Source organism: Quercus lobata, chromosome 8 (genome assembly GCF_001633185.2).
Source record: "Quercus lobata isolate SW786 chromosome 8, ValleyOak3.0 Primary Assembly, whole genome shotgun sequence".
Lineage (NCBI taxonomy): Eukaryota > Viridiplantae > Streptophyta > Magnoliopsida > Fagales > Fagaceae > Quercus > Quercus lobata.
In genome coordinates this window covers 5,961,704-6,033,792 of record NC_044911.1, presented here as the reverse complement: position 1 = coordinate 6,033,792, position 72,089 = coordinate 5,961,704, and the positions used below count along the sequence as shown (strand labels likewise).

Here is a 72,089-nt window from a genome sequence, read left to right as displayed (position 1 = left end):
ACTTCCGTCAAAAGTGCAAGCATTCCTTTCCCACCAAATACTCCACAGGAGACAAAGAGGGATCATCATGTCTAAATTTTTTAGCAATCAAACCATGTAAAGCACTAAACATATGAGGATTACCCATGTCAACAGTTTAGTCAATTAATGCCAACTTGTAGATCAGAAGTCTTATTAAATGCTTCTTCCACTTCTAACTTATAGGAAGCTCAAAGAAAATATGTTTGATGATCACCAAACAGACATGTAAGAAGAAAATTTTACAGCATCGTTAGTTTGCAAAATCTACAATTATTTTCATTCCCACATGATTTCAACACATTGCAGATAAGGATATATATATATATATATATATATATATAAAGCACAATGAAGGAAAATAAATGGAAAAAATACATGTATGCCCAACAAAAGTATGTGTACATTTGCTTCCTCTCCAAAGTTTTAAAGTTGTACCACTTGAACCTAAAATCGTGGTAGCATAAAAATGAACCCCATAAGTTCATAGTGAAAGACATAGTTGGATCTATGCATTCCAATCTGATGTAACCAGTTCCAACTACCAACAAAATCTAAAACAATATCTAGCAGAACAGTCATCTACTGAATCATATTATACCTGTAACAAGCTCGCCTGAAGGCAGCTTTATGAGTGCTTGGATTGCTGCCTTATGAGCCTCCCAGGATTCTGAAGGTTGGCCACTTCTCCAACGTCTTAATGTGTTGTGGTGAAGGAGACATTAGATACTAACCGAAAATTATTGAGAAAAATGCATATACCTTTGTAAGCATAGATAATAATTCAAACCCAAAAAACGGCAATACACAAACAATAAAAGTAACATTCAAACAGTATGCAAATTTTTCATTAACGCCTCCATCATTTCATTAAAGCAAATGATGGACAAGATTTGATTCATTGGCCAATGACACACACAACATATATATATATATATATATATATACTGAAAATCATAAAATAAGAAGGCTAATTGATGAAAAAATCAATAATCAATTAAATGTTTCTCATTGGGTTCCCAATTTGCTACCAAAATGAAAAGGTAATATATACAATGATAAATAACAATTACAAACCCTAAGAAGCGAAAGGAACAAAACATGCACACATAACTAAGATTTTTGCCGTTTTCAGCTTTGGGTAAGTTATATTGTGAGCTGCTTTAGAACTCAGAAAAAAAAATATAAATTCTATTCTCCAAAGTTCCTACTAACGAACTTGTAATCAAATGTACACAGATGTAATCATTCTAGAGAGGAGGGGATTTAAAGGAGATTCAAAATAAGAAAATGGGAAGGAGGATGTACCAATCTAGGAATTGTAGGGAAGGCGAATCAGAAAATTAGGAGAGAGACACATACCTAGCCAAGCATTGTAGAGACTCGGATAAATGATTTGCTACAAAGGAGTTGGTTCTGCCATTGATCCGCATAAACTTGGTCATCAAACTCTTTTACAGAAAGTATCAAATTACTTCTTCTTGCTTATCAACAATACCACACATTTGTTTCTCACAAAAATAACAAAAATAAAAAAACAAATTACTCTCTTACAACCCACTTTACTGTAGCTAACAACATACAAAAACACAAGAAAGTTTGGCTTCAAATGAATACCAATCCAGATATTTGTCAAATTGCAATCAAAACTCCAAGTGCAGAAAAACTTCCTAATACATCAATAAATACAATACGCCTTATGGGTTTTCTCCAAAATATCAATTTCTTGACAACAAACACATTGACAGCCAGTATTCTCCCCAAGCAATGATCCAGAAATAGATGCACAGCCACCAAGATTCTCCCCAATTAGTAGAACATTTTGCATGCTTATTCCAGTCACCTATACACATGAAGAATAAGCACACAAGGACAATCCAGCTCAATGGCCTTTTCGTGTCCACCATTGCAGTTAGGTCTTAAAAAAAAAATACGACTTTAGAAGAAAAGTGAAACGTAACTATGCAGTCACCTATAGGCAGGAAGTATAAGCATACACTAAGGCATTTAATGATCTTTTCGTTTCCGCCCATATGCCCTGACAGGTCTAATCTTACCTGTTTCATCAGACACAACAGCATAATTAAATTAACATAATCAATCAAATGCACAGTACATGTAGCTCAAGAAGATGGGAAGTGTAGACGAAGTACATACCATCACCGGTCCCGCAATCGGGAGCATGCGCACGCGGGCGTCGCGATCTCCGCAAAGCCTCCACGGGCTCAATGTCCTCAGCCGGTATCTGCTCAATCTGTACAGCCTCTCCATGGGGGGTTTGAGATGGAGCTGACATGGTGGGGTCCACATGCACTAGAGGTGGGGTGGGCATGCCTGGTGTGGGGACAAATATGCATCCACCATCATGGGCAGATCCACTGAAAACTGGGGGCGACATACGAGGAGGGCCCTCAAAGTCCGTGCTAGCACCATGGGATGTAGTGTGGGCTGGAACAGTGCCCTGATGATCGACGCTATGGGATGGCCCAGCACCATCGCCAGGCGTGCATCGCGGTGTCCTGCCGTCGTCATCAGACAGTACCCAATCAGTGCCAAGCCATGCCTCTTCTACACCCTCCTCATTCCCTTCCTCGTAGATGGGAGCCGACTCGGTCGTACGGCTACGACCAGCTTGACCACCTCCACGATGTCCACCCCCACGAGACCCACCACGTTGCCCGCCACGAACTGGGGCCTGTGTATCAATGTCAACTGCTTTTGCAAGCGCATTCGCCAATTTAAGTCGGCCTAGCTCCTCCACAAGCTCTAGTGTAAATGTAAGGTCAGTATGCATGTCAGAACCTTCATCGCACCTCGATATAGACTTAATCATCGTCCGAACCTACAAAACAAGGGCGTCATAAAAGCAACAACGCAAGTATGATGCAAAACTTGGATAAATCTATTCCAAAATCAAAAGAAAAAGTAGCAAACATAGCTAATGAAATCCTTATATTACTTATAATTATGAAGCATCTTTAAAAAGACAGTGTATAAAAATAGGGGTTGGCCCCCCCCCTGTGCAAAATTTTATAGTTCCAACCCAACACTCAGGAATTTTCAGTTTCCTGTTATGTTTATCGCTATGCAATCTAAACATTGAGATAATACTCCTAAAAAACACGTATAGTTGGTTGTACATAAGTTCAATCTTAGCATAAGTGAAAATATCATAATTTCACTTCTGTATCTAGGCTTCACCAGATTTACAACTCCATTAATATCACATTGCAATCAGGACACATATTTTGAAGTTATTATTTCCTAACGTACACGCCCAAATCAAATGAATTGAAAATATCAAACGCAAGCTTCAAGTTTCAATTAAGGGAAGTACCAAAAACTTAGAACATATATCATACTTGAATCCAGTATAAATGCACATCTCCTTGCTGCATACTTGCAAGATTTTAAATGACCTTTAAGCTGTTGGGAATTGCATTCTACCAACAGTTTAGTAAGGGACTTCCCAATCCTAGAGGTAATATCTATCAAGGAATATGTAATACATTAATCAGTCCTGAAGGAAAGGCTATCTAAACTATCATGAAATGTGAATTTATCACTACTACACAGAGTTGCACCGTCCATTTTAAAGTACAAGCCAACCAAAAAAAAAAAAATAAATAAATAAACAAAAAATAAAATAAAATACAATAAAACCCAACCCAACCCACCCTTTTTAAAAGTTGAATGTAATTATATGAACAAAGGTGTGGTCATCATTAGTCATTGCCCATTAACCATTCCTCATGCAAACAAATTGGATCAAGACAAATTCAGTTTATTATGAACAACTTAAATCATGCAGTATTTTGACTTTAAAACATAATGACATGTCATGCAGTATTTTTTGACTTTAAAACAAAATGACAGAGAAAGCTGCTGAGGATATTTAATCCAACAATGGTTTCATCCATAAAATAGGAATTGTTGCCTCACCATGAGTTCCCAATACGCAGACTCTGGTGTTATGTACCGCCTTGTGTGGCGATTGTACCACATCATGTACTCAACGAGATACGTATCATCATCGTCTAGGAGATCGGACCCGCAAACTACATTCACTCGGTTGGCCCATTGCCGAATAAAGGGATCATGTTCTACCTCCCAGTTCTTCTCCCATTTACCCTGAAGGGATATCTTGTGAAGGGTAGTCGACGTATCCACGACACTTGGAACTGGTTGTTTCATCCCAAACTGACGGAGGACTCGCTCAGGATGATGCCACTCCACTATCCAAAAGAATATCAACGGCACCTCGGCCCTCCAAATATGCTGCCCAGCAGTGCAATACGCAGGTAGGGAGCCTAGCGTATGCGTGTACGGCTCCCATACAATCTGCATAAGTAGATTATGTTTGTGATAGTGAGACATCATACTAATTTAACATTATGTTTGTGATATGTAATATGCAAAGCATGGAATCTTCTGTCTGCTTCTAGTCGTACACAAAATCTTCAGGGATTATTGGGCAGAAAGTAAAAGAACAACAAAATTGACCTGCAAAAAATATTAAAAGATCTAGGTTGTTCATGTCCACCATTTTCAGCCCCATGTTCATATGCTGGACAGGGTTCAAAGCTAACTAACACCATCAAATACTAGGGTTTTCAATCTGAACCAAACTTAGAGGAGGGTACTAGAGCATCCTTATGGCTGTAAGATGAATCCAAGTTGATGATTTCGCAAAATCTTTTTATCATAATAGAAATATTGTGCTACATTAATTGCATTAGTCATTAACAATGTTTCAATGAATGAGAACAAAATGACTATTATAAGGTCTACTAAAGACATTGCATTTCAAGTAGCACTTTATATTGCAAGAAATGGAAGCTATGTAAATTATTACATGGTATAATCCTCATCAAATACTGTTATTATATTTCTATGTAAATATATATTTCTTATAAATTTTAGTGTTGGAAATTACGTAAGCCTTTTAGTTATCTCAAACTAATCATGTCAATGTCTAAAATTACATTCCTCTTGAAGAATATGGTGAGCAGCATATTTTGCACGCTTCTAAAATTATATGAATAAAGTACTCGTTAATAATCCATAGCTTTTAATAATTTTAGGACTATTAAGGCAGCTAAAGTGGGGACAACTTAAGGAGTTGCATGCTGCAATTAAATTGTGCTCTCCAACTTTGGTGCAAGGAGCACGAACTAACTTTTCATTTACGTCAACAACAAGAGGTAATGTGTCAAGCGTCTTTATGTTTTCTCATATATCACTGATTAACAATTATTTGTTTCTTTAAACTTAGGCCATTGTTTTCCAAGAAGACAATCGAGGCTGTGCATATTCAAAATATACCACTTGAATACGTAAATCGAAGTCAAACAGTATTCTACTAGACTGTAAAAATATAACCTTCAATTCAGCAAAGGTAATTTATAACTTACAATGTAACAATGTTTTTTGCATCACAATAACAATGTTTGTAATCTTGGATACCCCTATGTTAGAAGAAGAAATACTAAATTGTCTACTTATTAGGCAGAGCAATAACTATGGTTTTAAGCTCATAACATTTTATTAATTAATTACAAGTGATTTCACAAGCTTAATTACAAACCGTACAAGCTTAAATTTTATTTGTTTAATCAAATTTGTAGCATATATTGAGACTATATGCAAAAACAACCGACTAAAGTAGAGCGTGATAGTAATCTGGTGCAATTGTACATATGAAACTTCTAGCCAAGAGAGTTCGATCGTACCTATGAAACTTATATCTATGCCCAAATGGAGCTCACACACTAAAACCACCTGCAGCACTAGTGGCACCAATGAATTGTAAAGAGCTTAGATTCACATTGACTACCTACGAAAACACCATCAACTAGAACATCCCAAACGGATGTTTAGATAACATAAAAGTTTATATTAACCTTAGATGGTCACTTAATACTAAATATTGCTATGTTCTGTCACAGGGGTAGTGAAATGCATAAACTCCAAACATTAGTAAGTTTTTGAAGGCAAAGCAACAATTGAGACTATCTTCGGTGCTCACTCTGGCATCCTAAACAACCCCAAATCTCACAAAGGGTTTAACCTATACCCTGGACTCTCGAGTTCCTAGTGGGGGGGCACTAATGACTTTGTATTTTGGAAATTTCACAGTGTGGACCCAAGCAATGACAACCATCCAGCATTGGACAAGGACAAGCTATGGCAATGGCTTAGCCTATGGTCACTCTATGACATTCAAGGCAGAGTAACTCCATCCTTTAGTTTGCTTAATTTCAAATTTCAATGAAAGCCAGAGAAGTGATCATGTGTTTTACGGGCCAATGATCAATAATGTCATCATTCCCTCTGTTTCTGTACTTAGGCCAAAAATGCAAATTGGGGTTATATTTTTGCTCTCATGTCATGATTACACAATAATTAGATAAAATTTTCGTAGTTTAACATTTGCAGCTTTCCCAACGTTCTAAATTTAAAGAATTTTATCATTTTATGAGATTTAACAGCCAACTATATTACAACAGTGAAGAGAAGCTCTAACTCAGCAAATTTAATTCAACGAAAATCTGGAATATAATTGTGGTAATATCTAAGTCAACCACCAAAACTATAGCGAATCCAGAAGGTGTGAAATATTAATAAGCTTCAACAGTTCTAAAAAAAATTTCTATTTTAAAGCTTTAATATTGAAGTATAACAACTATCAAAGATTCAAACTCTCTCTAAAAGAATTATAACCAATTACATAATCCAATATGTGCGTCTTCTCTTCATTGCATCAGCTTAATGACATTTGTAACAATTGGTGGAGTTTTTGTTTTTTGGTTGCAACACAAGTTTGAACTCACTGTCTTGCACTAAACCAAGACTTCATGCTCAATCTTTTGCGCATGTTGCACATGCTTCAAACATCTTGGAAAAGGGACAATTTATTCTGTGTTTTTTTTTTTTTTTTTCGGTGTAAATCACAAACGTTTCCGTACATAATGAAGAATATAGCCAAATTCTACTTTATATATATATGACTAAATTTATATATAACCCATTGATTTAACCCAACTTAACCTGAGTCATGTGAGTTGGGTTGCATTGGAAAAAACCCTTCAATCCAACCCAATTTGGAAAAAACCCTTTGATTTAACATTCAAGAATTTTTTACTTTTGTTTTACTTTATGTAAGGACGAGCAAGTATTCATGCAGGTGCTACAAATGGAAGTTCTAATGTGAAGTACTTCACGATGGACATTCCAATTGAGTTAAATGATGGGATGGAAATCCAAGTATCAAACAAAATGATTGGATGGTATTATGAAATCAACTCATTCCTACAACAATCCAAGAATTCAAAATAAAATAAAAATTGAGGGAAACGAAAATAAAAGCATGTGCGGTGCATTTGAGGGAAACGTGCTCGGCCCGTAGTCATAAGAATTGAGGGAAACGTGGTCATAAGAATTCAAACTAAATTAACCGAATACCTGCTCGGCCCGTACTGTAGCCAGTGACGCCCGGTACGCAGCAAGGACGTGTGTGGCATGCTCTGCGGTGCATTTTGGCCCGCTCCACCTACCAAACATGAGGTGTCGACAAATGCTCATTACTGAACCTTACATTTAACAAACTTTGCTTTTATATTTCACATCCATATACTAAGCATTGATAAGTTTCTTTCGTTTGTTAGTTTGGCATATTTTTAATTATATGAAAGAGACAAATAACGAGAACTCAATGAACGTACCTAATGGCAAGGGGCCCTGAGTGCACTGGCGGTAGAGGCGGCCTCACAACAGGGCATAATTGTGGGAACCTTGAATAGGCCCATAGCTGCACCAACAAGAGTGCTCCTCCAATCTGCATCGCATCCTTCTTCGATGCACCACAAAGTTGCCTATACAGCCAGGCCAATGCTGCACTACCCCAGCTATACCGTCTCGCATTGCTGACTGGGTTGAGCAACTGCAGAGGCAGCAGTGAGACCCGGTCCGCAGACCTGTCCATGAACAAGAGGGCCCCCATCCGTACAAGTAGGTGGTAGCGGGCATGTTGCTGCACGACTTCGTCAGCAGCGTCCGCAACTAAGGGATCGGCAAACTGTGCATCAAGCCAGGTGTATCTTATCCTCGCCCCAGCAAGGGTAGACTTGTTTGAGTTTGGTATCGGGGGTGGAGGTTTATGGCCCAACAACTGTTCGCACAGCTCACTCCATTTGTAGTCTGTCTTCCCAGTGACAGGCAACCCATCCACCGGAAGCCCCAGCATCACCTCCATATCTTGCAAGGTGATACCCATTTCTCCATGGGGTAAGTGGAACGTGTGCGTCTCCGGACGCCACCGCTCAACCAACGCCGTGATCAAGGCGTGGTCGACCTCCATATCAGGAACCTTGAATAAACCAGTCAACCCTGCTGCATCTATGTGTTGCATGATACGTGGATCTAACCCACCCTGTGGCAATACACATTTACGGCGTCGAACCTTTATCATGCCAGGCGCCTCCTGCACACGGACGAGTATTGTGTTAGGAGATTAAACATGAGGTAATTATAAAACAAACATGTATTAATAATACTACTACATACCTCGTCAGCGGCGCACCTCCAAAGCGGACTTGACCGATGATTCGGCTGCTAGGACAACTGGGTATCCACATCGGGTCCAGGCCGCACTCTATCTAGTGCCTGCATATCTGACATGGCAGCAAATACATTGTTAGCAATTTTCTAACAAGTAAACCACATTTAATATAAAATAAAAGCATAGATTCAGTAAGACATTATATTTTGAGCACAAGATTTTCAACATCACTTCTTAAATAAATAAGAACTTGCTTCAGGAAAAATTATTTCAGAACTATTTAAATCACTTCTTAAAGCTTAGGATAATTATTAATTAACTATTTATGAAAATATAAGTTATAACACCACTCGATTTGCAAAAACCCCTCATCAAAACCCCAAGCACATTTAAACTCATTAATGAGAAAATCATCATTGCAGCATATGAAAGACAACAAAATTCTCATCTTCAGTAGTAAATTTACTACTTCCTTAAGTTTCAACAAAATAATCAAAATCCCACACAAAACGCAACCTAACATTAACCAACATCAGAAAATATTTCAGAGGGAGAGGACCGTACCTGTAATCAGCGGCGGCGGGAACCAACGACGACTGATGGAGACTCGAGGAAGAGTGGGGAAGCCTGATCGCAGAGCGAGAGAGACAGAGTGTGGAGAGAGAGTGATGGCAGAGAGCGAGGGAAAGAGAGTGTACAGGGAGAGCGAGTGACTGAATAGCGTTGTGAGACGTTAGGGTCCTATTGATTCAAACCGCTGAAAATAACTTGATTTCCAGTTTCCCGAGTTATGACCGTCTACACAAACATTTTTTTATTGGGGAAAATTCGAAGGGTCAGACTAACTCGACCATACAAATGTCGAGTTATTCATTAAAACTCGATTTCTTTATTGTCGAGTTACAAAAGAGGGGCAATTCCCTATTTAGTTTCAGAAAGAGGGCAAACGAATGTTTAATTTCCCAAAAAAGGGTATTTGCCCATTTTCTCCAAGTAAACAAAGTAGTCATCTCGGATTCTCAGTTATCATATTGAAAATTATAAATGGGTCACTTTGTACTAAAATTAAGAAACTTAAATTGAACACCTAGTGCAAAATCAAAAATTAACTAAAAATTAATTTGGGTTCTGATTATTTTTAGGTTTTAATAGGATAGATATGATTGGTTTATTTTTTTTGAAGGTATCAATTTGTTGGGTTTTATTCAGCAAAAAAAAAAAAAAAAAATTGTTGGGTTTCTTTTGTCTCACCACATTTCAATCCATGTTTGTATGGTTTTCAGCCTCCAATTCAAGATGAGATAGTCAAATCTACGCCACTTTGTCAAATGGCCTCTCTATATGTAGCTACTATCGATGCACCTTGAGCTAGCCCTAACTTATCGGCTACACACCTAAAACTTTGATTGAAACAAGGATCAAGCCCAAATTATAAGTTGAGTAGTGAGTTGGTAGGAAAAAATAAAATATTCCGCAAGGCGGAGTGTTTTGTATTTCACTATTTTATGGGAAGGACATTTTGAGTTTAGCAATACATAATTCCATGTTCAATAGTGTGAAATTTTTTTATACAACAATAGGAAAAATTTATATCCAACACCAGAAATTTTCATATTGAAAAATAGGAAATTTTTTAGATACAACACTATAATGGAGAGCAAAATCTTATGACAAACAAAATTAGTGATTAAAGTCTTATTTTGCATGGGATAGAGAGTGTGTACCAAGCTCAGGAGTTCATTACTCTTCTAACTTAGTTTTGAAAATTAAATCAATTTAAGTAATCACATTTTAGTTGTAAGAGGAAGTGCTAGCTAGGCTTACTATTGATTTTTCTTTTTCTTTTTTTTCCTTTTTTGAGAACCGCTTGCTATTGATTGATTAGCCATATATAGGTGCGGTTTGGATTGGACTGAAAATGGCATTTGCGTTTTGTCTGCGTTTTCCTTTTTTTTTTTTTTTTTTAATTCTTCTTCAGCCGCAGTTGTTGACCAAGTCAGCAGTGAACAGTGCATCCGTGCACTGTTCACGGACCCACAAATTCCACTTTTCAGTAATTTTTTCATTAAAAATGGGTCCCATGACACTATTCACACATTTAAAAATTATTTTGCTACAGTGTTTTCAGTTTCAGTTTTCAGTTTAAGCAAAAATGAGCTCAATCCAAACAGACCCATAAGATATGTTAAAGATTCAAGGTTGCTTTGATTGTCTTGATCATGAAGGAAAAATTATCTTATAAGATAGTCTCGATCATGAAACCTCTCTTGCGTGACATTTGTGACTTTCACATTTGTAAAAGGATAATTTACATTAGTTTATGCAAAAATTACAGTCTATTTTGAAATAAGAGTATTTTTTTTTCTGTTTTAATAATTTTTTTCAAAACACACACTCATATCTGATTATTTATTATATATTCTATATTATTAAAATATCTTTTTTTTCTTAATTTTTTAATCATTTCTCTCTTGTTATACACAATAGTCGATATATACTCTCTTCCTTTACTCTTAAGAAACGTAAAAAATACTAGGAAAAATTGTTTTGAATATAACCTAAAGTGCCTCCTAAATTTAGACAAACATCGTTGCCGAATCCTATTTTGTACCACTAGTTCATGATCTTATGCGAGTAATTTTTGGACTTATGCAAATAGTCTAAAATTGGAAGCATTTAGTGGCTACTGTTTTGGGCCTTTTGACTAAAACGCGAGGAAAATCAGATCATGCACCAGCTGAAGTAGCCCATATTTCTTGATTTGTGTGCTCCCTTGCTGACACGTGGCTAAGAATCAGGTTGCTGGTTGCCACATCAGCAGAAGGCCACATGCATCTTCCTCCAGCCAAACCTTTCCCCCTTTGGTTAAGAATTTGAATTTGAATATTGGAAGAAGGGCCGAAAATAGTAAGTTTTTTGGGCTTTAGGAATTTTTTTTTCAATAAGTGCGGTGGCCCAATATGGTGACCTTATCTCATCGTTTTGACTTGGGCTTTTCGGCCCAATTTAAATTGGTCCCAAAACAAAGCCCAGAACACAATTTTATCGTGCATGGCTTAAACAAAAGGAACTGAGCCATGGAATTTAGGAGCATAGTAATAATTTTATCAAGTGTCAGTGTCTGCGACTGCGAGAGTATATGACTTGTGTATATTTGCCAAGAACTTAACTTTTTGCTTTTTGTCTTATATTTTTAACTAAACTACTTTGAATAAAATAATAATAATAAAATAAAATAACTTTTAACTTTTTTGTCACATTCAGTATAAAGGTTACCAAAAATTATACCTTATGATAAACCCTATACAAACAAACTACCAAAAATTAGTTTATTTGTGTTTCTAACAGAAACATTTAGAGTTCAAATCTCTATTTTCCTGTTGTAAGTATCAAATTAAAAAATAAAAAACTACCAAAAATTACTAGGTACACAAATAGTTGTCCTCAAAAATAATCTCTCGTTGCAATGTCCCTAGCAACATCTAATTTTATTAATTCACTTTTTAGAATTGAGATAGATTGGTGAGTTTCAGTTAGCTCAATATGTAAAATCTCTAATCGTCAAATAAGAGATCTAATTCACCAAAAAATAATTGATGTCTTAATCTGATAATAAAGAAAAATTATCCTAAAATGAACGTCATAGACTGATTTTCTATAATATCTATCTAGAAATGAATTGAGGGAGATTCTAGGTTGTGAACCTCACCAACCAGTATACTAACTGAGATAAGAGAAGGGGGCCATACTACCTCAGCCTAAACCATATTAAAATTCCCAAAAGATTCACCTACCCCGTCAACCCATGAATCTCTAATTTGATTGTAGATATAGGCACAAACTTGTCGTCATTCATTGAGACCATACAAAGTGATCCTAAGAGATTCTTAAGAGAAAGTGAGCATCGTTGCATTGTATTGTATATTACTGTTAAGAGATCAATTGCTAGAAATGAAGGTAACATCTCATAACTCTCCTGGGTTCAAATTAAGCACTGCTTTCTGGAATCTAACAAATGCATAGATGTCTTAGCAAGATAGGGTCCCATATCCAAGTTAATGGTTTTTGTTTATTTAGTAGTTCGCCAATAGACATTCTAGATTTTCTTAATCTTGATGCTAATGGGTTGTACCTAAATAGACTCTGTATTGAGCCTCTTTTGGCAGTTTAGTTTCTCTACTATATTCCTCCTTTTACCCAAAAGTGGGGGTTGGGGGTAATATGTCTATTTGTTTCTCTCTATTTTTGTTTTTGTTTTTAGACCCTCTCTTTTTAATTAATTAACCTCGTGCAAAATAAAATTTGATTAAATTAGATGTGAATAAATTATAATTAAAATAGATAAGTTGTTTTTTTATAAATGTTTTTATTTTTATTTAATATTATTTTTTATAATCCTTTTGTTTATATTGCTTGTTAATTTTATATATATATATATATATATATATATATATATATATATATATATATATTTTGTTGAACTTTTTAATGGATGTTTATTATATATATATATATATATATATATTTTGTTGAACTTTTTAATGGATGTTTATATATATATATATATATATATTGGTGAACTTTTTAATGGATGTCACAACTTACGGTTAGTTTACACTTTTTTTAATGAAGTGAAGGATATTCAAATTAAGCATTAGATATTGTCAATAAGTTACGGACCCAATTGTCAAAGTTTGGTGGGAATGAATACGACACTGATATCAGAAAAATTGTAGATTAGAGGAGAAGGATGACTTCCATTTATTGATAACGACCTAGCTACTTTTTCCATAGATAAAAACTAGGATTTCAACAGCCGCCATAATAGACAATACATGTGCAGCTAATCCACTGTCAAGAAAAAATGAAAAAGAAGAAAATGATCGAGCATGGTCTTTTTTCACTTATCCACTAATAATAAAGCAAAGGCTGCAAAGCCAATTAATGATTAAATCGTGGACAACATTATCTTTTCACTTAAAAAAAAAAAAAAAAAAGAAAAAAAAAAGAAAGAGTTAATTAAGTTATGCTAGTTCCTAGCAAGACGCTTATAATAAGACTCATAGGTTAACCCTTATAAATACCCACCAATAAAAAATTGCTAGCAGCGGAACTCGAATCTAAATAGGTTAGACGAAGTATTCAAACACCTTATCAATTGAACCATTTGTTGGCATCTTTTTACTTTTATTTTATGAAAATATGTCAATTTATGTAAAATTATGGATAAAAGAGAAAAGTTTGCCGTTGATTAAGCAACTGAACACTAATCAATTTATAATAAGAGAGAGAGAGATGGATAAGAGAGAAAAGTTTGCCATTGATTAACTGAACACTAATCAATTTATAATAAGAGAGAGAGAGAGAGAGAGAGAGAGAGAGAAATCAAACGAGCATGAACAGCCAACACTTCCTTCTCATATCCTGCACAGGCCAAGGCCATATTAACCCTACTCTCCAACTCGCCATACGCCTAATACACGGCGGTGCACGAGTGACCTTTGCCACCACCGTCCACGGCCTCAAACAAATAAAAAAATTCCCTTCACTTGAGGGCCTATCCTATGCCTCTTTCTCCGATGGCTTTGATGATGGAAACAAACCAATTGACGACCCACAACACATTATGTCCGAGTTCAAGCGTGTCGGCTCACAAACACTCGCCAACTTGATTGTCAAACTCTCAAATGACGAGCATCACAAGGTCACCTTCTTAGTCTACACCATCCTTCTCCCATGGGCTGCTGATGTGGCACGTGATATGGGTATACCTTCTGCTTTTCTCAGCATTCAGTCCACTGCAGCACTTGCTATCTACCAGAAATACTTCAATGCCCATGATGGTATGTATCATATTTATGAAAATAGCCCCCCAAATTCTATACAGTTCAAAGGGTTGCCACCATTTGCTTCCTCGGACCTACCTTCGTTTCTCTTACCAACTAGTCCACACAATTCAGTCATACCTACCTTTCAGGAACATATCCAAACCCTTGAAAAAGATCCCAACCCATGTGTGTTACTGAACACCTTTGATGCTCTAGAAGAAGCAGCAATCGAAGCCGTTGTTAATTTGAATTTAATACCAATCGGACCATTGGTTCCATCCACTTTTTTCGACACAAAAGACCAGTCTGGTAATTCCCCGTTTGGATGTGATTTGTTTGAGAGCTCTAAGGACTATCTTCATTGGCTAAACTCAAAGCCAAATAACTCGGTGGTTTATGTGTCGTTTGGAAGCCTAGTTACGTTGCAAGGAAAGCAAATGGAAGAGATTTTTCATGGACTAGTTGAAACCGACCGTCCATTCTTGTGGGTAATTCGAGCTTCAGAGAACGGAGGATCAGAAATAGAGGACACGATAAAGAATAAATTGAAGGAAGAAACACAAGGGTTAATAGTGCCATGGTGTTCACAGGTTGAGGTGCTGTGTCACCATTCAGTGGGCTGTTTCTTGACACATTGCGGGTGGAACTCGACCTTGGAGAGTATCGTAGCCGGAGTGCCGGTGGTGGCTTGTCCACATTTTTCAGATCAAATTATGAATGCCAAGATGGTGGAGGAGGTGTGGGGGACTGGAATTAAAGCGAAGGTGAATGAAGAAGAAGTTGTGGAGAGGGCAGAAATTAAGAGGTGCTTGGAGATGGTGATGGGAGCTGCAGAGAAAGGGGAAGAGATAAGGAGGAATGCTAAGAAATGGAAAAGCTTGGCTGTGCAAGCTGTGAAGGAGGGTGGTTCTTCACACACCCATTTCAAGCTTTTCATGGAAAGGTTTCACATAGATTAATGGACAGCAACGCTATGAAAATGAAATTGGAGGGTGAGGCTGTGGAAGATGTGAAGGAAGCTTGCAATCTCATGCTGTCACGCACTTCATTGGGAATGGAGCAATAAAACGGATGACCAGATGTTGGCGTCCCAAGTACACAGTTCACTGCCTGCAAAGAAAACAATAAATCATTCCTTGTGAGCCTTCTAAAAGCCTTTTCAATTTCAAGTTTTTTTTTTTTTTTTTGAGTTTGTATACTCATATCATATGGATTATTGTGAAGTTATTAGCTTGCATGTACTACTGTGCTCTATAAATATCTTATTAAGAAAAGATTGATCAAAATTTTATTGCCTAGATTAAAAAATAAAAAATAAAATAAACGAATGTATCAAGACCGCTTCGAATATCTTAGTATTTGCTTTAGAATTGTGCAATCCCTTCATCTCATATATAGCAAGTTATTATAGGAAGAAATTCTTTGGACATAACCCAAAAGTATTGGCTAGAGAGAATTTGAACCCATAATTTAATAGATATCATAAGGATTTAGGAATTATTAAACCAACTTCTTAATGTTTGTTGCTCAAATTCTTAATTTGCCTTGCTATGGATTTTCTTAATGTGAAATGATTGTTAAGGAAGAAATTTAATATTATCTAATCAATAAAAAATGTATTCTTAGTCCTCCAAAAAGTTGGTATTGAAGTTTTGTGTATAGACAATGCTATAAAGGATTTGATGAGTTCTTATCCATTTGGGAAAATGAGAAGACTCTCAAAAGAAGATAGAGGGATTTCTTTGAAACATAGTTTGAGTCTTTGTCCATTGTTTGAGTGAGAGAACACTATTGGAATTTTTTTTTTTTTTTTTTTTTAGATTCACTATTGGATGTATTAGGGTTGTGGAATAGTGAGTATCTCATTTGTGAGTTTTTTTTAGTTGTTATTGAAGGTTTGCTTTCGGTGTAATGGGATTTGGGTTAGTTTGCACTTAATATTAACACACGTGTGAGAGGAGAAAATACGACTGTAGGGACCAAGTATGAGACTTCTGGGCCTTGAATCACTTGGGCTCACAATTTATTTGTAGTGGGTTTGAGGATTTCCTACTCTGGGTCGTTCTCGGCAGAGAGACTCAAAGCAGCACTTAGTTAATACTTTCTCACTTGACTGTCTTCTCTCAGTTTTTCTGAACCCCTTCTTCTCCCAAATTTCTTCTATTTATAGCCAAGGTTAGTGGGGAGATCATGATTACAGACACCGTTAGTGCTACTGAAGGTCCAATATTATCTGATTAAAGTGGATGTTTAGGTGAGAGGGCGGTGCAGCATTTATGGGCTTGGAACTTGGTTCCAGCTTGATCGATTATGTTCGGCAACTCAGTTTCCCGTGCATATCATGATTTTCCCAGACACAGCTCATATGCTTGCCCGGGAAAGTTTAACCGATCACCCCTTGGAATTCAATACCCAAAACTTGTTTTTTACATTATGACAGTTTCAAGAAGGGCATGGGGTAACTGGACCTTTCCGCTGGGCCTGTGCCCAAGGCCGGTATGGGCCTAGGCCCAGGGCCTAGGCCCAGGGCCTGTATGGGCCTGGGCCCAAGGCCAGTATGGGCTTTGGGATATCGGTGCCGTACAACGACATTTCAAAAATACTCGATAATTTTCCCATTTTATAAACTCATCTATTTTTATAAACATATACATTCATTCTATTTTGATTTTTATAAGCTATATGTTGTATAAGAGTACTATAAGAATAAAATTCATCAATTAAATTTTATATATAATTTCTTATTTCTATTAAAAAAACAAATTAGGGGAAAGTGGAATTTTCAAAATCCTCTGTCTGCCACTGTTAATTTGTAGCCATCATATATGAACAAGTTTACGGAAATTTTGACAATTAAGTACACACAGAGAAATTTTTGTATTATAGCGGGCACTAAGTGAATGAAAAGTTGAAAACTCAGAGGGAACTGTAACTCTGTATGTCGGTAGACTGGTCAAAATTTAATGGGACTCGATTCTTTTCTTCAAAATTGTGAATGGAACTCTACGATCCATCACTATTAATTGGACTAGGAGTCAAGCACTGATTGTAAGTCAAGTAGATGGGAAACCTCCATTTTTTTCAATCTTGATATCAATTTTCTTACGTGACAAAATTTAAGTCCAACGTATTTAAGACTAAAGTTTCATTGATTTTGGAAGTTAGAATAAGTCCCTCTCTGTCTCAAGTTGGCTGTGTAGTGCGCTATTGTCTGTGTACACACATTGTGTTTGACAACTTTTGTTAAGTTTATTTACTTAAATGTGAGAGAGAAAAGTTGCGGCAAATATGCTAGGTTTTTTCTTTAACCAACTTTTTTGCTAACATTGCTGTTTGTCTCATCTAAACAAATAAGTTAGCCAAACTCACAAATGTAAACCAAATAAGTTAGCCAAACTCACAAATGTAAACCAAAATTTCGAGGTAAATTAAAACAAAATTAATGATCTCCGGAATTCAAATAGGCCACTAGTGGTGGTTTAACCTAATTTCTACCTTCCCAAAAAGAATCAAGTTATTTTTAATTTTTTAGTAAAGAAAGAGTTTATGTGTATGAAATGGAAACCATGCAGTTAAGAGATATCAGAGATTTGAGTTTTTTCCTCGGTAGGGTTGCTAAGGCCCAAACTTAACATTTGAGCACAAATCAATTATAACCTAGACACTCAGATACATATTTGATTAAATCATGAGGTTGAGAGAGCTAGGATTTTCCAAAACTTACAATTTAAAAAAAAAAAATATATATATATATATATATATATATATTAGAATAACTCTCTAGTGGATAAGGTTTGGAGAAAAACACTTCAAATTCCTTTTATATCTTTTTATTGGATGTGAATTTTGAAAACCCAACCGTTGGATTTTATAATATTTATGTTCTTAACATGCATGTCAAATTTTATTCAAATCAAATGTTATTTACTATTCAATTAATAAACTTATTTTTTATATATAATTTTAGATCACAAAAACTTGAAATTTAAACATTTGATTGATAACATAACTATTGATCTTTGATCTTTTTGAAATTTTGCAAACATGAAGGATATAATATAAATATGCAATTTAACGTTTAGATTTTCAAAATTTATATACAAAAAAAGATATTTGCGGAGTTTGAAGTGTTTCTCTCCAAACTACTTTGGAGAGAAACATTTTCCCTCTCTTGGGGCTTCACATGGCAATGCACACACATTGATGCCTTGAAGAAGAAAAAAGAATATTTAAGTTTTGATCTCAATGAAGACAGCCAATTTGTGAACATTGTTATTTGATGCCCTTGGAGGATTAAAATAAATTATTTTTAAAATTGTGGAGTTTTGAAAAATTTAGTAGTTGCGGCTTTTATTTGATAATTTTTTGGGAAAATAGAAATAAAATATTTTTTCATTTATATTTAACTTTGTGGTTAAGGTAAATTAGTTTATGTTCAAAGAAGGACAAGTTTTGGGTCAATTAAACTAGTTGCGGTATTTACTATTCTCTATTTAGTAAGGGTAATTTAAGGTTTAATTGATTATGTAATGGACACGAATTTATTATTTGAATTTAACAATAACACAAGCAAGCAGTGACTTTTTTCTTTATCTTTTTTTTTTCATGGCATGGGATATTAAAATTACATCATGTGACAGACCAATGAATAATAGAAATTTTTCTAAGAAAAATGAATAATAGAAATGACACGATGATAACAATAATGAGATTAACAAGCGCAAGTAATGAAGTAAGATCAATTAATTTACTTAACATTAACTTGTTTTATCATCTAATTTAGATTGGAAAAATTAATTTTCTTTGGACCTTATTCTAAAGGAAAGTTTGGATTGGAGCTGTGTCTCAAAATAAATTGGGTCTCTTCTTGGAAAGTTATATGTGTGTCTTGGAAACTTCAATCCAACAATCAAGGCATCCAATCAATAAATAAGTTCAAAAACAGATTCCAGTTACCTTCTACCTAGCCCCCTTTTCATATGACTTTTGTGGCGCTTCACCCGGCAAATTTTAGGAACAGTGGAACTTTCGACTCTCAAGTCAAGAAGCTCACTGATATTCGATTCACCATCTATTCACCTTTGTTTCAATCGAGAAAAGTCAGAGGTCAGACTTTGCATCTAAATTTTCAAAATTTGAAGTTTTTTAAAGGATAAATGTTATATTATATATGTATGTGTGGAGTGTGTAGTCATAAACCTCATGCCAATGTCAAAATAATGTAGCATTACAACCAGTAATGGTTTAGCACGTCCCCATGCTAACATGTATCACCTAAAAGTTGATAATCATCTAGGGAAGGTCGGTATTGGGGATTTTTTTTTTTTTTTTTAAATATATATATGAGTGACTGAGTCAATACAATTTTAAAATAATGGAGGATTATGTTTTTGAAGTGGGTTTTTAGTTAATTATATGGATACAATACAACCAAAAGGAAGTAGCTATTATTAGAAACTAGAATCCCATAAAAAAAAAATGGAAACAGTTTGTGTTTTTCATGTGTATTGTACCTGATAGGATGTTGATATGTATTTAATACTTAATATCTTGTTTGGTTTAGTGCAACCAGTCTTGGCCCCCAAAAATAAAAAGATTTTACATTTTGCTTCCTGCTTCTAATAGAAGTTATGATGAGGAGAAAATAGAGTTCCTTATTGATGAGCCACCGGCCTTGGTACAACACAACCCTCCACCCTACTCTTCTTCTTCTACCCATTCTACTTTTGGGTGGGGGAGAGTCGTATATATAAGATGATTCAACTTACATTATACTGACTTTAATCCTAGTCACCCAACCATAATTTTGTGATTAGGTTAGATTACTAGACAAATAATGCAATCTGTAATGTGATAGATTCGGCTTCAGAGGTTCTTATGGGCAGGGTTTGGGTGTTTTTTTTTTTGTTTATGAAAGAGCTGGATCCTATGGGATTTTGTATTAAGAAAGAGTATTGCTGCATACACAACTTCACAATAATTTAGTTAAATTGTTTTTAATTTTAATTTTTGTTTACACCCATAACTTGCATAACATTTTTACCTACTAATAACAATTTGCTATTTGGTAGATGTGAAATGAATTATACCTCTAGACAAATTGTTCATGGAGTAATCTAGGTATTTAAATATAGGAAGGATGGATTTTTGATGATAATAGGTTTACGGTGTCATGCTGGTGGTGAAGAGAGATAAGCTAAGTGTATGCGTGAATTTTTTAGATTTAGCAAATGAGATTTTCATTCAGATGTAAATGAGTTTAAAAAGATTAGGATTCCTCACTTGGACTCTGATGTTACTCCAAATGTTTCTCCATCTCTCTCAAAATTAAACCTAAGATCAAAAACATTTAAAAAATGAAATGAATTATTTTAAAAAAAAAATTAAAAAGAAAAGAAAAGAAACAAACAAACAAACAAACAAACAAAGATTTTGTTATTATTCTTTCTGTTTTTTTGATAGCTAATTAGCCTCTTCTTTGTTCTCCATCTAATTTTTTTTCTTTGAGATGTTTAACTCTGCTCTTCCCAGATTTTTCCTTCTTCACCAATACAACAAGCCTCTCTAAAATATTTCATTCTCATTTCTCACCCTAGAAAACCTCCTCAAGACGTACCACCTTAAGATGTTTCATACTTCTTCATGGGAAAGATCCCTCTCATTAAAATCATCCAATTTAATCCAGAGCTAAGATATGTGATATTTTAAAAAATCCAATGGTCTTAAAAAGCCCATTTAAAGTTTAAATGGGCTTTTTAAACTACACAAATTCAGTTTTTTCATTTCTTGTTTTCCCCACTTTTTATTTTTATTTTTTATCATTAATCTTAAAAGTTGGCTGGAAAATCCATGAAAACTGAATCTGAATTCAAATTGAGGAACAAAATGCATAAAAAATGAATTTGAAAATGAGATAAGAATAAGATATGTGATATTTTTAAAATCCAATGGTCTTAAAAAAACCCATTTAAACTACACAAATTCAATTTTCTTCATTTCTTGTTTTCCCCACCTTAAAAAAATTTAAAAAAATTAAAAAAATAAAATTAAACGTAGAAGTTGAGAAATTCTATGCTATGTCCACAACTTATCAGTTATTACTTATAATTTATTGTGAAAATATTATAGACATATCACATCTCTTAAAAGTTAGCTGAAAAATCCATGAAAACTGAATTTGAATTCAAATTGAAGAACAAAATACCATAAAAATGAATTTGAAATTAAGTTTAAGAACAAAATACTTTTAAATATTTGCTTTTGTCATTGTACTATAGGGATTTGAGTGAGCCCACAAAAAATGCAAAAAAAAGGAAAAATCATGGAAGCAAAAAATAAAAGCATGTGGCTAGAACTAAATTCCCAATGGAATGCTAGATATAAGAACTAGATATACAAACTAGTCCTATATTAAATCACACATATAACCACAAAATTCACCATACCGACACCCACACAAGCATGCTCACAATCAACACAAGTGAAAAATATATATCGAGTAGGTCATAATACTACGAATATAAGGAAGTCAAGTGCTTAACAATTAGAACAAAACACAAAATTTCAATGTCCATCAAATAATTAATTAAAAGAAATATCTCCCTCACTCATGTTCAAACTAGACCCCTTTAACAAGTCTCGAGTAGAATCACCAATTTGTGAACACCTTCACGTGAATCGTGATGCATCTAGAGGTTAGGTAATGTTAATAAGTACATTAACATCTAGAGGTTGGAGAGTCCATTAATGTTCATCTAAGGTTCACATGTGCCAAGCTCTCAAAAAGCCTCTTCTAGTGATTAAGTTTGAAGAAACCCAAGATCCAGTTGTGTAAAAGTTACTGCCACATCTAGAATACATTGTTGCTAGAAGTCAAAGCTTCAAGAGGATATTTGGACTCATAAGTGAGTTGTTCATGTTCAACAGAGTTCTACTATTGAAGAGTTCTTAAATTTGAAGCTATGTTGGATAATGCTAATAAGTACAATTTAGAATATGGTTATTCTAATACTGTAAAACTTAAATTCTTTAGTGAATCTAGTTTCCTTCGGGTTGGTGGTGAAGCCTTGGCAGTGGTTTTAAACTTAAGCTCATGAGTGATTGTGGTCTCCAAAGTTTAATATTATCATTTTCAGTTCCTAAAAAACTTAAAATGATCGCTTTAGTCCCTATAGGGTCAGTTTCTAGTTTGGCCATGAAAGTTCGAAAATGTGTTAAAATACAAGAGCTGTTTAGACCCCCCAAATTAAAAATTATGGCTCGGTAGATTTTACTCTAACTTATACTAAGTGTGGAATAGAGTAAATGTGAGCGGATAAACAAATAAACTACTCTAAGCCATATTTAATATAACACAGTAGTAATATGAAAACTAAAAGAGTAGGGAAGAAGAATGCAAACACAAGATAACACGTTGATGTGTTATCGAAGAGGAAACCGAAATACTCGGCGTAAAACTTCTCCGCTGCCCTCCAAGCGGAAATCAATCCACTAGACAATCAGTTGAGATATATGGGTTAGCAAGAAACCCTCCAAGCCTAATCTACTTGATACACCTAAGCCTTCCAAGCTCCTACTCCAACAAGGCTTCTCAGAACCGTGTCTTGTCTAGCTCTCCGGATCTCGCAATATGCCCGATTGCATCCGCCAAAGCCTGGCTTCTTCCAATGCTTCCCAGAAACACCAAAACCTCACTGAACACTCTAAAAGGGTATGGTAAGTGTTTGGACTATCAACCTCTTAATGGTATGGAAATGGAGAGGTAAGAGTTGAGGAAAATCCATAAGTAATTGTGTAAAGAATTGTGGGTATAACAATCTCTAACTCTCAAAGTTTGTGGCTAGGGTTTTCTCTCAAAAGAACTCCTCAACATATGTAGGTAATGTGGGTATATATAGTATGAGTACAGATAGTGTGTATCAAAAATGACAATCTGGTAAAACAAAATGTTTCGCGAGTATCTTGCAAGAAGGCTTTACCCGCGAGACACTCGCGAAACACAGCTGTCTCCATCCTATCCTGACTCTTCGCATTCAAGTTATGTGCAGGGCACATGCATCACTTCACGGGATGCTTACTTGTAAGCTACCCGCAAAAACACTTCAATCTTCAATTTGCCTTGAGTCTTCACACACTCTCTCTCTCACACACAACTCTTACAAATAAAATCCCACAAATAATACAGGGTACATAAGATTGAATATAATTACAATCAAATTTGGCACGGAATTAAAATCAACAAAAACATAGTTGTAAATTACAACTTTACAAGCCAAGTAATCTAAAGAACTAAATGTGTGATCACTTTAAATTTTAGGGGCTAAAATCGCTCATGAGTTAATTAACCCATTGGCTTTTCCTTACATTATCATATTCCGTACTATTTGTTTTCGTTGTTATTTTAATGATTCACAATATTGATGTTGTTTGCTTTAACCAAGGTCTTAAGCATAACTGGACTAATTAATAACTTGGCTTAAAATTGGTTAAATTTTTGTGTGTATGTTTGTATGTGTGTATATATATGTGTGTGTGTATATATATATAAGAAAAAAAAATATCATAAATATGTGTTTAGACCATAAATAAAACAACGTAAGGAGGAAACATTAAATTATATTTTAGATCACTTGTTAAAATTAAAAACTTCAATAAAATAAAAACAAACGATGATAAACGACTCATGAATTAAAATTCTAGGTTTGAATAAAGACAGGATTAAAATTAATGTTAATAAAAATATGATTAAAATCCCAACTAAAAGTAAAGCTTAAAAAACAAAATTAATACAACAAATGAGAAAGAGCTTGGAGAGGATAAGCAGAATGAAATAGGGTGTCTACATATATGTCCCTTTTTGGTGGAATTCATGCATAAGTAAGCGAGTGCATGTGCATATCAGTGATGAAATGAGTGAACACTGAACTGTGGAAATTTAATTAGTCTAAAACGAGGAATTTAATGTACTTCATGTAGTATAAATTAATTTCGATGCAATGAAACTCAGACGACTAATCTCCACTGCAGAACTTAGGAATAAACAGTTTACTCCTAAGTTACGATCAATGGTTGGTAGAATGAGCAACCCATGATCATATATGCTAAACTAAATTATCTATATATATATATATAGGACATGCATGAAAGTCTTGCGCTGAGTTTCTTTCTGCTTTCCTATTTTGTTTGCTTGAAATTCTACCACACATTAATTCTGACACCAATAGTCAAGCATAGACTTAAACCTTAAACCTTGTGAATGTGATGCTGCATGTAACGGGCCTTAGATTTCTCTAGATAGATATAAATTTTGTAACTTGACAGGGAGTGCAGTAATTAAAAGAAAAATAAATAAATTGGTTTTTGAAAATTCAATAGTTGAAATGGGACAATTAATTTGAATCTTAAACGTTTCTTTTTCTAGATGAATGTTTTTTTTCAAAACATGAAAATGCCAATTGAATTATAATTAAAATTCTTGGCTAAAGGCAAATTAATTCTGAGTGTGGTAGAAATATTTCTATTAAATGATTGATATCCAGGTCAGATGAAGTACTGTTGTTTTGCTTGATAGTTTTTTATGGTTTTACACTTTTACTTACATTAAAAAAAAAATCTTTTAAAAAAATGATTTAAAGAAAGGTAATGTTAACAAGTACCGTGAAGAAATAATTTATATCAAATCTATTTTCTTTATGTCAAATTTTTTACCTGTTTTATAAAGTGTGGAGTCAATTGAGCTAATTTTTTGAATTCCACTTGTCACTTCAATAATATTTTCAATCTCCTCATCAATTCATATCAATTTTTTATTAGTTAAACCTTACAATTAATAACTCATCCTTAACAAGCACTACCTTACATTATCCATTAACATTTCCCTATAAAAAATACTACAAACTTTAATTTAGAAGCCTTTATAAACTATCCTATGAGTCACAAAATATATCAAACATTTATTTATTATTTTGTAATTTTGTTGTAGCTGTAAACCTAAAATTAATTATTGGTATAAGTTTTAGTAAATTTTTTCAGAGAAATTTAATAATTGGATTCGATTGAATTTGATCCTGCAGTAATTTCCGACTACAAATCACATATATTAAGTCTTGTAGTCATAGATAGGACTCCATTAATTTTGTGGGTCCTTAGGTTGACATGTCTTTTGTTTTTTGTTTTTCTATAGCCACGTTTTTAAAATGCGGCTATAGCTCAAAAAAATGTGGCTATAGGACGATTTGGTCTATAGCTGCGTTTTTTTAGGCTGCGTTTTCAAAAGTGGCCTAAACCCCGTGACTATAGGCCAGGACCAATGGCCGCGATTAAAACATGGCTATAGTTGACAACTATAGCCGCATTTTTTAAATGCGGCTATCCCTAAGGCCAAATGGCTTAAGAAGGACCTCCACACCTGAGCTTTACCTCTACTTTCTACATAAGAGACTATTATGTGGGAAATCCATTAATCACCACAAACCAGGCAAAGCTAGAGTTAGAGAGATTAAAATTTTAAAAAAAAAAAAAAAAAATTTCACTAAAATTTTCCAAAAACAGACCAAAAAAAAAAAGTCTCCATATGCTGAAATTCTCCTTAAAACAGATGGAGGCTGGGGAAAAGTTTTTCCCATAAGAATGAGATTGTAATTGCTTGCAGATATGAGAAAAAGGGTAATTAGAAATGAGATTGTGTCATAGTGAGAATGAATCATTTTCTTGGACAAACAATGGACTATACCATTGTTCAAAAGGAAATTAGAAATGTTCACATGCTCAAGTAGAAAAATGCTCTCAAGGAGACCCATATCCCATGACATAAACAAATTGGACTTACCTTTGCAACCTCTAATCTACCAAGCTGTATGGCTAGCTCAAATTTGTAATTAGGGTCTTTAGCAAGTGATGCAAGTTGTGTTATCCCCTTAGCATCACCTAAAGAAGAATAGAGCAATAACAAACCACTCAAGTCCATTGCACGCTTTAAACATTCCTCGACCATATCTAACTGCAATACTCAAATAAGAGAAGAATGTCAATACGTTTAATATTTTAATAAATTAACCTTTTAATAATATAAGTTTCTAGAAAAGTGTGGCTCAGGAAAACAACATACCCAAAAGAAGAAAGAATCCAAAATCCAAATCAAAAAAACTAAGTGCAAAGCATCCTAAGAAGCACAATATGTTTTTAGGTAGGCGTACAATACGATAACAATGGTGGGGGAGTGCATTCCTTAATGCTGATTGATAAGCCACAAACTGAATGACCCCTTGTGATAGAAATTAATTAATTAATTAGCCAAGTTATTAATTAATCAATTTATCATGCAAATGCGTAATAGCACAAACAAATCACCAATAAACTAAATATGCAGCGGAAAATAAATAACACGGTGATTTGTTTACGAATGGGGAAAACCTAACGGCAAAAATCCCACCGGGTGATTTTCAGGTCACCACTCCCAAAACTCCACTATTATCACAACAAGCGGTTACAAGTAAAGGAATCCAAGTACCTTACCAACCTACAGTTGAACCCTTACTCCAATAGCCAATTGAACTTGTTCTGTAGTGACAGTTCCTCTTTCAGATGCACGACTCCCAGTACGTGACTAACCAATTGCGCGGATCCCAGTATGCAACTTCAATCACCAACTAAGAAGGTTGTTGGTTGCAAAGTTCTTCAGTTCATCCACACAATGAAGATCACGAAGATGCTTGGTCACAAACAATTTGCTTGAACAGAGTTTGCTCAAAGCTTGTGCAACTTGTGAACACTTTGACGGCCCTTAAACTGATCCTTTTATATGTCTAGGTTTAGGAGAAAAGAAGGCCCAAAGACATATTCACAGATCCCAAGAAAATCAAATTGAAGTTCTGAAAATCTTAAATCTCGATAGATAGCAAGTGTCGAGCAGCTGTCGAGCACACCGAATGAATAACAACTTCCTTAAGCTCGATAGATGCAGCTGTCGACCAGCTGTCGAGCTTTAATGATTTTGCACTCTGAACTTGTTTGCTTGAACAGACTTGGAAGTTTCAATACTTGATCTTGAAACAAAATTTCTTGAAGTATTTAAAACATCCTAAATCTACCAAAATACAAGTAAAGTGCGTTTTGTCAAAGGATAAGTTAATTACATAAAATCATGACATATGTTCTTAATATGTGAAACACATATGTCTTAACAATCTCCCTCTTTGGCAATCCATGATAAAACCACAACAAACAAATGAACATATGAGAGAAGTCATAAATCACTCAACTCATATTCACTTGTTGAATACAATAAAATCTATCTTAACACAAACTCTTGAAAAACTTTGCAAGAAGAGAGTTTATGGCAAGTAGACTTTGACAACCTGTATTTCTAAAACACTTTAAACAAAACTCATCAAGGCATCTTTGTGTGAAACAAAAATAATAGATTGCATACAAGTATAAGAAACATGTGTATAAAGAGAGAAAAGAAACAACACATGAAGGGGTAGGTGAAAGAAAAAACATACATCAATATAAATAAAGGGATAAGTACAATGTATGTCTAGAAATGGTCACAAGACCTCATGTACAAGAGTAATGTATCTAAAAAGAAATAAAAGAAAAGATACATACTATTCTCACTACATCCCTCAAAAATATGGATCAACACTCCCATAGACGCCTGTCGTCGTGCAATACGACCGACACGAACGTTTACCTGATACAACTCTATAAAGAGTGTATCGAGGCGAGCATCCATGCGCTGCAGCCACGCTATGATATCTCCTAGAGACACATCGCTCGAAGAGGAAGGAGGAGCCGATGTGGATGGAGCTAAACGGGATGGAGCAAAACGGGAGGAAGGAGCTGCTGAATCCGACTGCCGCGACCGAAGCTGGGCCTCGCTACGTTTAACGATAGCGTAATCTATGGCACACATGATAGTAAAATTTGTCAACTTATTTTACTATTCAACTTATTTTTGCTACTATTTATGAGTCTTACTGGTTTACTGCACTTTTCAATACTATTCATGGGTTCTACTATACTATCTTAACTAACTTTTACCTTTATCTACAGTACTTTCAGCAAATAGCATCTCCATCATCATCGTTATCACCATCATCATTATCCTCATCCTCAGAAGCAGAAGCCACAGGAGAAGGCGGTGAAGGAGTAGCCTCAGGAGCAAAGCCACCCATAGACGCCTGTCGTCGTGCAATACAACCAACACGAACGTTTACCTGATACAACTTTGTAGAGAGTGTATCGAGGCGAGCATCCATGCGCTGCAGCTACGCCATGATATCTCCTAGAGACACATCGCTCGAAGAGGAAGGAGGAGCCGATGTGGATGGAGCTAAACGGGATGGAGCGAAACGGGAGGAAGGAGCTGCTGAATCCGACTGCCGCGACCGAAGCTGGGCCTCACTATGTTTAACGATAGCGTAATCTATGGCACACATGACGGTAAAATTTGTCAACTTATTTTACTATTCAACTTATTTTTGCTACTATTTATGGGTCTTACTGGTTTACTGCACTTTTCAATACTATTCATGGGTCCTACTATACTATCTTAACTAACTTTTACCTTTATCTACAGTACTTTCAGCAAATAGTTTTTAATTTCAACAAAATAAGCAAATTCCAAATAGACCCGAAATTGTTGTAAGCACTGAAAGTCTAGAATGATTTTGCAGCTGGCAAGTCTAGAGGTGAAGTCATCAGAATCCAAACTAGCAATTTTTTTTTTCTTTAAAAAAAAAAAGTGATCTTTTTTTAAATTACAGAAAATAGTGATTATTGTTAGTTTTTAAAAAAATGTTGAAATAGTGGACGGTATACGTCAACTTTCATAAATATGCATACTTAATAATCACTATTTTTATCTCTATTTTGGATACTAATGACTAACAATAATCACTATTTTCTATAATTTTAAATCCACAAAAAAAAAAAAAAAGCATGTGTATCAAATTCCAATGTCTCCTATACATATTGTGTTGAATTCTTCACACAAAGCAAAGATCCTGAGTTAGGAGATATATTGTTCCGTACATTTGAAGAAATTATAAGGTCCTCATGGTGGACAAGTGATGTGGTCCACCATTCCTGTAAAAGACTCCCACCTGTTTAAAATTGCTAAGTTAGTATTCAGTTTTTATTTAAAACTCCAAAATTTTAAATAGGTGGGAGTCTTTTATTGGAATGGTGGACCACATCACTTGTCCATCATGAGGACCTCATAATTTCTCGTACATTTGTGATTTGTGTATGAAAATACTGATCGGATTAATTTAGACCCTTTTGTGATTTAACAATGTGGTATAATAATTTAATAGTTCATCACACAATATGATAAATTCCATAGTTTCCTGTTATATCAAATGAGTGTTTAATTTTCCACACAAAAGTATTGAATAGTAAAGCTTCTGGGCCATGGTCTCAACCACAACTTTCAAGCATGTTGGACTTGGATATGACACTTTCCACAATCTATCATTATGCAAAAAAAATTGGAGTGTACACGAGGTTAGTCTACATGGAAGAGATTTGGGTCAATGAGGGTCCTAAGGGACCTGTTTCAATTTAATGATCCCTGAAATTTCATCCTAGTAATACATTAATACCCAGCCGCTTGGTTAGGTCAGTGAGGGACCTATTCAAATTTAATGATCCTTGAATTTTGTATACTAGTAGTAATAATCAATGAAATTTCCGTCTAAAATAAGTCGGACTTTTGGTAGGGAAGGAAATTGATGTCTAGCAAATAAAGCTATGGTTGACCAAAATTGACTATATTCTTATCTTGATTTGTTCCATGTACAAGACTTACAATCAATGCTTGGCTTTAGAAAGAGTCGAACCTCTTATCTAAAGTCCATGCTTTGCAAGCTTGAGAAAAAAGAAATCATTTAAAGTTTAAACCAACACAAAATAAGAAATTATAAAGGAATTGATAAAAAAAAAACTGTCAAAAATAATGAAAATTTAATTTATGCTTCAATTCTTATAAGGATGAACACAATAGTAATAGCATTTTTTTTTTCCTTTTTTTACCTTTATCTACAATACTTTTAACAAAAAGTTTTTAATTCAACAAAATAAACGAATTCCAAACAGACCCGAAATTGTTGTAAGCACTGAAAGTCTGGAATGATTTTGCAGCTGGCAATTCTAGAGGTGAAGTCATTAGTATCCAAACTAGCAATTTTTTTTTCTTTAACAAAAAAAAAAAATGATTTTTTTAAATTACAGAAAATAGTGATTATTGTTAATTTTTAAAAAAATGTTGAAATAGTGGACGTTTTACGTCAACTTTCATAAATATGCATACTTAATAATCACTATTTTTATCTCTATTTTGGATACTAATGACTGGCAATAATCACTATTTTCTATAATTTTAAATCCACAAAAAAAAAAAAAAAAAAAGCCAGTTTATCAAATTCCAATGTCTCCTATATATATTGTATTGAATGAGTGTTGAATTCTTCACACAAAGCAAAGATCCTGAGTTAGGGGATATATTGTTCCGTACATTTGTGATTTGTGTATGAAAATACGAATCGGATTAATTTAGACCCTTTTGTGATTTAACAACGTGGAATAAACAATTCAATAGTTCATCACACAATATGATAAATTCCATTGTTTTTTGTTACATCAAACGAGTGTTTAATTTTCCACACAAAAGTATTGAATAGTAAAGTTTCTGGGCCATAGTCTCAACCACAACTTTCAAGCATGTTGGATTTGGATATGACACTTTCCACAATCTATCATTATGAAATGCAAAAAACATTGGAGTGTACACAATATTAGTCTACATGGAAGAAATTTGGGTCAATGAGGGTCCTAAGGGACCTATTCCAATTTAATGATCCCTGAAATTTCATCCTAGTAATACATTAATACCCAACCGCTTGGTTAGGTCAGTGAGGGACCTATTCAAATTTAATGATCCTTTAATTTTGTATACTAGTAGTAATAATTAATGAAATTTCCGTCTAAAATAAGTCGGACTTTTGGTAGGGAAGTAAATTGATGTCTAGCAAATAAAGCTATGGCTGACCAAAATTAACTATATTCTTATCTTGATTTGTTCCATGTACAAGACTTACAGTCAATGCTTGGCTTTAGAAAGAGTGGAACCTCTTATCTAAAGCCCATGCACTGCAAACTTGAGAAAAAAAAATCCATTTAAAGTTTAAACCAACACAAAATAAGAAATTATAAAGGAATTGATAAAAAAAAAAATGTCTAAAATAATGAAAATTTAATTTATGCTTCAATTCTTATTAAGGATGAACACAATAGCAATAGCATTTTTTTTTTTCTTCTTTTTTTAAAGAAAAAAAAAAAATCTGCTTATTTTGTATGTATGATAAAGTCGCCGGTTCCATTTTTACTTATCTAATTAAGCACTACCTGTACATTATAAATGCTATCAGCATTGACAGAGTTGATGCTTTATTCTGCAACCCTCTTTTTATTATGGAAAATGTAGGACCTTGCCAGTTGCCACTGCCAATGAGGCTACCAGGCACCAGCCATTGTTTCCCAACAAATTTGGGAGTGACAGCACGACCACAGAGGCCTTTAAGCCAACCCCACTTCACATTCATCATTAACCTTTGCGCAACACCAATAGCCACTATGCAAAATCTACAAAGACCGTTTGTTTATGAAGCTCATCATGATCTCTATGTTGGAACTATAAACAGAACACGTCTAGAACTCATTCAACCATTTCACTTCACTTTTTTAGTCTCTTTCCTTGTTTCTTTCGACTCTACTTCAAACAATACAACTCAAATCTCAAAATTGTAGAAGTTCAAACAATATCTAAAAATAATAAAAAAAATAAAAATAAAAATAAAAAAGCTTCTGTTGTCACTTATAACAATTGTCCCAAAAATAGTAGGGAAACGTGTTTGAAATCCATTTTTGAACTGTTAGTACATTGTTGTTGATCAACAGATTGTCAGATTTCATGAAATTAGGCAAAGATTCGGATTCAGATGACCTAACCCTTTTTCTTTTTTTTCTTTTTTTTTTCTTTTTTTATTGTTAGTCATTTGGATTCATATCAACATGTTTTACTTTCGATCGACCGTATTCTGACTTTTCTCAACCAAAACACTTTGATTAGGACTCTTTTTGCAGCTTCAACTCTAGCCATCATTGCCCAAGAATTACAGTACAAATAAAACCCAAAATATATGGAAATTTATCGTGGAGCCAATACTAAAAATTAAAAACCTAACATTTTAAATGAGTAGCCACAACTCACAAGGAAGTAAAATTGGAATCTCAAATTTAAAGTTTTTCTATGGTGCCATATGGAAATGGAACTAAACTATCTTGAGAAAGCAATTTCTTGATAAGAAAATCACTATGTTAGATTTTGACACTTTGTTTTTCTTCTAATAATTCAATAGTTACAATTGAGATGGAAGGATTTAAACTATATTTATCTCTAACTCTCCATTTGAAACACCATAAGGTGCTAATTGAGTGACAAACTTCTGATTTTCTTGATGATAAAATTAACCTTGTGTTTTGTGATTTAAAAGTTCATGCCGTCCAATATATATATATATATAGCCAAATCTCAAAGAAAATCCAAGATAACCACTTCACTCATAACTCAACTAATTAAGTAAAACTGTCTTATTATCACTATCATTAAATGTTTTCGTGCATAAGCACAAATTACAAGCTAGTACATTATAAATTTTGAGCACTATATCATCATGCCATCCAATACAATAAATTTGTTTTATGATTTGAAGGTGTAATTGACAAACTCAACCCATTAATCATTTTATGATAATTCACCTTTTGAGCCTTAGAATAGTTCAATCTGGCCTAGTTTTTGTAATTCCAATGAGGAGTATTTGCCTATGATAACATAAAACTTTTGTCGCCTTTTTCTTTTCAACATTTAAATGTAAGATCCAGGTAAAATCTACACGATATCCTATTATTATTATTACTATTTTTATATAATTTAAGCATACAAGCAGTGATATTATCAATTTATCACCTTAAAACTTTGTTGCTAAACAATCACTACCATAATACTTAGAGACTTAAGTCACAGCGGGACATATTCTATTTTAAAGATTGTTGAATTTCGATACAAGCAATGAACGAGTATTGACCAATCAAATTACCTTGTAGAATGCGTTGCACTTTTCATAAATATAGAAAATTGATATGTATCCAAATAGAGGGTTCATTTACAAAACTAATGGTCCGCTTGGATTGAGGGAGAGAGAATGGAAGTAGAGTAAAGTAGAGTAGATTTAGCTCAAAATTAGTTTATTTTTAGCCAATTCTACTCTACTCCCCTCCACTCCCTCTCCTTCTCCCCTTCTATCCAAACAGGCCCTTAGTCAATCAATCAATTTCTAATGTGTGATTGAAATTGAAAGCATCAACCAAACTCCTAGAGCACAATACAATAAGATGGATGGGTCCGCTTCCTTTAAAATTCATCACCGAAATAATGTGTGGTGGAAATTTTATTTTTTATGGGATGTGGTAGAATATTAAGGATAAAAAAATAAAAAAATAAATAAAACAGAAAGCAGAAAGCAGAAAGCAAAAATAAAATAGGCACAGGACTCCGCCTCCTATAAATAAGTAAACCATGTCATTGACTAGTAGCATTTACATTATCACATAGGTTTTTGCATAACCATGGACGGTTCCTTTAAATTAAGAGCCGTTACATTAACCCTTTTCCTTGTGTTTCTCACTTTGGCAGCTATTGATCCTAAGTTCTGCTATGGAAACTCTGAGATTCATTGCATCCAAAGTGAGCAACAGGCCCTTCTCAGATTCAAGCAAGATCTTACTGATCCTTTAAACCGGCTTGCCTCTTGGGCTGGTGATGGGGATTGTTGTCAGTGGAAGGGAGTTGTCTGCAACAATGTTACTGGTCACGTCCAAGAACTCCATCTCAGAAGCTTTCCTCCTCCTGAGCTTGAATACTTTTCAATTGAAGCCCATTATGAAGCTGCTATTCAATCTTATGCACAGACAATGTTTGGTGGTAAGATAAATCCTTCCCTACTTGATTTGAAGCATTTGTTTTACCTGGACTTGAGCTACAATAATTTTGGTCTATTTCCAATTCCTGAATTCCTCGGTTCCATGAAGAGTTTAAAATATCTTAATCTCTTCAGTGCGGGATCTGGGGAATTGATACCTCCTCAAATTGGAAATCTCTCAGATTTGCACTATCTTAATCTTGGAGGCTTTGGCTATAATTTTTTATCTGTCAATAACCTTCATTGGCTTTCTAGTCTTCCTTTGCTACAAGTGCTAGATTTGAGTGGTGTAGACCTTAGCCAAGCCTCTGATTTGCTTCAGGTGACAAACAAAATCACTTCCTTGTCAGAGTTGTGGTTACACTACAAAACGCGGAGGCCTTAGGCCGCGTTTTTTAAGCCGTGGCTATAAAAAACGCTGCCCAAGATAGACTGAAGCCGCGTTTCATAAAAACGGGGCCATAGACGGGATCTTAGGCCGCGTTTTTTAAGCGGGGCCATAGACAGGTTCTTAGGCCGCGTCTTTTTGTGATAAAAACGCGGCCTAAGGACCTCCGTATTTTATTTTTTGGCAAACTTTTTTTTTTTTTTTCTTTTCCTTAACTGTGGCCGCATTTTAAAAACGGGGCCATAGATAGGTTCTTAGGCCGCGTTTTTTTGAGCTAAAAACGCGGCCTAAGGACCTCCGTATTTTATTTTTTGGCAAACTTTTTTTTTTTCTTTTCCTTAACTGTGGCCGCATTTTAAAAACGGGGCCATAGACGGGTTCTTAGGCCACGTTTTTCTGAGCTAAAAACGCGGCCTAAGGGCCACAATTTTTTTTTTTTAATTTTATTAAAGGAGGACTTATAGCCACGTTTTAAACGTGGCTATAGGTTAAATCTATAGTCGCGTCTTAGACGTGGCTATAGGTCCTCCTTTAAAAAAAAAAAAAAAAAAAAAAAAATTGTGTTTACAAGTGCTGAACCCATTCGGTGGTTTTGGGTTTTTTTTTTTACGTAAGTCTATAGCCACGTTTTAAACGCGGCTATTGGCTTAACCTATAGCCGCGTTTAAAACGTGGCTATAGGTCCTCCTTAAAAAAAAAAATTGTTTTCAAGGGCTGAACCCATTCGGTGGAGTGTTTTTATTTATTTATTTATTTATTTTTAAAGGAGGACCTATAGCCACGTTTTAAACGCGGCTATAGGTTAAGTCTATAGCTGCGTTTTAAACGTGGCTATAGACTTACGTAAAAAAATAAAAAAATAAAAAAAATAAAAAAAAAACCCACCGAATGGGTTTAGCACTTGTAAAAAATTTTTGTTTTTAAGGAGGACGTATAGCCACGTTTAAAACGCGGCTATAGGTTAAGTCTATAGCCGCGTTTTAAACGTGGCTATAGACTTACATAAAAAAGTAAAAAAAAAAACACCCACCGAATGGAGAATATGGAATATGCCATAGAATATTCTATGGCATATTCCAAAATATTCCATAAAAAAAAAAAAAAAAAAAAAAAAAAATCTGAGATTTCAAAATTTGAAATCTCAAACTTAAGCACTCGTGTGGTCCTAGCAAAAGGAAAAAAGAAGCTCCCTCACAGTCTCTCTCAAAACTCTCTCAATCTCTCTCTTTCTTGCTGATGCTGTATGAATGGGTTTGTGAAAATATGGAGTTTTGTTCATTGTTGTTTGAGTTTTGTTCATTGTTTTTCCCTTTAACTTTCTGTCTCTCTTTACAGTAGATCTGAAGATTGAGTCTCTCTTTGCTTTAGATTTGAAGATTTTGAATCAATGAAGCTAAAGTGCCTCAAAAAATTATCTCTCATTGCTTTATTTTTCTTTGACCCATGGCCGAAAATTATTTTCTTTTGTTTGATTGTGTTTTTATTAATTTTTTGTTTGAGCATATGGACTCTTTTTGGTTGTGTTTTTGTTATGGGGATTTTTGTATTTTTGAGCTTGTGCTTTTATTTTCCTTGAATAGTTTGTGTTCATTTTGGGTTGATTTCGTTGAAGGAGATGTTTTGTTTGTGTTCTTGTACTGTTTTCTTGTATTTTAGAACATGTTGTGGTTGATTAATTTTGAAATTTTCTGGGTTTTTGTTTGAATTTGAATTTGCTGGGTTTGTATTTTTGTTTTGAATTTCTTTATTTATTTAAAATTGAAATTTTAAAGTTTGAAAGTATTAATTTTAAAAATTTTAATTTTAATTTTAAAAAAACTTTTGATTACTGAAAATTAATTTTTGGTAATCAAAGTTTTTTTTTTATTTTTTTTTATTAAATTTAAGGGTATATAGCTGCGTTTTAAACGTGGCCTAAGGTTAAACCTTGGGACGCGTTTAAAACGCAGCCCAAGACCACAACCTTAGGCCGCGTTTAAAATGCGGCCCAAGACCACAACCTTAGGCCGCGTTTTAAACGTGGCTATAGGACCTGGTCTTGGGCCGCGGTTAAAAAGTGTGGCCATAGGACCGTGTGTCCTATAGTCACAGGTTTTAGGCCATAGAACCTTTTTTTTGTAGTGTTATCACATTGCAGCCTTGGTTTCATCCCACCAACACCCAATTCTAACTTTTCATCTCTAGCCACCCTTGATCTTTCTTTTAACAGCTTTGAAAACGCTTTGATTCCAGCATGGGTCTTTGGTTATCAAAATTTGGTTGCTCTTAATCTATCTGCCAATCGTTTTCAAGGTCCAATCCCTATTGGTTTGCAAAACATGACTTCTCTTAAGCACCTTGATCTATCTACCAACAATTTCAACTCTTCAATTCCCAATTGGTTGTATAGTTTAAGTCATCTTGAGTTCCTCAACCTCCGCAAGAATCTTTTGCAAGGTATAATCTCTACTTCCATTAGAAACCTAACATCTGCCATTGGCATAGACTTGACAAGCAATCAACTTGATGGAAAGGTACCAAGATCTTTGGGCAATGTTTGCAATTTAAGGGAACTAAGATTGTCAGACAACAAATTGAGTCAAGAGGTATCGGAAATCTTAGAAAGTTTATTAAGATGTGTTTCGTATGGACTAGAGGTCTTAGAAATGTATGATGCTCAACTATCTAGTCATTTGACTGAGGAACTTGGGCAATTTCAAAATCTTACAATACTTTCTTTGGAGGGTAATTCAATTTGGGGTCCAATTCCAATTTCAATAGGAAAACTTTCATCTTTGAGATTCTTAGACCTTTCAAGTAATCAATTTAACGGAACTCTTCCTCAAAGTTTTGGAGGACTCTCCAAATTAGAGTATGTCTTTATTGGTGGGAATATGTTGGAGGGAGTAGTATCTGAAACTCATTTTGCCAATTTAAGAAGATTAAAGGAACTTAGCACAACTCCAACCCATTTGACTTTAAAAGTAAGTCCCAATTGGATTCCTCCTTTTCAAGTTGTCATTTTAGAATTGGGATCGTGGATTTTAGGGCCAAATTTTCCCTTATGGATTTGTTCACAAAAGCAAGTTTGGTCTTTGGATATATCCAACACAAATGTTATAGGTGCAATTCCTCCTTTGTTTTGGAATATGTCCTCTCAGTTCAATTATCTGAACTTGTCTCACAATCATATCTATGGAGAGATTCCAAATATCCCTGTGACTTTGTATCCTTCTTCCATGATTGATATGAGTTCTAATTCATTCAATGGTTCATTACCTCTTATATCCTCTAACGTGAGCTTTCTAGATCTATCTAACAATTTATTGTCTGGGTCTATTTCTCACCTTTTGTGTTATAAGAAGAATGAGCCCAAACAAATGAAACTTCTCAATCTTGGAAAAAATATTTTATCAGGAAATATAAGTTATTGTTGGGAGAATTGGCAAAAATTGTTGGTTTTAAATCTTGGAAACAATAATTTCACTGGTAGCATTCCAACATCCATTGAACATTTGAGTCTTCTTAAGTCTTTGCACCTAAGCAACAACAAAATCTCTGGGAAACTACTACATTTTTTGAAAAATTGCACTGATTTGGAGATTATTGACATCAGTGAGAATAAGTTTTTTGGAATCATACCTTCATGGATAGGACAAAGACATTCAAGCTTGATCATTCTCATCCTTCGCTCAAACAATTTCCATGGCGCCATACCGAAACAACTTTGTGCTCTAACTTCACTCCAAATCTTGGACCTTTCACATAACAAGCTATTTGGAAGCATACCTGGGTGTGTTAACAATTTGAATGCCATGGCTTCAACTTCTCACAATATTTTACAGGACTTGTTTGTGGTTGTTGGTGTTTCCATGCATTTTGAAACGGCAAATCCTGAAAGGGCAAATCTTGTGATAAAAGGGCAAGTTCGTGAGTATACCACCAATCTTGGACTACTAAGAACTATAGACCTTGCGAAGAATAATTTATCAGGAGAGATCCCTAAAGAAGTGACTAGTCTTCAAGGATTACAATCATTGAATTTGTCATTTAATAATTTGACTGGAAGGATTCTTGAGAATATAGGTGCTATGGGATCCTTGGAATCTCTTGATTTCTCTGAAAACCAACTTTCAGGTGAAATTCCCCCAAGCATGTCAAATTTAACATTTTTGAGTCAGTTGAACTTGGCAAACAACAATTTAATTGGGGAAATCCCTTTAAGCACTCAATTGCAAAGCCTCAATGCTTCTGGTTTTATTGGAAATAAACTTTGCGGGCCTCCACTTACTGATAATTGCACTATAAATAATGTAAAACCTAACACTAAAAACGAGGGAAGCACAGATACTGGTGGACGTGAAGTGGACTGGTTCTATGTGAGCATGGCACTTGGATATGTGGTTGGGTTTTGGGTTGTATGGTATCCTTTATTGCTGAACAAGCAGTGGAGAATTATGTATTTTCAATTCTTAGATCGCGTGGAGTGCAAATTTAGGGGTGATGTGGCACCAATTTGGTAGCTATACAAGTAAACGTTGTAAGGCTCTTATCTTATTATTAATTGATGTTACTTTTGGTGTGTTGATATGTTATATTTCATTTGAAATAATTTGTATCAAGTTTTCTTCATGCCCCTTGTTTTGTATTTATTTGACGGATAATATACAGAAAATTAATTCCAGTTGTATTATATTTCATTATAAAGAGATAAAAATTAGGAAATGTAAATGGTTACGGATAATCTATAATCTGTAATATATCTACAATATATTAGATAAAAGCCCTTCTCTTTTATACAATTTCTCCCCAAAGCCCTTCTCTTTTGGCTTCAAGCAGCAGAGCCTGGGTTTGGTTCCATTGGCAATTGTGAAAGCGAATTCTTCAATCCTCAGTGAAAAGAAGCTTTCAAAAGCCTTTGTACCGAAGGTAATTTCTCTTTTGTCTCTTTTAATAATGAGAGTTGTCTTTTTTTTTTTCAAAGGTTGCTGATTCAAGTACCTCTGACGATTTTGGGCTTAGATTAAATGATTGTTTTAAGTATATTGCTAATAACTTTTTTTTAAAAAAAATTTCTTATATTCTTTGGCATCATCTCTCTCCCTTTCATTGTTGTACCCATATATACAATTCCAAGAATAACAGTACATTATTCTAATGTTGATTTTTTTTTTTTTTTTTTTGGTATAATTTTTGAGTGGATTCATGTTGCAAAAAACATTCTTCTCATTCTCAGTTTGAAATGTGCAAATATATTTGACCAAATGTCTCATTCACTCTGGCATTAGTATAAGTCAACTTAATGGTTTGTGCCTCTTGGTTTTAGTTGCCATTGGTCATCCCATTTTTTATCATGTGCATTTAGGCTTACTAGGTCATCAACATTATTGGCAATTTATAGTACATCAGCACTTACCATTATCAAACCCAAGTTGCAACATTAATAGGAATGTGTTATGAATTATGTTTTAAGATTTTGGGATTAAGATGTTATTATTGTTGCTGTTGTAAAGGGGACCCAACCAGGTCCTTGGACCAAGACGACGATGAAGAAGCCAGGTTTCTCTAGTGCTAAAGCCGAGATGTTTAAGCTGGGGTCATTGACAACAGTGCTGTCAGTAAAGGAAGTTCAAAGCTTGGCATCGCTGGCGTTGAAGGCAAGAGTAGCAGTGGTGGCTGGGCTGTTGATTTTTTCTAATTTGTATCTGCACAAATTTGTGAGTTCTGAAAAGTTATTGATGGTATTAACTTGACATTTGAAAATCTCTGTCCAACATTCAGTTGATCTATTCTAATATTATTTATTCACCTTTGTCTTAAATTTCAGAGCACATTGAAGATGCTACTCTTTACTTTGATGCCGGATGTACAGTTTCCAATTCAGACTGGGTTGCAACATAATCCGTGGCTTTGTTCACTCTGAGTGAGTAAGTCAACCATGGCTGCATCTACAGAATGTTTCCAATTTATTGGGGCAAAAAAAAAAAAAAAAAAAAAAAAAAAAAGAGAGAGAGAGAGAGAGAGAGAGAGAGAGAGATCGAAATAAACACACAAAAGGAATTTCATCAACCCAGGTTCTCACCTTCTAGGTCTTTGTTTCTCTATTACTTTATCCAGGGCTTGATTTTTATTTTTTTATTTTAATCTAAAGTTTGGTTGGGTGGGATTTTGGAATTTGAGTTGGTACGCATCAAAATCCACTGTGTGTCAACAATGGCTTTGCATGTTGTTTATTATTTAACATACACACCACCTGCATGTGAAATAACAAGTAAAAACTTATACATATTCAAAAAATTGTCATTCTATTGCCAGACCTCCATGTCTCTCACAAATTGTGCTGCTTCACTCAGCTGAAAAAGAAAATAGAATCAGAGGCCTTCTCTTAGTTGTTTTAATGCTACGGCTGGAGCATCATCCTGCTTCTTTTTGTCTAAGTTAATTGGCAGGTCTTTGGTTGGTTGTGGCATTAAAAGTTGAGATTCTTCCAAGCAGAGGTATATCTTTGCCTTGTCTTTTTCTTTGTATCGTAAAATTAATCTATTTTGGCGTGCTATTCAATTAAGCTGAAATTTGTTGAAATCAGATAGCTAAAGGTAGAGATAAGCTGCTAAATTACATGCTCTTTATGACGATAACTCCATTATTGCCCAACCTTTTCATTAATCTTTGATTGGTCTAATTCCAGCATCCTATGTCCTGTTCAGAGTAAGTCCCTCTCTCCCACCCTTTAATTTCACAATTATTATGTTCTTCTTCTTCTTCTTCTTCTTCTTCTTCTTCTTCTTCTTGTTTTCTTAATCACAGTTATTATCTAAGTTGCCTCATGTTATACTTTCTTTTCATTATTCAATTTATGAGACCTTTTTAATGTTGTGGTTGTTGTCACTTTAGAAAAAAGGTTGTCGTATTGCTTCCTTTTCGTACTTTTTTTTTTAAATTTTTAAAATTTTTCGTGGGTAGTTCTTGGTCCTTTCCAGTTGGTGTTACAGTCATAACATTGTTATAGGAATCCTTGACATGTGAGTTAGATTTTAAAGGCACATTTAAAACTGGCTAACACTTATTATTCTGATAAAGATGAACTTTATTCACTTTTAACTGCTGAGTTCGACCTTGAACTTCATGTTTCTGATGTAGATGGTTCCAAGGGGAGTCACTTATCAAAGAAAAACAAAAAAAAAACAAAAAAAGAGGGGGGCTTAGAGGAGAAACTTGCTGGAAATGAAGGTGTATGGCTCTATTTGTTTCTCTCTATTCTCTCTGTTTTTCCTCTAAGACTCCCTGCTCTTCTCAGACCCTCACTGCATTTGAACTCATTCTTATTTTCTATCTGTTTTGTCCCCCCAGCTGTTTGTGCTTTGAATCTTTACATCTTTTTGGGTAAGGTTTTAGTTTGATTTTAGGGAGTAGAGTAGAGTTGGCTAAAAATAGGCTAATTTTGGGCCAAATCTACGCTACTCTACTCCCCTCCCTTCTCCTCAATCCAAACAGACTAGTGTTTGATTGAGGATAGATTTTAATGCACTCTAGGGAATTAAACTTTGGTGACAGACTTTTTTTTAACAATGCACTCTCTAGGGAATTAAACTATGTTGAGATTAACTTCTGGATTCTCCAAATATGGAATTCCTCTTTGGGCTGTTCTTGAGACCCTTGATATTGATGTGCCTAGTAGTGCTGACATGGTGTGTGTTGGGCTAAATTCCTTCGTCACAAATTAAATCAAAATTGACATTACAAAACCTCTAATTATTAGAGCACTAGCATCAGGTAGGGCTAAGCAGGTACCCGACCCAACCTGACCCGATGGGTTTTGGGTGGATCTAAGAATATTAGAGTTGGGTTTTGGGTTTAAAGATTGGACTATTTTCGGTTTTGGGTCGGTGTCAGGTCAGGTTTGGGTTCATATAAATATACCTCGTTTGGTCCCGAAAATTAAAAAAAATTAAAAAAAATTTAAAAAAAAAACCCTGAGCACTCTCTTCGCCTCTCTCAGGCTTTAGCTCTCTCTCGATCTCTCTGCTCTCTCAACTCTCCAGCCTCGAATCACCATCACAATTTGGCGGTGCTCCTCTGCCTCTCTCACCGAGTTCTCTCTCTATATGTGTAAGTCATCCTTCTCTTTGTTGGGTTTTTTTTTCTTCTTAATTTCCTTCTCTTAGGGTGCATTTGGATACCACTTATTTTGCTGAAAACTGAAAACTAAAAACAATAAAAAAAATAATTTTCTGTTACTGTTCACACAAAAAAACATTGTTCATATGCCTTGATGCACTATTCATGTCCCATGAACAGTGCACCAGGCGCTGGGGACATGAACAGTGCATCAGGCGCTGGTAAAAAAAAAAGAGCTGAAACACAAAACGTCCAAACATGGACATGATCCAAATGCTCACTTAGTCTCTAATTTTGGGTTTTTTTTTTTTCAACACAAACTTATCTCATTGATTTATTTATCTTAGAGAGGAAAGCAATTTGTTTTTAGCAAGATCTTTAATAGATTGGATTCTAAGGTATAATTGTTTTTACTCAAACGGGGTTGCTTCTGATTTCATCCGGGGTTTGATTTTTTATTTTATTTTATTTATGTGAATATCTTGTTTGGGTTTAATTTTCTTGCATTTTGTGATCTGGTTTGGCATGAATCTTACTCAAATGGGTTGCTTATGTAATTATGGTTAAATGATCTACAAGGAAAATAGGAAATACCCAGATTAATTTTTTGGGGTATTTGTTGATTTGGATTCGCGTTTAAGTTCTTATAGATATCATGTGTAAAGTATTTCAAATAAAAAGGTTTTTCATTTAATTAGTCAATGAATAGGGTTAAGGGGCCAAACCAAAATGGAGAGAATCTAGCTAAGTTCTCTAATAAAGTGAAAAACGACTTGATTTGCAAACATCATGATTATAACTCTTTAAGCAGGTTAATTATTTTTGCATATACATCAATAAATTTTATTTGTTACTCTTATTTTTGGTGAATTATGTGATTTGTTAATATATCATGACTAATGCTATCTCTTGAATGTGAGATGGCTGCGAAAGAGGTTGAAGTAGTTTTGTTTATTTTTAGTTAGGCTTACAGTGAATGAGTCCTTAGTGTAACTAGTGGCTGTTAGGTAACTAGTAGTACTTTTTGAATTGTCAATGATGGACTAGTGGCTGTTAGGTAACTAGTAGTACTTTTTAAATTGTCAATTATGTAATTTTCTTTATTTGATTGGATTTTCATTGGTTCCTTGCCGGTGGCATGTTGTTTCTTTACTAAAGTTTGAGTTTTGTAATGAATTTCTCAAACTAAATGATATTTATGACTTCTTGTCTAGTTGAATCTATGAATTTTATATTCGATCGTGAATGTCTTTTATTTCTCCAACTGTATGCCTAAGAAAGTTCAAGGAAGAATGACTTTACCTTTGAAATTTAGTACTGACTTTTTCATACTTGGTAAAACAAATAATTACTTTGGAGTAGGTATTTAATTTGTCATAGGGTTGGTCTTATATAGTGAATTGGGCGGGGGTTTGAGCAGATTAATTCATTTTTGTTATAGTGAATTAGTAATAAGCTTTTAGCAAGTCAGTTAAATGCACAAATTTGACTGCCTTTGCTTGTGGAATGCATGTCTAACAAACTTCCCTGGTCCATATGAAAATTTGGAATTGAGACCTTGTTTTTATGCTTGTGTAAAATTTAGAATGTGTTATAGGTCTCTGCCATGGTTGTGGAGTGCTACAACTTAATGTCTCCTTAATCACAAAAATTGATTGGACTTTCTCAATCTTCATATGACTGAAGTTTAAAAGAGTTACATTATTATTGTTGTATTCCACAAATGTTGCTATCAAAAGAAAAAACCCCTTTAAGTAGTCAATTGTATGGACAGATTTGTGGAAGGAAGCATAAGATCATTAGGAAATGGTATTGTTACAATCTGAGTATGTGTTTAGTTATTATTATTAATGGTTCAGTAGCATCAATTCTTAGTTTTAGGATGACTTGACAAGTTGTAATGACCTGATCCTTTCTGCAGTTATGTTGTTGATGTTGCTGATCCTGACAACATGAAGATCTCAAGTAGTGAGCACTGAGCATTATAATTTGCTTAGCAAACCCTCTCTTAGTGGTATCCCATTGCTAGTGCCAGGGAACAAGTTTGACAAACCAGGAGTTCTGTCTAGACAGGCTTTGATCAATGTAAACTAACAAATTCCCAGTTATGGTGAATGTTAAGATGATTTAAGTACCATCTATTTTTCATTTAAGGAATATGAACTCAGGTTTTTTTATTATTCTGTTTCTTTCTTTTGAGATGCTATGTACTATATATTTCTTCCTATCTAATTGATGCAATATGCAAACGAGCTCTTGTTTTGGAAGATTTCCAGTTGGAATAGGGACCGACGTGCACGGGAAAAAGGATCCACGTGCATGACTCGCAGGAAGCAAGGAATTCATTGGATACACAACAAATACTTTTATTAGTGGACCCAAAAGGCCCAATTATGGTCCAGGAAAACACAACTAAATTCTACTTACAAAAGGCCCAAATAACACAAGTCTTGGAAGAAGAGGGCTAAGAAGGTTTTGGACTCAAAACTAGTGGGCTTCTTGCGTGAGACTTCAACAATGCAGAAAAGAAAGGAGGATCCTTGAACAACACACCCAGAAAGTTCTTCCAAACACAGTAAACTGAGGTCACCATGAAGCTATTAAGCTTGAACTGTATGTCTTGGGTGAGAACTCACAATCTTGAGTTCGTTAGCGTCACACTTCACAGCTTTGTGAACCATGCAGACCCTAAGGTCGTGTTTTTTTTTAGTGTACGTTATGATTACAGCCACATAGATGTGCTATTACAGGATTTAGGAGCAAATAGGGTGGGTCAAGTAGGCATGAGTCATGGGACCTGCCCCGTAGATTACAACCACATAGCTGTTGGGATTTACTCCCACGGTCTATGTGTGTACATAAATTTATTAAGGAAAATATTTACGTCCACTGTTTTATATAAGTATTTATAATTGATGTGAAAATATACTTATTTTTTAAATATGAAAAAAAAAAAATTCATATTTAAAATATGAAAGCGAATGTGAAAAAATAGATGTAAACGAGTAGATGTGAGAATATCATTGCCCAATTTATAAAAACCCAAGCAATTGATAGAATGAAAATAATCCAAGCAAGCCCCAAAAGAAAATATTACACAAAAACACCAACTTTAAGTGAAAAACGTAACCCTCCAATGTAGGGGAAAAACCTTGATGCAAATTCAACAAGTCTACAATAATAAAATAAAGATTATAATACTCAAGTTTATGCTTAAATTTTATTTAAAAATTCTTACAACCAAAAATGAATATTTCATTTCTTTGAATTTTTTAAGCATTTCAGAGCTCTGATTTTGAAAAGGTAGGTGTCTAATATACTAAAACCAATATTAGACTTCCCATTGTTTCAAATTTCTCCTCTCATGACAAGAAGCCACTCACCATCTCTATCACACTAATGCCACCACAAGAATGAATGAACACACCACACCACACCAGCGCCACCATGAGCACGACCAAACAAACTACACTAGTCGCCACACTACCATCAATGTGTCATTCTTTCCCCCAATTAATAGCGTCATGCACAAAGATCACCATCCAAATCATCAGCCAAGAACCAAAAAATAAAATTCACAAACGCACAAATAATGATGTCTTACTAAAGTCCTCGTAATGTTTTACTCAAAAAAAAAAAAAAAAACAAAACAAAGCAAACAAAAAAGTCCTCCTAATGTTATTTTATTTTATTTTATCGTTACTGATTTACTCACTCATTTCCCTTTCCTGTACTCCTCAAACACAAAAATTCAAAAGCAAACCACTAGCATAGGAGTACTAACCTCACTCTATTTGTAACTTATGGGATATATTATTATACAATTTCCCTTACTAGTCGTCCAGATAAAACTTGAGTACTTGACTGAAGCATGTATGGTCTCTTACGGTGTCGTTTTGATTACAGGATATTATAGTTTTTAGCACACCGGGACATGTGTCATTCGGTCATTTGCTCCATGTAAAGTGAGTTCTCGGTGGTTCCTTTTTCTTTTTTTTCTTTTTTCTTTTTATTTTTTTCTTATTTTCTCTCATTTTTACTCACTTTCTCTCTTTCATTTTCTTTTTTATTCAACCCTGTTTTCAACCTTTGGCTATAACTAAATTGAAATATCTCAGAAGATTGGACATCTCTAACGATCATTTTACTAGCATCATGTCGCATTTCATGCAAGAACTCAAGCCTCTAAAATCTAAATACCTATTACTTGAAATCAAGTGCATTACACTTTTAGAGAACCCGCAAAGTAGTGAGTCTTATGCCAGCCCAGAAATTAAGTAGCAAGACTTATGCTGGCAATGGATGGTGGTACTGGTATGCAAGCTAAGGAAACTCGATACCTCGGGTTCTTGGCATTAGATTCTATGTTGTTCACATACATGTTGGGACAAAAGGCTGCAAGTTTGGCCAAAGAGAGGGAAATTCTGAAGAACTTTAAGGACTCTGCTCTAGAAATACCTCTAGCCATAGCTAGCTAGAGATCAGTCAAGCCAGTTGAAAGACACTCGAAGCTTAATTATGTCGTATACTAGTTTTAAACGATCAATGGCTTGCCTGTTGGAACCATATAAAATTTGATTTTACAACCTATACGGATTAAAATGATAGTTCAAACTGTCATTAACGTTCATATGAAGAAACATCATATTCCCACATGTCAATGGAGTGGATATAGATAACAATATTATTAACAACCAGCTCAAAGATCATTTAGAAAACATCAAAACATTGATTGACAACATTAAATGACATTCGCACTAAATATTAAGAATCTTAATAAAATTTACACAACTACCAACATTTTGCCACAACACCCCTAAGCTTGTACTCCATGCGATCCAGGAATTGAAAGTACAAAATTCTCCATTGCTTGTTTAAAAGTAAAGGACCCCATAAAACCCAAAAACCAACAACAAATCCAAGTGCCATGCTCACATAGAACCAATCCACTTCAAGTCCACTAGTATCCTTGCTACCTTTGTTTTCAATGTTGAGGTTTCCATCATTTAAAGTACAATTATCAGTAAGTGGAGGTCCACAAAGTTCATTTCCAATAAAACTAGAAGCATTAAGGCTTTGAAGCTGAGTGCTTGAAGGAATTTTTCCAATTAATTTGTTGTATGACAAATTCAACCGACTCAAAAATGTCAAACTCGACAAACTTGGAGGAATTTCACCTGAAAGTTGGTTTACAGAAAAATCAATAAATTCTAGTGATCTCATAACACCTATACTCTCAGGAATCCTTCCAATAAAGATATTAAATGACAAATTCAATGATTGTAATCCTTGGAGACTAGTCACTTCATTGGGGATCTCTCCAGAGAAATTGTTCTTTGAAAGATCTATACTTTTTACTAGCCCAAGAATGGTGCCATACTCAACAACTCGTCCCTTCATCACAAGCAATGCACTTTCAAATTGCTCATGTTCAGCATATCCTATTGAGAAGCCATATGAATAAAAGGCAATGTCTGAATTGTTAGTTGTGGTCATGGCACTGAAATTCATAACACATGTAGGTATGCCTCCAAATAGCTTATTATGTGAAAGGTCCAAGATTTGGAGTGAAGACAGAGCACAAACTTCTTTTGGCATAAGACCATGAAAATTATTTGAGCGAAGGTAGAGAATCATCAAGTTTGAAAATTGTCCTATCCATGAAGGCATGCTTCCAACAAATTCATTTTCACCAATATCAATGGTCACTAGCTCTTTACAATTTTTCAAAGAGGATGGTAATTTTCCAGAGAATTTGTTGTCATATAGGTGTAAATACATAAGGTCAATCAAAGATCCAATGGATGCTGGAATACTACCAATGAAATTATTGCTTCCCAAATTTAAGGCTGACAAACTTTGCCACATTTTCCAACAATCAGCTATTTCTCCTGATAAAATATTTTTTTCAAAATCGAGATATTCCATTTGTTTGGGCTCATTCATCTTGTAACACAAAAAGTGAGATATAGATCCAGACAATAAATTGTTAGAAAGATCTAATATGGTCACATATGAGGATATAAGAGGTAACAAACCATTGAAGCGATTTGAACTCATATCAAATGTTGGACGATTAGGAAAAACCATCAAAATATTTGGAATCTCTCCATACATCAGATTGTGAGACAAATTTAGATACATGAATTGAGAAGACATGTTCCAAAACAAAGGTGGAACTACATTTGAAACATTGGTGTTGGATATATCCAAATACCAGAGATGCTTTTGTGAACAAAGCCATGATGGAAATTTTGGCCCTAAATTCCATGATCTAAATCCTAACTGGTACAGTTGAAAAGAAGGGATCCAATTGTGACTTACTTCTAAAGTAAGTTGATTTTTAGATGCATGAAGTTCTATTAATCTTGTTAAATTGGCAAAATGAACTTCGGATACAACACCATTGAACTTATTTGAAGCAATATATAGAGACTCTAATTTGGAGAGTTGTCCAAGACTTTGAGGAAGAGTTCCATTAAGTTGATTATCTGCAAGGTCCAAGATTCTCAAAAATGAAAGATTTCCTATAGACTCTGGAATTTGACCTGAAACTAATGTACTCCCCAAAGAAAGTTCAACCAGATCTATAAATTGCCCAATTAGCTCAATAGTCAAATGACCAGAAAGGTCTACTTCAGTCAAGTCTAGGATCACTAGTCCATTTGAAACACATCCTGATAAACTTTCTAAGAGTTCAGAAATCTCTTGACTCAATTGGTTGTATGACAAATCAATTTCCTTTAAGTTGCAGAGATTTCCCAACGATGTTGGTATCTTTCCTCCAAGTTCATTGAATGGCATGTGTATGCCAATGGCAGATGTTAGGTTTCCAATGGAACTAGAGATTGTACCTTGCAAATTAGTGGAGTAAAGGTTCAAAAACTCAAGACGATTAAAACTATACAACCAATTGGGAATTGAGGAGTTGAAATTGTTCAAAGATAGATCAAGACGTACAAGAGAGGTCAAGTTTTGGAGACCAACAGGGATTGGACCTTGAAACCAACTGGCAAATAGATCAAGAGAAACTAGATTATGAAGACTAAAGACCCATGATAGAATCAAGTTGTTTTTTCCGAAATGGTTTGTTGAAAGATCAAGAGTGGTGAGAGATGAAGAGTTAATATTGGGTATGGGTGGGATGAAACCTTGAAGTTGGCAATATGACAATCGCAACTCTGACAAGAACGAGAGTTTGTTTATCACATGTAGCCAATCAGAGGCTTTGCTAAGGTTTACACCACTCAAATCAAGGTGTTGAATTAAAGGAAGACTAGAAAGCCATTGAAGGTTCATGACATTTAAGTCATTATCATAAAAACCTCCAAGATCAAGATAGTGCAAATTAGAGAGATTCCCAAGTTGATGAGGAATCAATCCCCCAAATCCCGCACGGGAGAGATTAAGATATCTTAAGCTCTCCATTGAACCGAGGAATTTGGGAATTTGAGTATGATGGAAATAATTGTTGCTGAGGTCCAAGTAAATCAAATGCTTCAAATCAAGCAGAGAAGGATTTATCTTACCTCCCAATCTTGATCGCTCATAAGATGCAAAATCATCCACCAAAGGAAAGCTTCTGAGACGGAGTTCATGGACATGACCAGTAACGTTGTCGCAGACAACTCCCACCCACTGACAACAATCTCCATTACCAGCCCAAGAGACAAGCCGGTTTAAAGGGTCTTTAAGATCTTGCTTGAACTTAAGAAGTGCCTGTCGCTCACTTTCTATGCAACGAACCTGATCAGACTCTCCACTGCTGAACTTAGGATTGATAGATGCTATACTGAGCAGCCCAAGTAAAAGGATTAATGTAATGGCTCTTATTCTCAAGAAAAGGTCCATGATCAAAGATTTTGTAAGTAACAGCAAAGGTAATCCACGAAAATGCTACTAATGTCATGGTCATTTATAGGAGACGAAGACGCGTAAGTCTTTTTGATTAGTATAGAGACGCGTCATTATAACTCTTTTGCTGAGTTTCTTTCGGCTTTTGGTTTCAATTTCCAGCTAAATTCGGAAGCTTCAGTGGAAAGCATATATACTAATCTTTTTTTTTTTTTTTTTTTTTTTTTAGCCAACATGTAACTGGATTCATTGATAAGGACCAAGGTCCATTGCAATTACATCATTTTGAATTTAGAGTTCAATAACAGGGGGAGTATCCTCCACCCATATATTACAATCATCAACAAACAAGGCATTCCTAGCAAGAGAGTGCGCAGCCCCATTGATGTTTCTTCTAACGTGCTCAGCCCTCCACGACTTGAAATGACTTAAGCACCACCGAGAACCTTCAACAATCTTTTGGATAGCCAAAGCAGGAACAACATTCCCTTTAAGCGCTTCCATCACTAATTGAGAGTCCCCTTCCACCACTACCTCTTTCAAACCCAAGTCCCAAGCGAAAAGAATACCAATTTCAGCAGCTTTAGCTTCGGCTTCTAAAGCACCCCAAGGCAGATTTATCTTCTTACATAGTGCACCCATCATCTAGCCTTTGTCATTTCTAATTACCACACCAATTCCACAGCACCTCTGCTCCTTAAACACAGCAGCATCAACGTTTGCCTTATACATACCTTGAGGGGGAGGGGTCCAATGATGAACCCAAGTGGCTGGTTGAGTTTTTTGGCTCTCAGGCAGCCATGCTACACGGAACTCTTTCACATACTTCCTTGCTTCCCTTTCAATGGTCTTTCCACTCTTACATGTACCCCCAAACCTGACAGAATTTCTGTTATTCCACAGTAGCCATGCCGTGACAGCAAACTTCTCCCAGACCTTCTCCCCTGAAGATGTCATGAGCAGCCAAACCACATCAATGAAATCCTTAGGGGGGCGGTTTAGACTGCCAATCCTGAACTTTGTCTCGCTCCAAGCTTCTCTTGCTACTCTACACCCCCATAGAATATGACCTGAAGACTCACACTCCCCACACAAGTCACAATTGTCCTCCAAAATAACCTTTCGGTACATAAGACATTGTTTTATAGGCAGGGCATTTTTGCAAGCACGTCATAAGAAGTGCTTAACTTTGTTTGGGCACTTTAAGCTCCACACCAGCTTCCAAATCATCTCCATATGGGATGTATCCGAGCATCCAGGTCTGCCATCATTTCCCTTAGAGACCTCAAGGTACCGGACAGCCACTTTGTAAGCACTCTTGACAGATAAGGTGCCATTGGGGGTAAAAGCCCACACTTGGGAGTCAACCGGGTTCATGGAACTTAAGGGAATGCTTAGGATGGCCTCTGCTTCTATAGGGAGGAAGATGCTTCTTACCAAATCACTTTTCCATTCTGCTTTATTGTGTGCAATCAGGTTGGCCACGCACTCACCAACATCCATTGTAGGCCTAGGTGAAATGATTCTGCCTGACCCCAAAGAAGTAAGCCACGCATCTTCCCAGATCTTGATGCTCTTTCTGTCACCCACACACCATCTAACCCCATCCCTAAGCACCGGTTTGGCTGCCATCAAGCTTCTCCATATGTAGGAGGGTCTTTTCCCCACCTGAGCATCCAAAAAAGAAGTTTTTGCAAAATACTTCGCTTTGAGCACTCTGTGGATTAGAGAATCAGGTCTCTGCTGAATCCTCCAACCTTGTTTGGCCAGAAGCGCAAGATTGAATGCTTTCAAGTCTAGAAAGCCCATACCCCCGTCCTTTTTTGGTTTGCACAAGTTTTCCCACGAAACCCAAGCTATCTTCCGAGCACTTTCCTTCTTCCCCCACCAGAAACCCCCAACCAAAGAGTTTATCTCCGAGCACAAAGTATCAGGAAGCTTGAAACAATTCATGGTGTAGGTAGGGGTGGCTTGTGCAACGGCCTTTATCAGGACTTCCCTACCGGCATTGGACAGTAACTTCCCCTTCCACCTCGCTATTTTTCTGCTTACTTGGTCTTTGATACGATTGAAAGCCTTTTTCTTGCCCCTTCCCACCATCGGAGGTAAACCCAAATACTTCTCATGTTGTTGTACAATCTGCGCACCGAACATGTTCTTCACCCCATCTTGGATATCCGCCCTTGTGTTCTTGCTGAAAAACAAGGACGTTTTATCCTTGTTGATCTTTTGCCCCGACTCCTTCTCATAGGTATCCAAAACCTCTGCCACCTGCTTGCATTCCTCCATTGTAGCTCTACAAAATATTATACTATCGTCCGCAAAGAAGAGGTACGAAACCATCGGAGCTTGTTTACTCACCCCCACTCCCCTTAGCAGCCCCATAGCCTCCATCTTTCTAATCAACGCCGACAACCCTTCCTCACACAAAAGGAACAAATAAGGGGAGATGGGGTCGCCTTGGCGAAGCCCCCTAGATGGTGTGATTTTCCCTCTTGGTTCACCATTGATAAGAATCTCATGGGACACCGTTGTAACGCACATCATGACAAGAGATATCCATCTCTCGCTAAAACCCATCTTTCTCATAATGGCCTCAAGATAGCCCCATTCTACCCGATCGTAGGCTTTGCTCATGTCCAATTTAATGGCCATTAAACCTTCCTTCCCTTTCTTCCTTTTACCAATTGTGTGCATAGTTTCGAACACCACCACTACATTATCCGATATTAGTCGCCTCGGTACAAAGGCACTCTGTGCATCAGTGATCACCTCATTAAGAATCCTTTTCAATCTATTCGCTAAAACCTTCGAAATCAACTTATAAATCACATTACATAGGCTGATTAGGCGATAATCCGTTATCTTTTGTGGATTTTTTATTTTCGAAATTAGACAAATATATGTATTATTAAAGTCCTTTGGCATTACCCCTGTATTCAAGGCTTACAGCACACAATTTGAAACACAAACACCAACAATATTCCAATATTTTTGGTAAAAGATGGGAGACATACCATCCGAGATTTCGTGGGGTGCATTTGTTGGAGCGCATGCCAAACCTCATCCGCTTTAAAATTTCCCAGCAGCACATCGTTCATCTCAGGTGTCACCTTTTCGCCCACAGCCTCCAAGCTTGCTTCAAAACATGAAGGATGGTCGGAACTAAATATCGAAGAAAAATATTCCAGAATGATCTTCTCTGTTGCTCCCTGTTCCTCTTGCCAAATGCCTTCCTCATCCATTAAGCCTCCAATCCTATTTCTCCGCTGTCTTTGGCTGGCGGAAGCGTGGAAAAATTTTGTATTCCTATCTCCGTTCTGTAGCCAGAGTACCCGAGAATCGCTGGTTCCACATGATTTCTTCCCTGATATGGAGCTCATTTAATTCCATACGGACTGCACTTATCTCCTCTGCTGTATCGTGGAGCAAGTTAAGGGATTCAAGCTGTTGGAGGCGATCTTGTTTCTATTTTAACTTCTTATTCACATTCCCGAATTTATTCTGATTCCACCCTACTAGATTACTTTGACACCTTTTGAGCCTATCTTGGACAGACATAGCAGCCTCCTCTGTATGCAAATTCCAAGCCGTATCCACAATTTCTTTGCACTCTGCCTCTCTCACCCACATTGCTTCAAACATGAATCTCTTTTTCCTTTTCTTCTGCTGCTGATTCTTGTTCAGGGATAAAGCCAACAAACAATGGTCTGATGCCGACATCGAAATGTGGAATACTTTGGCTTCGGGGAAGAGCTGGAGCCAAGCTTCATTGGCCACCATTCTGTCAAGACGAAGAAGCGTACGTTGCTCCCCATGCCGTCCGTTGCACCAGGTAAATTTCTACCCCACAAATCCTAAATCAACCAGACCGCACCTACTGAGAACATCGCGAAAGTCCCTGATCTAATTTGCATCCCTCTCCCTCCAGCTTAACTTCTCATTTGGATGCAAAATCTCATTAAAATCCCCACAAACCACCCACGGCATACTACATTGGGCATAGAGGGCTTCTATCAATTGCCAAGAACTCTGCCTTTTGCTTGTATCCGGATGCCCGTAGAAACCGGAAATCCTCCACGGACCATTCTTACTCTTACCATGAACTACAACATCAATGTGCGAGTGCAAACAGCTCTTAAACCGTATATCCGTGCCTTCTCTCCAAAGCATCGCTAACCCACCACTCTGACCATCACTCGGAACAATAATCCCCCGCGTAAAACCTATCTTCTGTTGAAAACCCTTCATCCTGTCGGTGTTCGCCTTTGTTTCTACCAGAAAAACCACCACGGGGTTTAATTTCCTCACCTCCTCGGTGAGTGTACGAATTGCCGGAGGAGTCCCCAACCCCCGGCAATTCCAAGCTAACACACTCATGTGGCTCGGCGGTGTTGCACCGCAGCCACCGCCTCTCTGCCATCCATATTCTCATGCTCGTCCGTAATCTCATCTTCTTGGAATTTCCCCTTTCTACGTTTTGAGCTTGTAACATTCGGGTCTAACTCTTGTAGAGGAACCTAACCTTTGCGTTTGGCTTTGCTTGGGCCAGACAGTTTGTTTGGGCTTGGAGTGGTCACTTTCCTGGCCAGGCGCTTCCAGTGGCCACTCGTTGGGCCCAAAGGCTCTGTGACCCAACCCTTTTCTTGGTTATAAGTCATGGCAAGTGGGCTTGAATTATTATTGGCCCAAGATCCCCCTGCACTTGAATCTAAGCCCAACTCCTTACCCACTTCCTTACGTGCGTTCTGCTTATCCGGTTCTTCTTCAGTCTTCTTGCCTACATCCTCGTTCTTCGATGTTTCCCAAGACATCTCACCCACTAGGTCTACTTCAGGCAGTAAGGGACGCACGCCATCCTTCCCATTTGAAGTAAGGTTACAATTAACCTTTTCTGTTGTCAGGTTGACCTTACCTTCATCGTGCAAGGTCTTCTCGCTCTGTCCCGTCACCTGTAACTTCTCTGAATTCACGCTAGGGGCAGCCCCCCTGACAGTGGGTCAGTCCGGTCACGTGAGTATCATCCATTTCCTCTCCTCCCTGTTTCCGGAGCATGTCACCGCCGTGCTTCTTCCATATCGGTGCTCCATTATACGGTCTACCTTCCCTGACGTTCTCATCTCCCATATTTCCTTGATCCCTTCCACCCCTTCTTCCTGGATCCCCTCTAAGCCACGCTCCATATTGCATCTCCTCTCCACCTGCTCTGTTTTCCATTCCTGCTATTTCCTTGCATTCTTTCACGCCATGATCCAGTCTCCCACACTGGTAGCAAAAATTGGGTAACTGTTCGTATTTGAAAAACACCCATCTAGATCCTCCTCCTTCGATGGTTACCTTCTTCCCTCTAACCAGCTTTTTCGTAGCATCAACCCGGACTCTTACCCGCAAATACTTACCCCACTGAACTCCCTTCTCAGGCACATCCACATCGACCACCCTTCCGATTTTTTCACCTATCTCCATGCCAGATTCTCGGGTCATGCTCATCAAAGGGAGATTATATATCTGCACCCAAAACGGAGTCCACTTTATGGTAATATCCTTTGGAACTCTTTCACCCTCAAACTCCTGTAGAAGTACTAGTTGTTTTTCATACTCCAGGGACACATCTCCAGAATTTTTTTTTTGTCCCTGCCATCTCCAAACTCCACCAAGTACAAATCCTCATCTACTTCAGATATCCATAAGCCCCTATTTGGTTTCCATAGCATTCTCAAGTGTTTACGCAGTGCATCCAGGACAATGATACGCTGCGTGAGGATCTTCATTACCAGACAATTTTTCCCAATCTCCCTCGCTGCCCTCGTGCTCTCACTTCCCAATTCTATATCCTCTCCCTCTTCTTCCGTAAATGTTAACTTACTCCACAAAGCTTCCAACTCGTCAGCCATCCTTCAAGCAAACCACCCACCCTCAAAATCAGTCGAGAGGGGTTACCTGTACTGATCTCACCGTGCATTGGAGACCACTAAAACTCTTGCAACAGGGGAGAGCGCAAGACTGCCACTGCCCCTACATGCAAACGCAAGAGAGAGCACGTCTATTTGTTAAAACTTTGAGCAGTCAGCAAAGAGCTTCAATGTTGAAAGCCAAAAGCAAGGCATATATACTAATCTTGATAGAGACATGACTGTAAGTCTTGTAGATAGGACCCCCTGTTTTGTGGTTGGGAATGAATTGAAGGAATCAATTTTCTTACCCGCCAAAGCGGAACGTTGATTGGGATAGTTGGAAATTTCATCGCTCATTACTACTTCTAATAATTGAGGTATTATTTATTCGGTGTGTCCTAAAGTTTTCTTTTTTCTTTGTGAGAAAAACCTTGAGGTAAAATTGGCTGATTCGTACTAGAACATATAATTTTTTTTTAAAAAAAAACATGGAAAAATAATACTCATTTGAAACATCAGGACTCATAGAACTCAATGATCCTGGAATAGGACTCATAGAACAAAATCAATAAACCAAAAATTTAGGAGCCTAAGAGGAGCCATTACTCATTTAAAATAATCCAAAATACTCAAGGACTAAAAAAAAAAACCACCCACTCCACCCTTCCATTGCAATTGCTTTAGCTCAAGGAAAACAATTTATATCATTATATCTACTTTTTTCTTTCTTTCTTTTAGAAATAATTACAATATGTTGCTAATCCCGCAACTTCAACCTTTTTTCCTTGACGCTCGCAATTTGAACATTTTCTCCCTTAAACCCCAGACACTTTGTATATAGGGAGATGCCAATTTAGCTACACGGCCCTCTCTCTCTCTCTCTCTCTCTCTCTCTCTCTCTCTCTCTCTCTCTCTCTCTCTCTCTCTCTCTCTCTCTCTCTATATATATATATATATATATATCATTTAATATATATAGAAATTCTTTAAAAAAAATAATATGTTTATCATAATTAACAGAAATCCTAATGGGTACTTCACCTGAGCATATGTGAAAAAGGCATATACATACCACAAATGGTAAAGGATAAAGAAAAAGTTGCTAATCCCTTTTAATGTGATTAATTGCTTTGCCTCAATCAGTCGCTCAAACAACATACCGCTTATTCATACCACAACCACAAATGACAATACAGCATTAGCCATCTGTAATTGCTAATCTGAAAGTAAAGATTTCTTTAATAGCTCTACCTTCGTTATTTTGGCTAATATGTCTTTACTAAATCAAAATCAAACAACAAAAATCATATAAAAATCACCAAATTAGAGTTTAAAATTATAATTAAATTTTTAAAAGAAATCTAGGCACAATTGGACAAAAATTCCATCTAACTAAGTCACACTCAAGAATATTGGACCCTTTTTCCTTTGTATAAATAAGGGGGTCCCAATGAGATGAGGGGGCTAATAATTTTCTCTCCAAAACATTTATTGCAAGAACACAAAAGTTTTCCATTGTAGTCTTTTCACACTTAAAAAACATGACTTGCCAACTTATCAAACTAGAGTTTTTAGTACCTATAGCAATTTCACAACATCTAGAACAAACCCCGGTGTATACAGTGTCAAATTCCATAGTCTCTCGTTACATCAAATGAGTGTTTAATTTTTCTTGCAAAGTATTGAATAGTAAAGCTTCTGGGCAATAGTCTCAACTACAACTCTTAATCATGTTGGACTTGGATGACACCTATCAACAATGTATCATTATGAGATGCAAAAAAAATTTGGAGTGTACACAACATTTAGTGTGGATGGGAAGAAATTTCATCCTATTCCAATTGGTTAGGTCAGTAAGAGACCTATTCCAATTTAATGATCCTGGAATTTTGTATACAATTAATAATCAAGGAAACTTCCGCCTAAAATAAGTCAAATTTTTGGCAAGAGAGAAAATTGATGTCTAGACAAATCAAGCTAAGGCAGACCAAAAATGGACCATATTCTTAATTTCGTATCTCTATTTGTTCCATGTACAAGACTTACAGTCAATGCTTGGCATATAAAAGTTGAAGATCTTATCTAAAGTCCATCCTTTGAAAGCTTGAGAAAAAATTCATTTAAACCAACACAATATATAAATTATAAAGGAATCAAAGAAAAATTGTCAAAAATAATGAAAATTTAATCTATGCTTAAATTCTTATAAGGATGAACACAATAGCAATATCCTTTTCTTTTCTTTTTTAAGGATGAACACAATAGCAATATCCTTTTCTTTTCTTTTTTAAGATTAAAAAAAAATCTATGCTTATTTTGCACGTATGATAAAGTCCTATCACAAAGTTTGGATGACACCTATCAACAACGTATCATTATGAGATGCAGAAAAAATTAGGAGTGTACACAACGTTTAGTGTGGATGGGAAGAAATTTCATCCTATTCCAATTGGTTAAGTTAGTAAGAGACCCATTCCAATTTAATGATCCTGAAATTTTGTAGACAAGTAATAATCAAGGAAACTTCCGCCTAAAATAAGTCAGACTTTTGGCAAGAGAGAAAATTGATGTCTAGACAAATCAAGCTAAAGCCGACCAAAATGGAACATATTCTTAATTTCTTATCTCTATTTGTTCCATGTACAAGACTTACAGTCAATGCTTGGCATATGAATGTTGAACATCTTAAGTCCATCCTTTGAAAGCTTGAGAAAAAATTCATTTAAACTAACACAATATATAAATTATAAAGGAATCAAAGCAAAATTGTCAAAATAATGAAAATTTAATCTATGCTTAAATTCTTATAAGGATGAACACAATAGCAATAAAAAAAATTAAAAAAAAAAAAAAAAATCTATGCTTATTTTGCACGTATGATAAAGTCTTATCACAAAGTTTGGATGACACCTATCAACAACGTATCATTATGAGATGTAGAAAAAATTTGGAGTGTACACAACGTTTAGTGTGGATGGGAAGAAATTTCATCATATTCCAATTGGTTAGGTCAGTAAGAGACCTATTCCAATTTAATGATCCCGGAATTTTGTATACAAGTAATAATCAAGGAAACCTCCGCTTAAAATAAGTTAGACTTTTGGCAAGGGAGAAAATTGATGTCTAGACAAATCAAGCTAAGGCCGACCAAAATGGACCATATTCTTAATTTCTTATCTCTATTTGTTCCATGTACAAGACTTACAGTCAATGCTTGGCGTATGAAAGTTGAACATCTTATCTTAAGTCCATCCTCTGAAAGCTTGAGAAAAATTCATTTAAAGCAACACAATATATAAATTATAAAGGAATTAAAGAAAAATTGTCAAAAATAATGAAAATTTAATCTATGCTTAAATTCTTATAAGAATGAACACAATAGCAATATCCCTTTTTTAAATAATAAAAAAAGAGATAAAAAAAATCTATGCTTATTTTGCACGTATGATAAAGTCCTATCGCAAAGTTTGGATGACACCTATCAATAACGTATCATTATGAGATGCAGAAAAAATTTAGAGTGTACACAATGTTTAGTGTGGATGGGAAGAAATTTCATCCTATTCCAATTGGTTAGGTCAATAAGGGACCTATTCCAATTTAATAATCCTGAAATTTTGTATACAAGTAATAATCAAGGAAACTTCCACCTAAAATAAGTTAGACTTTTGGCAAGAGAGAAAATTAATGTCTAGACAAATCACACTAAGGCCGACCAAAATGGACCATATTCTTAATTTCTTATCTCTATTTGTTCCATGTACAAGACTTTCAATCAATGCTTGGCATATAAAAGTTGAACATCTTATCTAAAGTCCATCCTATGAAAGCTTGAGAAAAAATTCATTTAAACCAACACAATATATAAATTATAAAGAAATCTGTAGGGTTAAGGGCCCAAATCATATATTGGGCCTTGGGCCTTGGCCAAAAGCGTGAGTAGTCCGAGGACAAACGAATGGTAATGAATGGTTCGGACTCAGGACATAATAAGCAAGATACAAATGGGAAGGTGGTCCGAGTAGGAGTATTTCCTCAGATAAGCTAAACACAGATTAGATATAGATCTTAATGATCAAAGTAACCTTCCAAGAAACTCTAGTGATAGGGACATGCCCCATAAACATACAAGAAAGATGGGAACCCAAAAATATCTAAGGGAAAGTTGCTACCACCGCATTGAATGCTCTGTAGCTAACTCTCTGGCCGCATTAATGAGGAAGTGATCTCTAAACAGTACTTTTTCAGCCTTACAACCACCTCCAAAGACTTCTAGAGGAGGCTGATGGGACAAGATTAGCAGAAACCATCAACTGTCCACGTGTAGGGTAAAGATGAAGGAAGAGATGTAGTATAAATAAGAGTAGAGAAGGAGATCGGAAAAATAGAAAAAGAATACTGAAACAATCAAAATTGTACTTGTACTTTGTTTAATTGATTTACATGAAAAGTTACCTCCTCGGACAGTGAATTCATTTAGATCAGTGCTTCTTGTTTTTGTTTGATCATCCTCTAAATCCATACTAGCCGTTGTCCAATTCATTAGGGCCTAGTTCTTTGACCCACTCTCTACAAATTTATTGTATTGGGCTCACTGAGCCAAGATCTCATACATTTTGGGCTTGGGCTGCGAAACATGTCCTTACAGAATCAAAGAAAAATTGTCAAAAATAATGAAAATTTAATCTATGCTTAAATTCATTAAGGTTTTTTTTTTTTTTTGGTTACCCAAAAGTTCACATTGACTTATTTTACTGTTATCTCATTAATTGCCTAAGCTTATACCACACCTTTCACTATTCTTCATGTCTTTTAGCATACCCATTGTTTTAGTATTTTTTTAAAAAAAATAAACAAAAAAAAAATTAAATAAGTAAAGACTAATAGTAATAACTAACAAGATAAGGCTCTAAAGAGACACAAAAATGTTGTGGATTGTTAAATAAAAGACACTATTTCACTATATATTACTAAAATAAAAGACCTGTGACTAACAAAACATTTGAAAGAGAGAGAAAGAGGAATATGAGGGGTTACCACCTCCGTTATACTAGCCTCCCACCACCATCAAAACACCGAAACCCCTACAAGTAATTTTTTTTCTTTTTAAATTAGGGGCTTAAATATGATTTAGGTTTAAGTAATTTGGTTAGTTAGTTTTTGTTTTGGGTATATAAGTAGAGAGAATATTTGGTGCGCAATGTAAAGTCATATTCTACCATGGTTTAATTTTAAATCATCTATAAGACACATGCATACACACTTGCCCACACCATGTCTTAATATCGTACTATTGATGAGTGAAAGACAGTCAAAGAGTTGGTCATACTTTTATTTCACAATATAAAATATGTGAACACAACACAAATTAGTTGATTTTCATGGTTCCGTTACTCTTTTGCATTTATTTTTGGTTTCATGATTTAAAAAATAGTAATCTTCCCTTAAGAAGACTACAAATATGTAGTGAAGCTACTAAACCAATTTTTAATTTCTCAAAATGTATATGTTTCTTTACTCTAATTTAGTTTACTTTTTCTTTATAATATATGTACAACATTATCCAAAACCGTTTTACATAAAATATTACAAAATTATCCATGCACGGGCAACTTACTAATTACTACAAATAATTAAGGTATTATTTATATGGTGTGTCCTAAAGTTTTCTTTTTTCTTTGTGAGAAAAACCTTGAGGTAGAATTGGCTGATTCGTACTAGAACATATAATTTTTTTTAAAAAAAATGGCGGAGTTGCAAAACAATAATTGATGTTATCATCAAGAAATACAAAAGCTTTTTTTTTTTTTTTTTTTTTTGGATTTGAAGAAAAATCAAAAGTTGACCAATGAGTCAAAGCACAAGTGGCATGCATGTGATGTGTGTGTCTTTGAAGTTTCCCTCATGCTAGGCAGAATTTTCTCGGCAAAGACTAATTCCAAATTATTAACATGCACACTAAAGCACATGAAGTATGCATCTTTCCATTGTATTCAACATTCATTCAATAGAATATAGGAAACGTTGGATTTGTTTTCCCCATTAATTTTGAAAGTTCAAATAGTGTGTAAAACACCAATGAACATTTAGATCCCCAAATATAAAAATACCAACACAAGCTTATGATCAAACAATATATGTGCAAAAAATGAACTATAAGCTATAACCAAATTGGTAACACACTCTAAACCATAATTAATAACCAACACAGTAGTAATTAAAAGGTAAAGAGAAAGGGAAGAAAGATGCAAACACAAAAATAACACGGTGATGTGTTATCGAAGAGGAAACCGAAGTACTCGACGAAAAACTTTTCTGCTGCCCCCCAAGCCGTCAATAATCCACTAGAGAATAAAGTTGGGATACATGAATAGCAGAAGACCCTCCAAGCCTAATCTACCCAGTGCACCTAAACCCTCTAAGCTTCTTACTCCAACAGGGTTACGCCGAACCCTGTCTTTTCTAGCTTACCGGATCCAGCAATGGCCCATTGCATCAACCAAAATGAATTGGTCCCTTCTGAACTGCTTCCCAAGCACCAAAATACCTCATTACTAATATAGGTATGGTGAGATAAGGATTTGGCTAAATGTACCTCTCAAGAATATGTCAATGGAGAGGGTGAGAGTAGAGTAATTTGGAGAATCAAAGGATGAAAATTGTGGATGAGTCAATCTTGTTTTTCTCTAGGGTTTCTCTCTCAAAATTCTCTGGAAGCTCTCTACATTTCGTGAGTATAAGTGTACTTTTCAAGGATATGTCAATGGAGAGGGTGAGAGTAGAGGAATTTGGAGAATCAAAGGATGAAAATTGTGGATGAGTCAATCTTGTTTTTCTCTAGGGTTTCTCTCTCAAAATTCTCTGGAAGCTCTCTACATTTCGTGAGTATAAAGGTATTTATAGTAGGGTGTATGAGAAATGAGAAAAGTCAGTTTTCAACAAACAGGGCATTTTGGCAACTCAGCCTCGCGACTGGAACGAGTCATGAGTTTGAGTCGTGAGCTAACTGCCTAGCCAGACTGGAAGTTTTGTCCTGTAGTACTCCAACTGTCGTGACCCTTCAGCTTTCCCGCATGCTTCACACATGTGCCACCTTTGGCGACTTGCTAGTCGTGAGATCCAATCGCGAGGCCCTTCTTGAGTGCACACATCTTGAGTTTTCTTCACACTTTCTCACATACTACCCTTACATAATTCCCACCTAAATACAGGGTATCTAATTGCTAAATTACAAGCAAATTTGGCACTGAATAAAGCCAACACATGATTGAGTAAATTCAATCTCACAATCTCCCCCTTTGGCTATTCCGTGACAAAACCCTAAAACAAACTCTAGACTTAACATTTGAATTGGGAACAGTTGCCAAAACTCACTCACATCCTAATTCTAGAAACTGTGAAGCTCTTGAACGATATGAACAAGTATTTCCTGAAAACAACAACATAAGATGATCATTGTAAGCAGAAATCTTGAAATGCATATGGAGCAGGCACAATGCGATCAAGTAGTGAAGATTAAAGCATTAAAGCATGACTTGACCAAACAAGAAAAATCACTATAAATAGTGATCACAATGATCATTCACACAAAGAATGAACATCCGAACATGCAAGCTAATAGGCTCAATGCAAAGTATTATTTGCATGTCAACACACAACTGATACAAAAACTCAAGGTAATTGGATCAAGGATATAAAATCCAACAAGGGCACAAGTGTAAAGTACTAAAGAAAATGCATAACATTAACTAAAAGTACTAAACTACAAAGCAAAGGTAAAAAACATAAAGTACTGAATAGAAACTGAAATAATTAAACCAAAGTACCAAAAGTTTTAAACAAACACAATGTAAATAGCAAGAGTTATAAAAACTATAAACACATAAGTTGAAAACAAGACAAGCCAAAAGTATGTGTGTATGTATCAGTATTCTCCTTTTGATCTCACACAACTCTCCCTTTCAATATGCACACTTCCCATTCTTGTGTTGCTCTCCCCCTTACTGTATGCTATCATCCAAGCTATACAATGAGTTGCTCTCCCCCTTTTTGGCACGAATAGCTAAAGGCTGTCCTCTAGTTTTTGTTGAATAACATCTAATTGTGTCTCAATGGTTGTGAGAAGCATTTGAACTTGGTTCTTGGTGGAGTAGAGAACATTTTCCAATTCAGAAATACGCTGATGCAAACTCTCAATCAAAGTGCTCAACCTATTAGCTTGAGAGCTAGGATGTATAGGCTGAGTGCTAGTCGTCTGCAACTCAAAAGTGTGAGGAGATGTTGTCTCAGTATGCACAAGCATAGTATGAGTGGCTGAGCCATGACCGGAAGAAGTGGCATGAGGGAAAAATTCACTCTTAGGTGCTTTGGAAGAGTGACTTTTGCTCGCTTGAAGAGAAATCATGGATAGTGGGCGAAGACGAACCAGTGTCTTTCCATCTTTTGGCAGACGAACCCCTTTAAGTACCATGATTTTCATGATCAGACTACAAAAAGGAAGGCATGTTCTTGCTGCTGTTCGTTTTGCTGTTCTCCCTATTAACTAGAAGATGTGAGCAAAAAAATCAATTTGAACTCCGGTGATGAGATCACATAGAAACTGCACTCTTCCAAGGTTGATGAATCTAGTGTTCGACAGTGGATAAAGGTTGAAGAACATGATCAATGTGATAGTTTTCAATTCAGGTGCAAACTTTGCAGTTCCAATGGACGTGCCTTTGGATGAAATCTCATGATCTGGCCCAAGAATTTGAAGTATATCTTGTACTTGAGAAAGCTTATCATCATAGGGATTGAGGTCTACATTTGCCGGTCGAGTGATCTGAAGGACCTCTGCAATGTAATCTGGAGTAATACTAAATTCCTTTCCTCGGACCCAACACTTTAGTTCAACTCCGGTAAATCTAGCGTTTGAGTAGAACTCCTTGACTAGTTCATCAATTGGATCCTCGAAGTTCCCGAATAAATTAGCCCAATCTTTTTCTTCAAAAATCCTAGGAATAAAAGTTGTTCCCAGGGTATCAAATCTCACAATCCGTTCCACCACAGTAGGAGCTTTTTTAAAAATGTTGGAGTATGTCTGAGAATCGAGGGGAGTCTTGAATCTCTCACTGTTTGAGTCATGGGACGAATGATGAGTCCGTTTTAAAACAAGGGATGATGGAACATCAATAACTGGTTCTTTTCCATGAGAGGAACTGCAAGACATCTGCAAAAGAACATACACACAACAGAGAACCAATTGCAAAACCACAAGACACAAACACAAACTTGATTAGATCCATGTTAGTCAAAAAAAATATAATGATAGACAGGGAGAAACATTACTCAACCATGTTAAATGAACCACTTAGGAAACACAGGTGCATGTGGTGAGCATATATAATGCATGTGCAGGCATGGCTAAGTACATTGTAATCCATGAAGTCCACAAAAACACAAGAAAATGTTTATGAGACATTTTACCATGAGCATGATATGCACAGCACAACACAGACAGGGTATAATCCTTAACAATGAGACACAAACATAAGAATCATGTAATATAAGCATCATACCATCAAAACCATCAAAAACCATATAACAAACTCAACAAAAAAATATCCAAACCATATTCGAACATCATATTTTTCAAAACTCAAAATTCAAGAAATCAAGGGCTAGAAACAGACAATACATAGTGAAAATGACAAAACTCATACCTTTTATTGAAGATTGGTGAAGAGATGATGAAGAAAAATGAAGTTTTTGAGAATGAGCACGGTGAGTTTGGAAGAGGGAGATAATGAACAATCACAATATATGAGGGAAAACTGAAAAAAATTTGAAAACTGCCCTGAAAATAACCCTCAATGCGCAAAACATGCGATTTTTGCGACTGGAATGAGTCGCAAACAAGTCGCGGTGCAAGTCACCAAAAACCCGTGTGACAAAATTTGAAAAATTTGTCTAAGTGTTTTTTGCAACTAGAAATTCCACTCACAAGTAAGTCGCGACTGGAGTCACCAAACATTCTAAGTAAACCTCGCGACTGGAGCTTTCACTTGCGAACCAATCGCCAAACTGAGTCACAAAAATCCCAAAAACCCAAATTTTTGAAAATTTTCTAAGTGTTTTTTGCAACTAGGGCTTTGACCCGCCAGAGAGTCGCCAAGAGCTTCTAAGTAAACTCGCAACTGGGGCTCGCGACTTGCTTGACCCGCGAGACAGAGTCACCAAAACAGGGTTGCATAGTTTTTGAAATTTTTCAAACTAAAAACACTTTCCAAAAACAACTAAAACACTCAAAAATCTTTTTATGTTTGAACAACATATAATTGAGCATGTGCAACACATTTAAACAAGTACAAGTATAATCACACAAATGAATAAGGCATTCATTGAACATAGACATGTGTGATGTGTGTGGGTACCAAAGATGAAATAGTCCTTAGTCTAATGTGAAGCTTCAATGATCAATTCAACCAAGACATACACAATTAACACGAGGAAAAGTGACCTATCTCAATTATAGAAATATGCATATATGACCTCCCACAAAACTTGATTACATAATTTTGAAACTTTTCATTTGGCTTCATACACATCATATCATTTGATCTTTTTGAATCAATGCATCTCATTTTGAGATTGGTACTTGAAATTTTTGATATTTCAATTTGATGAACAAGCCGTTGGCTTTTTAAGGCATCATACATTTTCATAAAAGTCGCTTTCCCTTTTTTCTAGTTAAATACTAGTATGTGCGATGGCTTTTGCAACTCATTATCTCTTTTCATTTTGAGATTTACATTTGTTGAGCTCTTTAAGCATAAAAAATAAAAAAGTGGGAAGATATATAGGCACAAGTCTATGCAAGTCTCAAGATCAACAAAACCATTGACTAATCATTCATGACAAGTTTGAAGATCTATTTACAACAGTCACATAACTGTCAAGATTTTTCCCACAATGATATGAGTGCATAAAGAACAAACTACGCTTTTAAATGCACAAAGCCATTAGTACAAAGGTACAAGGCAAAACATGCTTGTGACAATACACAATAATGTTGATCAAACTTTTTGGATTTTCTACTTTTTATGTGTTTTTGGATTTTTGACACAAAAGCAAGTAAAGATTGATAAAAAACAATGTAAAAAAATTCAAAGCAAATAGCAAACAAACAAAATTTTCAACACATGCTAGAATGATAACAAAAAGTACACAACCAATCAAAGTCACAAAACATAGGAAGTATTAATGCATGGATATGTTGAAATGCTTATGCATGTGTACCATTCTTCACCCACATGACACTTGCATTTGGGGTGATATCCCTAGAGGATTGGGTACTATTGTTATGACTTTCAAACCTTCTGGTGAAGCTTGTCAAACAGGTAGTGAATGCATCAATCATCTTCATCACATCCCTTACTCCAGGATCACCTTCTTGACCTTTTGATTGCTCAATAGTCTAATTCACTTTGCCATGTCTTGGTCCTCTCGACCTTTGAGCACTTGAATTCTTTAATGCTTGAAGCTTACAAAAATTTTGTCTGGTGTGTCCTTGAATTCCACAGTAATGGCAGAAGTGTTGAATTCTTAGACCTCTTTGTGACTTTGGGAGTGATTTCCCTTTACCCTTAGGTTCGACCACTAATTGGTTAGGAGGTTTAGTCAAAAACTGTTGGTCAGTCACATTCCGCTTCTTCTCCGCCTTCACTTTCTCAATAGTAGTGATTGCCACCATTGGTTCCTTAGCTTTCACAAACTTCATATCTTTAGACATATTGGCACTTGAACTGCTCTCTCAAGTGTATCCCAATTCGCTTTTGTCGAAGAAAGGTTTTTGATGAGCAAGCACTTCATCAAGCTCCTTGGAGGAAACCCGCTTTACTTTAGCATTAGCTTGATTCACCTCAAGTTCAAGAAATTTTATCTTTGAGTAGGTTTCGGTCAGCTCTCCATTTAGCGTCTCAACTTCACACTTAGTCTCCTTGTATCAAACTAAAAGACTCTTGTAATCTTGCTCTGCTCTCTTCATTTTCTTAATGGCTGCTTTTGCCACTTTTGCATATTCACTAGTCTTCTCAAGAAGGGAATTGTAGGTCTCTTACAGTCCCACTGTTCTTTCATCTTCTTCTTCATTAGATTCTTCTACTATCCCTGTTGACTCCAATTCAATGTGCTCACCAAGCTCTTCCACTAACACACTCAAATCATCTGAAGATTGTACGGGAGCAATGGTCATAAATGTGGAGTAGTTTCCCTCTCCCTCATAGCTTTCTTCCGAGTTTGAATTAGAGGAGTCTATGTCACTAAGAGTAGTGGCATACACTTTACCCTTCCCTCTCAAATAATTGGGACACTCCTTCTTGAGGTGTCCTTGGCTGTTGCATTCATAGCATGTGATTCCTTGAAAAATTTGAGAATCCTTCCCATCTTTCTTCTTGAAATCCTTTTTCTCCTTCCAAGAATTTTGGAATTTTCTCTTCTCAACAAATTTTCCATTCTTTTTGAACTTCAAGAACTTTCGGAAGTTCTTAACAAGATATACCACATCTTTTTCGACCTCATCCTCATCTAATGAGTCTTGAGCTTCCATTCTCTCATTGATTGTCTTTAAAGCAAGAGATTTACTCTTCCTTTGTGATGGTAGAGACAACTCATAGGTTTGAAGTGAGCCAATAAGTTCTTGAACTTTGATGTCATCAAGGTCCTTGCTCTCTTCAATGGCAGTAACCTTTGCAAGGAAGCTCTCCGGTAGTGATCGTAAAATTTTTCTTACAATCTTGGAGTCCTCTATCTTTTCTCCCAAGTTAAACTTCCCAATTACCACCTCATTCAGCTTCCAATAAAATGAGTCGAATGACTCGTGTTCACTCATTTTCAGCTCTTCAAAGCATGTGGTAAGCATCTACAACTTGGTATCCTTCACCTTCTTGGTGCCTTCATAAGTTGTCTCCAAGATTTGCCATGCCTCTTTGGAAATTGTAACATGAGAAATCCTATGAAACTCATTTGGAGAAACACCACAGAAAATAGCATTTAGCGCCTTGCTATTTGCATTAGCTATCGCAAGGGCTGCCTTATCCCATGTGGATTTGGCAACCTTCGGCCTAGTCCATCCTATATCTACAGCATCCCAAACACTCTCATCAATTGAACATATGAATGCCCTCATACAGACTTTCCAAAATGCATAGTTGCTTCTGAAATTTCAAATAGTGTACAAACACTCTTGAACGTTTAGACCCCCAATTTACAAATTAACCAATTCAAGCTTTATGTCAAACAACAAGTGTGTAGAAAATGAACAAAAGCTATAAAAACAGAATTGGTAAACAATCTAAGCCAAATTAAAATCACAACCCACAGCAGATAATAAAAGGGAAAGATAAAAGGGAAGGAAGATGCAAACACAAGGACAACACGCGATGTGTTATCGAAGAGGAAACCGAAGCCCTCGACGTAAAACCTCTCTGCCGCCCTCCAAGCGGTAAAAAATCCACTAGAAAATGTAGTTGGGATACATGGACAGCAATAGACCCTCCAAGCCTAATCTACCCAGTGCACCTAAGCCCTCCAAGCTTCTTGCTCCAATGAGGTTGCGCCGAACCTATTTCTTTTCTAGCTTCCCGGATTCTGCTACTTGACCATAGCATCAACCAATGTAAATTGGTTCCTTCCTAACTGCTTCCCAGAACACCAAACAGCCCTCTCACAGTAATAGATATGGTGAGAAAAAGGTTTTGGTAAAATGCCTCTCAAGGGTTTAACAATGGAGAGGAAGAGAGTTGAGGAATTTGAAGAAACTCTTATGTAAAGATTGTAGATGAATCAATCTTGTTTTACTCTAGGGTTTCTCTCTCAAAATTCTCTCAGGAAGCTCTCATTCTTTTGTGGGTATAAGGGGTATTTATACTGGGGTGAGAAAAGAATGTGAAACGTCAGGTTTTTCAAAACAGGGGTGGCTCGTGGCTTGGACTCGCGGCTTGACTGAGTCGCGAGATCCAGCCGCGCGATAACAGAACAGCCAGTTGTCCTATTTTGTCCTGTAGTGCTCCAGCTAGCATGACGCTTCAACTTCTGGCATGCTTGGCATGTGTGCTGCTTCTGGCGGCTTGCAGCCGCGAGTCACCCGCGAGATCAAGCCGCGAGACTCTGTTTTCTTGCACACTCTTGAGCATTCAATCACTCTATCTCACTCACTACCCTTACAACAAACCCACCTAAATACAGGGTTACTAATTGCTGAAATACAAGCAAATTTGACACGGAATAAAGCCAATAAAATGGTTGATTAATTTCAACCTTACAACTTCCATCAAAATATGGAGGAGCATTAAGATCGATCCATCTCAAAAGGGGTCAAGGATCACACTTAGGTAATTAAACCATAGCAAGTGCACCCACTCTGATAACAATTGAAAGTTAAAATAGTGTGTAAAACACCAATGAACATTTAGATCCCCAAATATAAAAATACCAACACAAACTTATAATCAAACAATATATGTGTAGAAAATGAACTATAAGCTATAACCAAATTGGTAACACACTCTAAACCATAATTAATAACCAACACAGCAGTAATTAAAAGATAAAGAGAAAGGGAAGAAAGATGCAAGCACAAAGATAACACGGCGATGTGTTATCGAAGAGGAAACCGAAGTACTCAGCGAAAAAACTCTCTACCGCCCTCCAAGCGGTCAATAATCCACTAGAGAATAAAGTTGGGATACATGAATAGTAGAAGACCCTCCAAGCCTAATCTACCCAGTGCACCTAAGCCCTCCACGCTTCTTGCTCCAACAGGGTTACGCCGAACCTTGTTTTCTCTAGCTTACCGGATCCCGCAATGGCCCATTGCATCAACCAAAATGAATTGGTCCCTTCTGAACTGCTTCCAAAGCACCAAAATACCTCCTTACTAATATGGGTATGGTGAGATAAAGATTTGGCTAAATGTACCTCTCAAGGATATGTCAATGGAGAGGGTGAGAGGAAAGGAATTTGGAGAATCAAAGGATAAAGATTGTGGATGAGTTAATCTTGTTTTTCTCTAAGGTTTCTCTCTCAAAATTCTCTCTGGAAGCTCTCTACATTTCGTGAGTATAAAGGTATTTATAGTAAGTTGTATGAGGAATGCGAAAAGTCAATTTTCAACAAACATGGTATTCTGGCAACTCAGCCTCGCGATTAGAACGAGTCGCGAGTTTGAGTCGTGAGCTAACTGCTTGGCCAGATTAGCAGTTTTGTCCTGTAGTGCTCCAATTATTGTGACCCTTCAACTCCCCTGCATGCTTCACATGTGTGCCATCTTTGGCGACTTACCAGTCGCAAGGCCTTCTTAAGTGCACACATCTTGAGTTTTCTTCACACTTTCTCACACACTACCCTTACATAATTCCCACCTAAATACAG

General features: G+C 35.9%; 7 protein-coding genes across 7 annotated transcripts; 3 read left to right on the top strand and 4 right to left on the bottom strand.

Annotated features, from left to right (window-relative positions):
- Positions 1-1,545: 1,545 nt before the first annotated feature.
- On the bottom strand, positions 1,546-2,812 carry LOC115956201. The gene is made up of 3 exons (XM_031074645.1): positions 2,176-2,812; positions 1,991-2,075; positions 1,546-1,908 (listed from the first exon to the last, which is right to left on the bottom strand). Exons 1-2 carry the CDS (start codon positions 2,810-2,812, stop codon positions 2,026-2,028), a joined length of 687 nt encoding a protein of 228 aa, XP_030930505.1. The 3' UTR covers positions 1,546-1,908; positions 1,991-2,025.
- Positions 2,813-7,729: 4,917 nt separating this feature from the next.
- Positions 7,730-8,488, bottom strand: LOC115956200 (serine/threonine-protein phosphatase 7 long form homolog). The gene has a single exon (XM_031074644.1). It carries the CDS (start codon positions 8,486-8,488, stop codon positions 7,730-7,732), a length of 759 nt encoding a protein of 252 aa, XP_030930504.1.
- Positions 8,489-13,904: 5,416 nt separating this feature from the next.
- On the top strand, positions 13,905-15,704 carry LOC115956081 (crocetin glucosyltransferase, chloroplastic-like). The gene has a single exon (XM_031074540.1). The coding sequence runs from the start codon at positions 13,974-13,976 to the stop codon at positions 15,363-15,365; it is 1,392 nt and encodes a 463-aa protein (XP_030930400.1). The 5' UTR covers positions 13,905-13,973; the 3' UTR covers positions 15,366-15,704.
- An 18,379-nt stretch (positions 15,705-34,083) lies between these two features.
- LOC115956199 (receptor-like protein EIX1) lies at positions 34,084-34,833 on the top strand. The gene has a single exon (XM_031074643.1). It carries the CDS (start codon positions 34,096-34,098, stop codon positions 34,831-34,833), a length of 738 nt encoding a protein of 245 aa, XP_030930503.1. The 5' UTR covers positions 34,084-34,095.
- A 2,131-nt stretch (positions 34,834-36,964) lies between these two features.
- LOC115956099 (receptor-like protein EIX2) lies at positions 36,965-45,113 on the top strand. Its single transcript, XM_031074565.1, has 4 exons — positions 36,965-39,744; positions 40,329-40,532; positions 40,643-42,047; positions 42,815-45,113. The coding sequence occupies exon 1, from the start codon at positions 37,155-37,157 to the stop codon at positions 39,336-39,338; it is 2,184 nt and encodes a 727-aa protein (XP_030930425.1). The 5' UTR covers positions 36,965-37,154; the 3' UTR covers positions 39,339-39,744; positions 40,329-40,532; positions 40,643-42,047; positions 42,815-45,113.
- Positions 45,114-47,606: 2,493 nt separating this feature from the next.
- On the bottom strand, positions 47,607-50,927 carry LOC115955141 (receptor-like protein EIX2). The gene has a single exon (XM_031073198.1). The coding sequence runs from the start codon at positions 50,782-50,784 to the stop codon at positions 47,725-47,727; it is 3,060 nt and encodes a 1,019-aa protein (XP_030929058.1). The 5' UTR covers positions 50,785-50,927; the 3' UTR covers positions 47,607-47,724.
- A 505-nt stretch (positions 50,928-51,432) lies between these two features.
- LOC115956198 lies at positions 51,433-54,570 on the bottom strand. The gene is made up of 4 exons (XM_031074642.1): positions 54,315-54,570; positions 53,805-54,154; positions 52,003-53,595; positions 51,433-51,906 (listed from the first exon to the last, which is right to left on the bottom strand). Exons 1-4 carry the CDS (start codon positions 54,568-54,570, stop codon positions 51,433-51,435), a joined length of 2,673 nt encoding a protein of 890 aa, XP_030930502.1.
- Between the last annotated feature and the right edge of the window lie 17,519 nt (positions 54,571-72,089).

What these genes read in the sequence shown, in the direction of transcription:
- LOC115956201 (XM_031074645.1), bottom strand. Translation starts at nt 2,812, where the DNA reads ATGCATACTGACCTTACATTTACACTAGAGCTTGTGGAGGAGCTAGGC. An exon ending in CGATTGCGGGACCGGTGATG is followed by an intron (nt 2,076 to 2,175) that starts GTATGTACTTCG and finishes CTGATGAAACAG; the next exon opens with GTAAGATTAGACCTGTCAGG.
- LOC115956200 (XM_031074644.1), bottom strand. Translation starts at nt 8,488, where the DNA reads ATGATAAAGGTTCGACGCCGTAAATGTGTATTGCCACAGGGTGGGTTA.
- LOC115956081 (XM_031074540.1), top strand. Translation starts at nt 13,974, where the DNA reads ATGAACAGCCAACACTTCCTTCTCATATCCTGCACAGGCCAAGGCCAT.
- LOC115956199 (XM_031074643.1), top strand. Translation starts at nt 34,096, where the DNA reads ATGGACGGTTCCTTTAAATTAAGAGCCGTTACATTAACCCTTTTCCTT.
- LOC115956099 (XM_031074565.1), top strand. Translation starts at nt 37,155, where the DNA reads ATGACTTCTCTTAAGCACCTTGATCTATCTACCAACAATTTCAACTCT.
- LOC115955141 (XM_031073198.1), bottom strand. Translation starts at nt 50,784, where the DNA reads ATGGACCTTTTCTTGAGAATAAGAGCCATTACATTAATCCTTTTACTT.
- LOC115956198 (XM_031074642.1), bottom strand. Translation starts at nt 54,570, where the DNA reads ATGGTGGCCAATGAAGCTTGGCTCCAGCTCTTCCCCGAAGCCAAAGTA. An exon ending in ACCCCACGAAATCTCGGATG is followed by an intron (nt 53,596 to 53,804) that starts GTATGTCTCCCA and finishes TTGATTTCGAAG; the next exon opens with GTTTTAGCGAATAGATTGAA. An exon ending in TGGAGATGATTTGGAAGCTG is followed by an intron (nt 51,907 to 52,002) that starts GTGTGGAGCTTA and finishes ATGTACCGAAAG; the next exon opens with GTTATTTTGGAGGACAATTG.